General features: G+C 42.7%; 1 long non-coding RNA gene across 1 annotated transcript; it reads right to left on the bottom strand.

Annotated features, from left to right (window-relative positions):
- Nucleotides 1–29,708: 29,708 nt before the first annotated feature.
- On the bottom strand, nt 29,709–44,535 carry LOC125704145 (uncharacterized). The gene is made up of 3 exons (XR_007381036.1): nt 44,322–44,535; nt 44,063–44,176; nt 29,709–29,929 (listed from the first exon to the last, which is right to left on the bottom strand). It is a non-coding gene; the product is annotated as an uncharacterized LOC125704145 (long non-coding RNA).
- Nucleotides 44,536–72,089: the final 27,554 nt, after the last annotated feature.

The raw sequence follows: 72,089 nt of genomic DNA, 5'->3' as shown, positions 1-72,089 counted from the left end.
CTCAGTTATACATATATTGGTCATAGATGACGCTGTATTTGCATTAAATGCTGGTAAGTTACTTGTGTCTTCTACTGTAAACACCCGTGTAAAATAATCATTAAACTCTTTTACTACATTAATTTCATTTTCAATTATAAGATGCCTATTATCTTGTAGATTAGTGATTTCAGCTTTTAGAGTTCTTTTGGAGTTAAAATATTGGAAGAATCTTTTAATGTCATCCTTAGCCTCCAAGGCAATCTTCCTTTCTATATTCCTCTTAGCGAGTCTAATGTTATTTTTAACTCAACCTGTAGACTTAAATATTCCTGCTTTATTTTGAAATTTAGTTAATTTCCATTTGTGGAACAGAGCCCTTTTCCTCCTGACTTTATTCTTAATTTCGATAGTAAACCACCTTATCTGCAATTTCCTAGATTTAGTTTTGCAAGCAACAATGTGGTTTTAAAAAAATCCCATGCCTCTTCAACAGTTTTGCTGTTTAACTCCATCCAGTTTACAGTTTCTAGTTTCAGTCTCATTCCATTAAAGTTAGCCTTCCTATCATTGTATATTTTTGTTTTGGACTTTGCTCTTTGGACAATGTTTATGTTGTGATTACTACCGCCCAGTGGTTCTAAAACACTACCGTCCAGTGGTTCTATCCTGATTGTTAGAGAAAACAAGATCAAGAAGGGCTTCTCCCCTGGTAGGGCTATTAAACTGAGTAAAAAAACAAACCTGTGCTAATTCCATCATCTCAAGTTCATTTACAGAAGAGCCAGAGACTATGTCTACCACATAACCACCACATGATGTTTATTGCTCATAATCCTGATCGTCTTATAACATTCTGCTTTCCTCTGCAGCAACATTAGGTGCTCTATAACATCCATCCATTTATCCATTTTCCAACCCGCTTATCCTTCTGGGTTGCGGGGGGTCCAGAGCCTATCCTGGAAGTTACGGGCAAGAGGCGAGAAACAACCCAGGACAGGGGGCCAGCCCATCTGCTCTATAACAAACAGACAATTAGGCCATTGGAGTTTTTAGCATCTGGTTTTACCCATACAGATTCTGTACATTTATTTTTATCATTGAACTCCCTTTACGTATACTGCAACACTACCTTACTTCTTGCCTATCCAACCTCTATGGAAGAACGTGTAACCATCCATATTATATTATTCTCCATCATCGTCACTCATCCATGTTTATGTTATTCTTATAATGTCATAAGTGTCTGATGAAGTTAAAGCCTCTAAATCATGAATTTACACCATTATATTAGAAACAACACTATTATTGTGTGGCTGCTATTATTATTGTCATTGTGTATTTTTTTATATACTTTTTTAAAGTGCAGAGTAAGGTAAAGTTGAGAAACCAAGTGTGGGGGTATTGAGCTGGATAAGGAGAGAAATAGATCTTTATCTCCCAGCATTGTTAAGAGTCAATGTGACGGTCATGGAGGGTCTGCACAGGGAGGGCCTCCATGGAGACTCTTCTACACACTTATGCGCACACAGACGTTTTCACACACACATACACTCGTGCATGGACTTTCACATCCACATCCAAAATTACTGCGCGAACATTGGGTTCGTATTTTATGAAATACAATGTATATATAATAGGAAGAAAACACAAAACTGTTTTGTTATGCTGTGTACATTTATTGTGCTTGGGAAGGGGTACAAACTTCAGCGCAAAAGAGATGTTTGTGCATAAAATGATTACCGTTGTGCGGTGGATGTTTTTGCAGTCTTCAGTCTGGCAGCAACTGTCTGTCAGCATTATTTATTTGGTTCTGGGCCTAATTGGCCTAGTTCATGCTGGTTATGGCCATGGCAATGACAGAGGCGGCCTTGATCAAACCACCTCTGTATTGTGTCTGTTCATGTGCTATTACGATGGAATGTTTTTGTATTTATTTAGTAAATCTGCTTTTTTGCATATGTGAGAACTTATGCTTTTGTCTCAGAGTCTCTCTTGTTCTTTATGTGTTGATTGATTGTTATGTGTATATGTTTGCTTGTCTAGTCTTATATGGGGAGTCCTGATTATTATGTTGTATGTGAGCACAGAGGCTCTGCAAGTGTTGTAATTTGCCCTTTGCATTTTGTATATGGACCCTTATTGCTTGATTCTTTTTAAGCTGGAAATTAAATTATATTGTTCATTCTTATACTGACTCTGATTTTTTTTTTTTGGCCAAATCCTCTCCCACTAAATAGCATCTGCTCAGCTACCTTCACAGCCACTTATTCAGAGTTTAGGTGTGCAAGACTGATACTGTAAAATACAGAAAGACGAATCCAGCAGTAGGGGTCTGCAACCTAAACTGGGCTACCGATATCCTGACACTGAGCTGGAATGACCTTTGTCAGCCTCTTGGCATGATAGGCCCACCTCTGCCCCTCATGACAGTTCCACATTTTTTGGATCACTCCTATGAGCATTGAAGAACACACACTGGTCTTTTCCCTGACATTTTGATGAGCATTAGAATACTGAGAGTGAGGGGGAACACAGGAGCACAAAAAGCAAAAAGTGATATAGGATTTCAATTGTTACTCCTATGGAAACCTCCAGGGAAAAATATTTGTAGATTGCACAGAAAGTGTCAGCTGTAGCGTTAAAAGTTCATGGGTATGTATCTCCTGATGGTTATGGTAACAAGACTTTGTCATGACTGCTACCTTCATTTCTACAGTGTATTAACTGGGTTGTCGTTTTAGCTTTAACCCCAAATGTTACATAAATCAGAGCTTCACATTAGAAAAGTTAAGGTGTATCTTCATTGCATTCTAACTTTTTAAACATTAAAATGAATACTGATTAAATATCCGTAAAGCCTGCCGGTGAAAAACCCCTGAGTGTTCAGTGAAGGGTGTCTGATCTATCTATCAACTGACACTCCTTCACAGGCCTTCATTAAGAGGCACCAGCAGGCTCTTTAATGAAGCCAGACTCAGGTGTGATTTCCACAAGCGAGGACAGGGGTCTGTGGTATCACCTGCTGCTACATTGTGTTCTTTTCAGCACAGATTATGGACGGGAGTATTAATAAATTTTCTGTTTTGTAACAAATGTCTATTTTTATCAGCCAAAAAAATAAGAGCAGAACACACTGAAACTACAGCTACAGGAAGGCAATTTGGTAAATCCAATGTAATGCAAAATGGTAATATAGTTTCTCAGTTTGTCTCAATTTGCAACATGTATGTGGTGCAAGGCCAGCTTTAGCAATAAGTATACTCCCAAATGATCTGTGTTGCACAGGAATGGATATGATCTTGAGTTTTCTTGGTAGAGGAGCTTTGCCTAGGGCCCCCGAAAAGGTAGAGCAGCCCTAATGTGGTGTTTCCATGTATACACAGTTTATATGTATGCAAAGACCCATTTATGAATTATGAAGCACTGATTACACTTAAGTTAAATCAGTACAGTCGAACCTCGTTACTACGTACAAGACGGGATATCAAAAACATGTACTTTATAAGCATAGAACGTTATAACCACTTAGTGCAAGATGGAAGAAAGAACTCACGAAATATCCATGTAAATGATAAAACTTTAATAGAACAGACCCTTAAATTGACTACAAAACAAACAAACACATTATTACTTGTTAAATAATTCAACAAAGCTCATTTGGATCCTTGAAATTTTCCTTAAGTTACTCACGATTACTTAGTGCCGGCCGGCGATAAACGGCAACGAAAATACACAAAGGCTGCCGTAAGGTTTGGGGGGGGATTGTCCTGATCGTTGTCCGGCTGCCTTCGTCTCCGCTTCCCGGACCTGGCCACGCCCCGCGCTTCGACGCTACTTCCGCGTTTGTGAGTTAAAAGGCCGTGGCGGGAGAGTAGCGGGAGCTCTGCTCACAGTTGGTTTTTGCGTTATTGGTTTGCTTGCGTTCTTTTGATTGATTGATCGTGTATGACAGTTTTGGTTTTCTGGTTTTCGTCTCTTGCCTTATCCCTCGGTACCTTTGCCTTTGACTGCTTTCTGGTTAGTGATCTCCTGCCTTCCTCCTGACTCCTCTCTTGCTTCGCCCCTCGGATACTGTGTTTCGGCTTTGGTGTTCTGTATGTTCTTTTCTGTTAAGTGCGTAGGGAGTGACTGCTGTTTTGTTTTGCGTACGTGTTGCTTATTCTGTGTTTTGGTTAGGGAGTTAGGATTAGTCTGTGTCATTTCGTTTTCTTATCTTTTCTTTTCGTTTAGTATTAGCTTAGTTTGGGATGTGTTCGTTAGTGCTGTTTTGTTTATTGTTTTGGCGGTGTCACTCCCGAAGTCGTTTGCCCTATTGTGTGTGAAAGTCTTTGTGAATAAACATAAAAAAATACAAAAAAAAGATCCCTTTGTGTCCCTTGTTCCCTTTTCCCATACCCTGGTTGTCTCGTTTTCCCCTCTCCTTTCCCTTTACCTTTCTGGCGGTCCTCAACCCTAGACTGAGGATCGTAACAGTTGTATCCGGGGTACGTAGTAACGAGGTTCGACTGTACCTTGTAATATATAATTGGTAAATTACCCTTTATTTTTGTGATTGAGGAATTTCCTAATTATCCATGTTTCTGTCCATTCATCCATAGAATGTTTGGTGTTCCCAGTATCTCCCTTCTCCGTAGTGCCCCCTGTGTTCTGGTTCGCCCTGCTTCAGTGTTATCATTCCTTCCTGTCCTCTATTTTAGACTCATTGTGGGCCCTTGTTTTCCAATTATCATTTCCACTCCAATACAACCCCTGTTCATCTAGTTCAGTGCTGCCTCTGGATCGTGCCTCCCCCATCAGACTGGATAGAATGAGCAAGCTCCCCGAATATACCATAGAGCATTGGAAGCTACTGTGCACAGCCATCTCTCCTACATCCAGATTCCCAACTAGGATCGTTCCCCTGACTTAGCAACGAGGAGGATACGACCTGTTTTCAGATTACTCAAGCTACTGCGACCAGGAGGAGTCCGATGATCTCGGCAATTCACTGGGGTGGATAAGGTGCAAATTCCATGGTAGAGTGGACGGGTTTCTGGATTGTGGAGCTGGAGGACATAGCAGACCTTATGCCCAAGCTATTATCCCCAGAGTCCAACCCTGAGAAAACAGTCACTGTGAGGGACTGGCTCTAAATTGGTCAGGCAATAGTAAGGACCCCAGCCCACATTTCTTCCTCCCTAATGGATGACATCTCATCAGGGGTGCAGAACAAGTGAAGGAAGAGGAGGAAGAAGCGCAATCCTATGTCTGCTCCATCTGCCACCAGCTATCAGCAGCCTGCCACCCTGCCACTGGCTCTCCACTGGCTCATCAGTGGGAAGCCACTCAGCTCCCCGCAGCTCACCATTGATCAGCCCACCAGCTCTCTGGGAGTTCAGGCCACTGGCTCCCCACAGCTTGCCACTGCTCTTCCCACTGCAGTTGTGCAGCTCACTGCTGCTCATCCTGGCCCAGGAGAGGCCGCACCACCCATGCGTAACCCAGGAGTGGCTGCACTGCCCACACCCAGCAGAGGCCATGGCGTCAGCTCCTGGCTCAGGAGAGCCTGCATAACCTTCCAGAGTATTGCCTGGGGCTATCCAGAGTGTTGTGCCTTGCCTGGTACCTCTGTAGCATTATTTCTGTTTGTAGATCGGCAGGTGTCCACTAAGGCCTCCACCTCACCAGCGCCCCCAGTCGTCGGGTCCATACCTGTCTCACCAACATCCTGGACAGCGCATAAATTCACATTCTTATCAGAGGGTCGTCCCACCAGCCCCTGAAGTTCCAGTCACTCTACCAGCCCCTGAATTCCCAGCCGTTGCATCTGTCCTAGTGTTCCCAGCTGTAACTTCACATGCAGCTGACCCCTCACATACTCCACAAGTTGCAGTCAGCCCTGGCCCAGATACCTCAGTGATCTAGCCTGGCTCTGGTTCCTCAGCTGCCCGTCCTAGACCTGTCTACTCTGGGACCTGCAGGGTATGCTTGATCTCTCCTTGTCTGTCTCGATGCTTTTCCTACCATTTGCCTGACATCCCCTGGAATTCCTGCAGTGCCTCCTGAGGCCCAGTTGGCCTCACCTGCAGTCATCTTGCTGGCAGTCTCCTCTCCTGCAGTCATCTTGCTGGTGACCTCCTCATCTGCAATCATCTCAACAACAGGGCGTTTCACTCCTACAGTTCCGTCCGCAGTCTAGCCAGCATCTCCTGGTGTATTGTTAGCACCCTTTTCTTATCCTGGTGTCTTGTCAGCGCCCCCCCTCACCTGCAGCCTTGCCAGTACCTGCCTCACCACCAACCCCTTTCCTCGTTGGTAGTTGCCTCGCCAGAGCCCCCCTTATCTGTGTTCGCCTCACTTACCAGCCTGATGTTGGATCGCACACACATATACCAGGGCTGTGAGGTTAGGAAGCCCTGATATAAAGTGCAACCTGGTACAAGAGGTACTTAGCGGCCTAGGCACAAAGATGGTTAGTGACCCCACACACACACATATAGAAGGAGGCCCAGATAACAAGGGAGGCCAGCACTCCGACTTTTCTAGCTCAAAGATCGGGGGTGTGTAGTTACGCCCTTAACTGAAGATCGTTATTTGCACTCTAAATATCCACATTTCCGTGTATTCAAATCATATTCGCATGGTAAGCTGATGAACAACACAACGGTGAAACGCGATCCAGATACTGTACATCCCCATTAGTGCCATAAAAGGGGGATGATGGCCAGGTGTGCATGGCTCATGCATACACACGCAAGTTGCTACATATTCAATGAAAGAAGCCAGAAATAGTGACTTTAATGAGGTTTATCTTATTTATTTATGCAACCGAATGTTGTAACTACACCATTTAGTCATCTTCATGTAGCCAAGACTTTGGTGATCAGGTATCTGGGATCAAAACAAACTTCCAGCTGTTATGATTGCCAATCGGCGATCAGGCAGAAAGCAGGGAAGGACGAGGCAGGTAGGCAGGATGTTTTATTGGAAGAAACATAGGGTAGATGGCGATGAACATTAATGATGGATCTGGGGAATACTGACTTAGACGTGGACTAACTACACAAGACCAGCCGAAATAACAGGAAACAGCTGGGCACAATCGGGGAAGCACACGTGGATGATCAGGGGGCGTGGCACACATGAGAAATGGACGCGTAGGTCATGACACCAGAGTGTTGTGCCTTGCCTGGTACCTCTGTAGCATTACTTCTGTTTGTAGATCTGCAGGTATCCCCTAAGACCTGATGATGCCATCACCATCACCCTTCACTTGGCCCTCAATAATCTAGACAAAAAGGACATTTACGTGAGAATGCTGTTCATAGACTTCAGTACACCATCATTCCTCAGCATCTGATCAGGAAGCTGAGACTGCTGGGCTTAAACACCTCTCTCTGTAACTGGGTCCTGGACTTCCTGACTGGGAGACCTCAGTCAGTCAGGATCGGGAGCAACATCTCCAGCACCATCACGCTGAACACGGGAGCCCCCCAGGACTGTGTGTTCAGCCCTCTACTGTTCATGCTGCTGACCCATGACTGTGCAGCAATGCACAGCTCAAACCACATAATCAAGTTCGCCGATGACACAACAGTGGTGGGTTTGATCAGTGGGAAAGATGAGGCAGCATACAGCAACGAGGTGCGACGGCTGATGGACTGGTGCAGAGTCAACAACCTTTCCCTGAACGTGGACAAAGGAAAGGAGGTGGTTGTCGACTTTAGGAGGGCACAGAGAGATCACTCCCCGCTGAGCATCGGCGGCTCCTCGGTGGAGATCATCCAGAGCAACAAGTTCCTTGGTGTCCACATCACGGAGAACCTCACGTGGACCCTCAACACCAGCTCCATTACCAAGAAGGCGCAGCAGCGTCTCTACTTCCTGTGGAGACTGTGGAGCCCACCCCTAATCCTTACCCTGGGACCATAGAGAGCATTTTCTGTGCCTGCATCACAGCCTTGTACGGGAATTGCAATGTTTTGGACCGCAAGACCCTACAGAGGATTGTGAGGACAGCCGAGAAGATCATTTGGGTCTCTCTCCCCTCTGTTACAGACATCTACACCATACGCAGCATCTGCAAAGTCATCAGCATTGTGGATGACACCACACACCCCTCACACACACTCTTCTCTCTCCTCCTGTCTGGCAAAAGGATCCGTAGCATACGGGCCTCCACTGCCAGAATGGGGAACAGTTTTTTCCCTCATGCCATCAGACTCCTCAACCGGCATCTGAACACAATAACTGTAATCCCCCCCCCCCACACACATACACACACGCACAACTACTTAGACTTCAAATATCACTGCACATTTTTCTGTCTGGTTGCTGCCATATCTGGATATATTATTTATGGTTATTTTTTGCCTTTCAAATCTTTTCTACCGCAGCATTTCTGCACATAAAAACCCTCGCTGCTATCATACAGTAACTGAAATACTGTATTCAGACTGTTACTACTGTTAATTTGCACTGTATGTTGTCTGTCTTGTCTTGTCAGATTGTATTGTTGCACTTTTCCTGTCTGCACTTATGATGTTGCTCTGTTTTGTTCTGGTCTGTGTTGCACCATGGTCCTGGAGGCACATTAACTCATTTCACTGTATACTGTGTGTATATGACAATAAAATCTACTTGACTTGACTCCGGGCGGACAGGACGAGACCAGGGGCACAGGACCTGGAAAACAAGAGCAAACATCAACGAGGGACCAGGAACAGCACGGACAGACAAAACAAGCACAGCGGCAGAAGCCAGGACAGGACCTGACACAGAACAGGGAACGCAGACAGGCAAATAAGGAAGGGAGACAGAGGGAACAGAAAATGGAGGAACAAAAGGACCAGGAGTGAACAGAGGGACCACAGGGGGACGAGGAGCAGAGACAGGAGGCTAAACGAGAAATGACGGGGGACAAAGGGGAGCCCGAGGGAGCCACAGTGGGCGACGGGCGGCAGTCGGAGGGGCAGGAGGGAGGAGAAGCCACAGCAGGTGATGGCACCATCCATCGACAGAGCAGTAGCTGGAGGCGGGGCCATGGCAAGCGCCTCGGGCAGAGCAGGCACCGCCGACTCTAGGCCAGCAGGGGGCACCGCAGGAACTGCCGACTCTGGGCCAGCTGGGGTGCACCGCGGTGGCCGGAGCCTTGCTGGGTGGTGTGGCAGCCGTCAGGACAGGTAGATCAGGCATGGGCAGGACAGGCAAATCAGGCACGGGCAGGACAGGCAGATCAGGGACATCAGAGAGTGCTGCTAGGGTTGGCGCCGTAAAAGCAGGCATTGCCCCTTTAAGAGCCCTCGGGATCTGTGGAATAGTGTCCCACATGGATCTAGCCCCCCTATTCGGCAGCCGCGCCACCCGGAAGTGGTATGCCACTATAGGCGGCGGTGACGGTGTCAGGGGCGAACCCTGCCAATTTTTGGATCGGGAAGGGTTCCTCCTGATATTCAGCAGGGAGCGAAGCAGCGGAGAGAGAGCAGGCTCCCAGGAGGATCGTTGGGGCCTCTTCCGGTCTACGTTCTCTCCGCTTCTTTTTCCGTCTCTGGCATGCGGTTATCAGTGGAAACCGGCGGGTCAGCATCCTCCTCCCTCAGCTTCGTGTTCAGGTGGATCTGCCTCTCCATGATCCTGCACATCAGCCGCTGGAGAGGTGTACCTCATGGAAGGGGTACGCATTCCTGGGCCATGGCGCCTCGCTCAGGAGGGTACCGCTCCAGCTGGCTAACCTTAAAGCCACGGGGTACTCTCGGACCTCGGGCTAATTTAGCCAGTAAATCACCTCTTGCAGCAGACCGAGACGTCGGTGCTTCTTCTTGGAGATCCGTCATTCTGTTATGATTGCCAATCGGCAAACAGGCAGGAAGCAGGGAAGGACGAGGCAGGTTGGCAGGATGCAGGATACAGGGTTTTATTGGGAGGAACACAGGGCAGACGGCGACAAACATTAATGACGGATCTGGGGAATACTGACTTAGACGTGGACTAAATACACAAGACAAGCCGAAATAACAGGAAACAGCTGGGTACAATCAGAGAAGCACAAGTGCATGATCAGGGGGCGTGGCACACAGGAGGACTGGACGCGCAGGTTATGACACCACCATTGCTTACTATGTACTTTTATAATGTTTCTGCAAGTGTTCCAAACTGCATTCTGCAATGTCTATACTTTGATGTCAAATTATAGACCACATAAATCTGACATATTTCCTTCCCACCTCACATACCACAGATACACACAATCCCTCAAAGAAAGTTCTGTTTTAAGTTTTGCTTGTGGATATCATGTATATGTGTTTGCTAATTATTGTTAGCATCAATATTCAGATGTTATGTTTGGTTGTGTTCTTACACAGTCTTAATGTTTTGTGTGTCACTCTTATTGACGTGCCTCACGGATCATCACCTATTCTATTTAAACTATTATATAGATATGAATAAAAATACATGTATGGTTACCCCTGCATACATACTCTCATGGCTATCTCAGAGAAATTGGGAAAGTTAAGTATATTAGTGAGTCTCCTAACTATTAGAAGAAGTCTTTACTTTGTCTAACACCCCCCCCCACACACACACACAGTCCTCTCATGCCTTTGCCTGATCTTTTTGGTCAGCCAGCGGTTTCTTTGTTTTCCACTTCTTATGTTAAATGAATGAATGAACATGTATGTTATTAAACATGGAACCAAACCAACCACAACTTGTCAATTACAAATGGTTAATTGAGACCAGAATTACAGTAAACCAATGACCACGCCTAACTAGAGTTAAGATGTGCTGTTTGCATTAGAATGTACAATGAGGAAAATGTACAACTTACCTAAAGTGTCAACATCTGGTGATGTGCAACAATAACCAACCATACTATATACTGATGTGAGTTATAAATATGCATGGTGTAAGAAATTGTTAATTAATAAATGTAGATTGTACAAGGTGTGAACATGTAGGTTGGCATGGCATGTTTGCTGTCAAACTGATGAGAAAATGCTGCTGAATTCAAATATCGTCAGTGATTTTCGTGAAATTGTACTTATTGAAAGTTACATAAGTTTCATGAAAATTTTCTGTAAAGTGGCATCAGCATAGTCATAAATCCCAATAGAATTGCTACAGTACAGACACCCCTCAGAAAGCCTGCCAGCTAAATGGCCCAAGCCATTGGTCCAGATGTCGAGATCCTGATCATGAATATTCATGGCCTTTAGACCATAAGCCCTGGCACCTCAGATTCAGAGGTGCAAAGCCTGCTAGGAAAGCCCGCCAGCTAACTGCCAGAAGACCACGGAGGCTAGCAGAGAAATGCACCGTAAAGCCTGCAGGTGAAAGCCTGCTGCCCAGAAGAAATCTGCAACCCCAAGACAAAATGTTTCACTTTAAAGATTCATCAAAGAGAGAAAATCAATGGGGCTTCACACCAAGAACTGTTCCAGACACCACGCCTTCTTAAGTGACACCATTTCCTCAGCTCATCACCTCTGTAACCAACTACCAAAGACTCCTTCACCTCTGTAACCAAGTAAATAAACTTCCATTATTTTTAACAATCTAACTTGTTTTGTTTAGTCTGCTTTATAACTTTAAGGTCGTGTTTCAAAATTTTTGTATTTCACTTTTCAAGGTTACCCATTGAAATCTGGAGACTGCATTTCCATTCTATTTTGTTTTATTCTTTTATTTTGTGTTTGTTGTTTATGTTAAGTGTAATGTCTATCTTATATTAGTGTAGTGTTAGAAATAAATGCATATCTTTTTATACAACTCCCTCCAACCTCCATTTCATTGAGTGCTCACAATGCCTCTGTCTGAACTCGCTCCTAAGCTCTGAAACCTCAAGCTAGACTGAAAATATTGCAAGACTCTCTTTCAACGTGAGAAGAGATTCGCTACCAATTGTTACATTACCTGGTGAAGTAGGCTCGGTGGACGAGCATTCTAATCCAGGTTACTAAGCCATACTGATAATTAATGAATCTCATTAATTAACAGACTCGCTGGGGATTCCGTAACAGAGTTTGGAGGAATCAAGCATTTGGCATAACAATTAATTAATAATCATCATCAGATAATAAATATTTTAGAAATGATTAATTTTCCTACACATTGGTGAAGATCAAAATTATTTGAGCTAATTTTTCCTGCACTAAGCTAGACCCGGAGGATGGTCCTCTGGAGGAGCTTGAGTGGAACCCTATGGATATAACTTTGGGATCCCTAATAGAGGCCCAGGCTCCCCTTCCAGGTCCAAGGCAGAACTGGGCCCCAGTCTCACATCTCTCAGGCTCTGTATGACCCCCGTGGTCACTTTCATTGCTGGAAATGGCGGGGCCAGGTGGTGGTGTCCCAGTGGATTCAGAGAGGGCATAGACTTCATCACTGGGTTACTGTAGTCTCCCTCCAAGCTGGTTCAATAAACACCGCTGGTACACTTCAATGCCCCAAGGTACCCCTGTTTCCGGCTCCTATGACCCCGAGGTTGCCAGCAGTCCCTGTCCATCCACTAGATCCACATGCAGCCAGACCATCCTCTTCAGCTGTAAGTGTGGCAGTGCAGGCCCTCAGGTCTGCATCCCAAAGCTCAAGATCCCATGAACTGCCTGGAGGGCTTTCATGGGGTCTTCTATTGATTCCAGAGGCTTCATCCTGCCTTCCTTCTGGGTCCCAAATTTCCTCTTCCTCAGCCAGTCTCAGTCTCTGGTTTCTGGACAGAGAACTATTCATGTGGTCCACACTTTTATGCCTCATTATCAGTCCATTTCATGTCAGTCTCATGATCTTGTCCCTTGTGTTGTTGTATTTGCTCTATGGCTTGGCTTCTTTCTTAAGCGTCTTGCTCCCCTTCTGGTCTTTGTCCTTTATGTTTCCCTAGTCCAGTCTGCATGGTCTAGTCAGGTGTCTTGTTTTCTGGTTCCTCTGTTTCATGTGCCTACTTTTTCCCATAATTTGGTGCCTATTTGAAATACCTGGTCCATCCTGCATTCTGTCCATCCGGTCCTGTCTTTCTAGTCCTGTGTGTCCAGTTTCTCTGGTTTCTGTGCCCTATGTGTGCTGGTTAGTGGTGTGTATATATGACATCTGCCCTCAGTGTGTTCCCTTGGTACACATTAAGTTAGTTAATTTCAAAACATATTGGTGAAGATATTAAAATTTACCTCAGCTAATAATTCCTACATATATTAAATGAAAATTCAGTAATCTGTACCTAGCTCCAGTGCATAATGAAACAGGACACTAACCACCCAAATCATTCTAAATGGAAAATACTTCAAAATCACAGCATATGGTAAACTTTGAAAAGTTTACTTTATATATGCAGGTTTTCAGTTGCTAATTTATTTTAACTTTTATGACAAGTAATTTTTCTTTAGTTTCATGAACAGTAATGACATTTGAATACTTCATGCTGTTCTGCATTATTTTGACATAAGGTGATTTGCATTTTTATACAGGAAATATACACAGATATTCTGATTAAACAAAAACACACTATTGTAGTTTTTCCAAGGCTTTCTTGAATATATTGATTCAACTGTCAATGATTATTGTCACGTTCACAGATCACGGAAGCAGGAACAGGGAGACGATGGATCAGAATTGAAGGGTTTATCTGGAATCAGTCCAAATGCAGGACACAGGAATGTTAATGACACGACTGGGGATACACACTTGAATGCAAAATTAAATACAAGAGACTAATCAGAAATAACACAGGACAGCTGGTCACATTGGGATTTCACAATAGGTAATGAGGGGGGCGTGGCACACGGAAGGATCGTATGAGCAGGTTATGACAGAACCCTCCCTCTAGGGAGGCAACGGACAAGACAGGACCGGGGACATGGGACCTGGAAAACAAAAGCAAAACCATCAATGGGACACACAAAATAGGCACCGAGAGCCTAGACAGGCTAGACAACCACTAACAGACTACAGGGAAGGCAAACAGGCACAGAGGCACTAGGTAAGGAGACACAAGGGGAACACCAACGGGAGGAACAAAAGAACCTTTTGTGCTTTCCTCTGCTGTGGCTTCCCCTCGGCTGCCACCTTCCACCTGCTGGGATTCCCTCGGGCTCCCTGTTGTTCCCCGTCCTTTCCGTTCTAGCCTCCTGTGTCTGCTCCTCATCTCTCTGTGTCTCCAGTGTTCCCTCCTGGTTCTTTTGTTCCTCCCGTTGGTGTTCCCCTTGTGTCTCCTTACCTAGTGCCCACAGGTTTTCAATGAGGTTCAGGTCAAATGACTGAGATCGCCATGACAGAAGCTGGATTTTCACTTCCATCTCATCCAAACACAGATAATTATTGCAGCACTTTCTGGATCAGGTGGTTTTGGAATAGGCAACAGTCTTATTTTTGGAGCACAGCCTTGCCTTCCTTCAACGCGCATTAACTTTTTCATTGTTTACAGTGGTGCTGCAATAATTATCTGTGTTGGGATGAGATGAAAGTGAAAAAGATTGAGAAAGTGAGGAAGATTGTTGTTGGTCACATACAGTGCATTATGGACTCTGGAATACCAGGACATTTTAAATCAAAATTTGGCTGCTTCAGTCAGGAAACAAAAACTGGGCCATCACTGGATCTTCCAGCCTGACAGTGATCCCAAGCCCATGTCCAAATCAAAAAATGGTTAGCTGACCACAGAATCAAGCTTCTGTCATGGCTATCTCAGTCATTTGACCTGAACCTCATTGAAAACCTGTGGGCAGAGCTGAAGAGGAGAGTGCACAAGAGATGACTTAGGACTCTGGATGATCTGGAGAGATTCTGTAAAGAGGAATGGACTCAGATGCCCTCCTTGGTATTCTCCAACCTTATAAAATGTTGTAGTAGAAGACTACGTGCTGTCAGGGTCAGCCCCTGTTGTTCCACTCTGTGTCCCTTCCCTGTTTGGCCAGCAGGCGTCATTGGTCATCCCATCCCACGAGTTGTCAGTCTTTCCTGTCTTCCCCTGTTGTCACTCTGTAGTATTTCAGCTGTTCCCTATCAGCCACATGGCTCAACTTGTTGAGCATGTGGTTATCTGTACCCCTCTGTCATGTGTTCAAATCATGCTTCCTCTGTTTTTGTATTTTATTCCCTAGTGTTTTTCTAGTTTTTCTAGTACTTGTTTCTGGTGATTTTGTATGTGGTTTTGGTTTCGTTCCATGTGGCCCTGCTTCAGTTTTTGTCTGTCTAATTCCGCAGTTTTAGATTCTGTTTCCCTGTTTCTTGCTTAGTTTTTAGTTTCCCTGTTTTAGTTCCTGTTAATTAGTTTCACTTGTGCCCTGTTTTCCCAGTCTTTGTTAATCAGCCTCACCTGTCCAGTGTTAGTCTCATTGTCCCTTAGTATTTTAGGCCCTGTTTCTGTTCAGTTTTCTAGTGGTTTGTTTATTGTGATTCTCAGTGTTAGATGTGTAGTCTGCTTACCATCCCTATTTTAGTTATTAGTCTCTTATATTCCCATTTACTTTTTACCAATTGTGTGGTCCTTTGTTTTTGTTAGTCTTTTCTAGTGTTTTTAGTTCATTTAATAAAATCCTGTTTTGGATTGTGAGTCACGAGTGGGTTGTCCACCTTTTGTGCCTGCGCCATGCTTCACCCTCGTGCCTGAACCGCCCTGTTCTGTGACAAGTGAGGTACAAAGTATTATAATCAGAGGTGCCAATAATCGTGGCACATGTGTTTTTGTTAAAGATTATTTCTTTATGAAGGATTTGTTTTTCTTTTAATAAATTTATGGTAATGAAAGGTTGGATTTTTCTTAATTTTTCAGTGTAAAATGAAGCTGCTTCACCAAAATGTGGATTTTTTTTTCTAACCTTTTCTACAAATCTTTACAAGAGGTGCCAATAATTGTGGAGGGTGCTGTACATCAACAAGACTCTTAAACACAGCAGTAAACCCAGAGAAATGTAGCAGAAGCAAGAGTTATTTCATATAAGTTTGGATGAAATATCCCAGTGAATGGGCAGTTCCCTATCAAATACTGCAGGCAGAATTTACTAGCAAAAATGAATGGTTTAGAACCATTATTTTGCAAGCCAACAGCTGCATAATCTAGTTACCTGATGTTACAAAGATGTCTGTTTATTTCTGTTGTGATAAGTGAAGCGTATGGGAACAATGGAGCCATTTAAGTGCATTGTATGTCAAGACTGTGTCATCCATCAGAATTAGCCAACTGAAGGCTACATTTACATAAACTGCAGTGAGGCAATAGATATTATTTTCCTCCTAAATGGTGCTTTATCTTCCATCATAGAGTAGAAATTTAAAAGATCTGGAGCAAAGAGGGAATGTAGTGGAGTATCAAATCACTTGGCCGAGTCTCTAACATGCAGTGCATAATGAAACAGGCGTCCCTTCCCAGTGTAATTGCAGTGCAAGCACTTTTCCAGATCAGCTGCAGTTTTACCAGTTCCGCAGTACATCCTAATATGTAACTTTTTTTTTTTTTTTTAATCATGTGATCAAGTCTTTATGGGGTTATTGTAATGGAAGTTTATACTAGGACAAACTTCAAAATAATTTTTAACACTTCTGTGACATTAGTTGCTGGTTTTATTTTAACTCTTGCCATTTTTGACACTATTCTTAAGTACAAAGGCATTACAGAATTTCAACTTCTTAATATGTATGTTTAAATGCTTTGATTGTGCATAACTTTACAGTAATATCTTGCAAGACCATGATTTAAAAACATGCCTAAGAGTAGACCTAAAACCATGTTTGTAAAAATGGATATTTGTCCATATTACAACTAATGCCAAACAAATGCTTAATTTAGATATTTATTCAACCAGGGTTGCTGATATTATGCAAAGCAAAATTATTCATTTCTGAATTGTTGATAATCGTGTAAATGCGAGGTGGTGTTACTGAACAGGTAAGTAACCATGTAATGCAGATATGTGGATGTTTATACATTTGTGCCAATGACTGATTCAGCATAAACTTGGTCTGAGCACATGAGTTAAAAATGTCAAACCAAAACCAGGACAGAAAATCAAAGTTTACATAACTGAACTGATCGGTGGTTTGTACAAAGGTGGGCCAGTGCTCTCTCCTGGGATGCACCTCAGATAGATACCCATAGAGATTATTACAAGAACGGCAGCCTTTATAAATCTGTTAAACTGCTGTCAGAGCATAATCAGAGAAACAAAAAACATACGTATTACAAACACAGAGCATGGTGCAGGCAGAAATGAGGGTGACGATCCACTTGCAGCTCCATGAACAAAAAGGAGTTTATTAAAGAAACTGAACACTGGGGAAGGTACAAAATAACAGGACCGCATGGGGTCAAAAGCATCAAGTACAGAAACAAGCACTAACTTACAAAAATATCAAAAGGAAACAACTAAGGAAAAGAACAACACATGGAGCAGAACTAGAGCCAAAAACCAAACTAACCAACAACATATCATAACTTGACTTTCACACATTCTGACACAACGACCAACTAAAGGAATAAATTAAGGCCAGAAAATATGCACAATATGCAAATACAGGTAATGAAGAAGCAGGAGTGAAATATGGAGCAATTAACCAATCAGAGGACAACGAGCACAGGACAATGAGCAATCAGGTAGAACAATCATGAGGCATAAGGAAACAGGAAACCGGTGGTCTAATAAACTTAATCATGGAACCAAGAGACCAACAGGGAAAATAAGAAACAGAATCAAATGCCAAAAAAAATATAACAAAGACAACATATATATAACCACAACATAGGCAATTAACAAAAACCCAAAAACAGAATGCAAACAAGAAAACTAAAATAGAAAATAAACATTTGGGAACAAAATCCAATAATTACAAATAAACAGAGGAAGCTGGCCTAGAACACACATCCAAAGGGTTTCACAGCCACATGCTCAGCCAGAGAATTATGTGGCTTTCTGGGGAACAGGGAAAACACACTAGGGATGACTAGGAACTAAGGGCATTTTTCCACCACACCAGGTACTGAACTTTTAGTAATTCAAGAAAGAAAAAAAAAATACTGTAGTTCAAGGTGTTGGTTGGTACTGGTGCCAAATGGCATCACAACCAAGGCAGAGTATTTTGTACTAAATTTGAAAAATTGCTATAGTAGAACTGGACGACGTGTGATATTAATACCAACATCGCATGTTATGCACATCCAATTCTTACATCTTTAGTCAGCTATATTAAAATAAGGCATTTTCTTGCTTTCAGTTCTATATGGACATTATAGCCTGGGGGTTAAAGTTTTGCTAAAATATTCTGACTCTTACTATGCCATTGGAAAAAAAAAAAACATTAGCTAGCTCTGCGATTAATTCTTTTATAGATTTTCTAATATATGTTTAAAAATCAGTTTAAAGTTTACCCCTGCTGCTTTTGCATGAGTGCTGCATACGTTATCCGAGACAATTGTAATAATTTTCATCCTTGCTGTTTAAATCATTCGAAGGTGGGTTTGTGAGAAATTTATTAACTCTTTTTCTTTTGTTTTACTATAAAAATATCTTAATATTTATTACAACTGAGTTCGCAACTGTTTTCAAGGCAGCATTTGTATTATGTTTAGAGGCAGGCTATTCGCATAACCAATCGACAACGAAAGCAAGTCTTACCCCAAAATACCAAGGTACTAAAGAAGTACCCCAGTTGGTTTGGCACTTTTGGTACTGGAACCTTTGGTACTGGTACTGGAAGTCAATGGAAAAGAGAAAGTATGAAAAGTACAGTACTTGGTGCAGTGGAAAAGCGCCCTAAGATTGAGAGGGGGAAAGGCAGAATGGGCAGCAATGCCTACTAGCAAAATGGGGAAAGGTCAAAGAGGGAGGGGCCAGATGGTAAAGACCCTGACAATATGCGAAAGGTCATTCTAATAACATAATAACATGTCCTTTTTAAAATGCTTTAGGGTTTACATGAATAAATTGAATTGCTTTACTGTAAGAAATTGCTTTTTCTATATATCTGTTTCCCTGTTTAAAAATAAAAAAATGTAAGTTGCTTTCTGTTTGCTTTCTCCATTTATGAAATATATTTTCTCAGGTCCCCACCACATGACACTTGTACCAATTAAAAATACACTGTCCTTGGTGTGTGTACTTTGTTAAAAGCATCTGGAATTGTCACCTTCAGAAGTAAGCTTTTTTCTGTGATTACTCAAGCATTATTTTGTAGAGCACATTGGTACAAAGCAAGCTAAGCAACACAACAATATGTATACAGTGAAATCTTGGATTGCAAGTAACTTGATTTATGAGTGTTTTGCAAGACGAGCAAATTTTTTAAATAAATTTTACCTTGATAAACGAGCGAGGTCATGCAATATGAGTATTACGTATACACTTTGTCTGCCTAGTGTCACGTGATCACAACTGAGCTGATAGTTCCTCTCTCTTTCTCTTGCTGCACGACTGTGGGTAATCATCTCCCATGCTTGGTCTCAGTCGGAGTACCTCACTCGTATAGTCAAAATTTAGTAGAAAAGCACCAACCGAATAAAGATGTAGCAGTGCGGGCAATGAATCTGTTTAATGATAATGCAATGTCCACATTTCCATGAAATCGGAAAGGAGGCAAAAGCAGCTGTCATAGGATAGGTTCCTTGTTAAAGTCGCACAAAAAGTTGCTATAGTGAAAGTCGTCCTACAAGTCTTCTTTTCCTCTCTCTCGTCTCCCTCACACCATTCACAATTCTTTTCAGAGGTAAAGTGCAGGTTAATTTGTTTAATGTATTTTTACTTTATATTTTGCATTAATCGTTTTTTATTAATATGTTTGGGTTGTGGAACGAATAATCTGAGTTTCCATTATTTCTAATGGGACAATTCGCTTTGATATATGTGCTTCGGATTTGTCATTTTATTGTACTATCGGTCTTTGTTTTGTTTTTGTTCTGGTCATTTCTCCATGTGTCTGTCTGTTTTTATTGTAATATTTTGTTTCATTGACGATCCAAGTATTAACCTTGCTATTAGGGTCGGCACCGACCTATTTGTAAGTTTACAATGTATAAAAGCATCACATAAATTTGTGCACTGGATCAAGGCTTTTTGACTTTGTCAGGAACCTCTCTTTAAACAAAATATAATTTTTAAAAAATTTCACTAAATTATAAACGCTCTGGTCAAGATTATATCCACTCTGGTGTTAGGGTTGGCACCGACCCATTTGTAAGTTTAACATGGATAAAAGCACCATATAAATTTGTGTACTGCATCAAGACTTATTGACTTTGTCAGGAATCTCTATTTAAACAAAATAAAACAAAATCAAGGCGAGGCATGCCCGTACATGTAAAGCAAGATAAGACCAATTCATTTTATTTATATAATTCTCTTGAGATTTATTTTACCATATTTTTTTTTTTTTAAACTAGAGGTGTGCTGTCAGAAGAAAGGTCCAGAAAGCCACACCAAAAATATTAAAACCAATCTTTTCATGTATAACGAAGCCTATCAAGTTAACCAAGAGGCAAGAAACAAATTGGATGATAAATAATTGTTTTGAGGGTATTTTATGGCTGATTTAAGACACAGGACGGCATCGACCCGTTTACCATAAGAGATAGGAACCGGAAGCTAACCTAGGACAAAGGTTAAACTCCTTAGTTCCTGTTAATTACCCTCACCTGTTCCTTGTTGCTCTATGAATTGCGTAATTAGTAATGACTCGTTATACTCTTGTGATTGTGCACAGTATTTAAGTTCCTGCTCTTCCCCTTGTTCTCAGTTGGTTATTGTGTTTTCCATTGCTTGGATTCCTGTGTTGTTTCTGTATTGCTGTGTTTTACTCTCAGTTTTGCTTTGTGCATTTGTAGTTGTTGCTGTGTGTTAGTTTCTTCATTTTTAGTGTTATGCTCATTGCTTGGTCCCCACATATATTGCCCATGCCTTCGTCGTTGTATTTTTAGCATTAGTTTACTTTGTGGTTGGTTGTAATTTATAGTTTTTGTTCTTAAGTACTTTTTTTTGAACCCCTGTGGTCTGTTTTCCGGTTCTCCCTTTGTGTTTTGATTTGTTTAAATATCTTGTTATCTGTGTGTGTGTGTGTTTAAGTGTGCTTGTATGTGTGGAGTCACTAACCTCCCTTTTGTGCCTAGGCCAGTGAGTACCTCTCGTACCAGGATAGCCCTTGTCTCAGGCCACCTGGAATTTAAGCTCTGTCATATGTGCATGTCTGATACTACAGTACAATATATTAATCTGAAAGGCAGTTTAATTTACAGATGCTATGTACAAATAACTTTCATTCAATCTCCAAAAACCATTTAAACAATGTGGGGTAACACCAAGATGGCAACATGGAATATGAGGCAGTACACACTCTAACAGGGTGCCATCACACAAACACACAGAAAAAGCAATTTAGAGAGAACAGTGAACCTTAATAGTGTGCCCTAAAATGATGGAAGGAAACAAAGGTATGCTGCACACATGCAGCAGAACAGGCATAACAGAAATTAGGCCCCCAATCTTGGAATACTGACGTCACTGACCTACAGTATACACTGAACCATCATGATGCCAATAAGAATATGACCATGGAAACTAAGGCTATACGTCATAATATGGAGGTACATGCTTTATATTTTAACAGCATATCTTATTGCACAGTTACATAATGTAATTAAATTGCGTGTCATGTAAAAATGTATATGTTTAATGAAAATAAAGCATATGCATTTAGACTAAAACAGACAAACCATTACAGTCTCCATGTACCAGTTTTGGATGTATACTGACAATAGTATATTTCTTCAATAAATAATAATAATAATAATAATAATAATAATAATAATAAACTGTGCTGTTTTATTAATCATACAGAATCTAGTGCGTGGGCACATGTAGACGTCTGCATGTGGGTTGTTGCCATGGTAACAGCAGAGGGAAAGGTTTTTAGAGGGGAAAAAAACATGCTGTACAGGAAGGAGCAATAATCAAACCTTTCACGTTTATAATGTATAATATATTGTCTATTGCTCAACTGTTCACACACACACATATATACACTCAGAATCACAAAGGCATTATCACATCAGAACACCTATGGTCAAATGGAAGATCATAAGCAATAGAATGCATGACTATTAAGCAGAAGGAAAGAAAAAAGAAAATTTCAGGCCATTCACCCCACAGAAAATTCCCTATAGGTTGTCATGCCTTGTGTGGTTTAGTCCAATGCAAATCATACCTTGTCACTACCTGTACAGTACTCATAAAAAATATTTTTTAGATTAGTCTCATGGTGTTTTTTTATATTTTATACTGAGGAAATTCATACATTGGAGCACATTTTATTCCATGTCAAGTAGTCAGTTGTTATTAAGCAGTACAAATATACTTTATTGTGAGTAATGCAATATTATTTATATATAGTCTTGGAATCTTAACTGAATAAAAAATAAAGACAGAAAGTGGATACCAACTGGATGGTGTGCACAGTTGAAAAGGATCTTTAAAAAAACATGCCCTTGTGCTTCATGATGAAACATGCTTAACAAGTTATTTGTTCCATAATGGCCTTGGTCACAGAATAATTCCAAAGTCTCCCCATGAATCCTATACACCACATAGAAGGAGGAAGTGTTCCAGATATTTACCCTAACATAAATATATGTCCCCTGCTGTGAGAGATTATGGCACTAGATGGTACTGGTTAGTCAGTTGCATTAAATGAAATGCCAAGGCAGGGCATATGAAATAAACCTAATTTTTAACATATAAAGGACTCGTATTACATGACAATTTATCTATTATCTTTCAGTACAATTAAGCATGTTGAAAGCTGCATTAAACTTCAAGCCTCTTGTCCTGTTAGGCTTTGATGTTGCAACTGGCTAATGAGCCCAGTCTCAACCCAGGTCCTTAGTGGTGGTGCAATTGCTATAGTATGCATTTGAAGCTATGGGGCCGGTTTGTGTGAACATATAGCTGATCATAATAGATGATAAATGAATACCTGCAAGTAAGCTGACAAATATGAAAACAGAAGATGACAGAGATACACTTATTTTGCTGCAAAGACTTAAAAAAGTGACAGAATAACTAGGATTAACCCCTGGAAGACATCTGATATTATGGTTACAAGTAATTCTGATGTGAAATTACTGTGAAAATATCTGTTGTGTCTGCTAGTTCAGGTTCCCTTCCTGCCGAGAGGCAGATAAATTGTACTTTTATTGTTAAGACATTCTAGATTTTTGCAGTACAGTACACTCAGCTATAGGTCACAATCCATGCCTCAAACTTTTTTCTACTATTTTTTTTGTAATTTATAGAGGTGGAAGCTGCTTGCCACTTACAGGATGGAAAATAGTGGTGGCAAGCCTCGCTTCATAAAACCTATAGTCCCATACACATAAGAAAGCCCTATTTATTCTAGTAGAAAATGAGAATAGGAAAACTGATTTGCTTTGGCTGTCCTCTGGCAGAGTAAACACACAAAAAGTGAAACCAAGGTTTTAGAATAATGGCAGGCAGCCACCTCACTCAACCTGATTATATGCTGATGGTTCCGTGGTTTTTAAAGTTTCTTTATACAGTAGCTGTACACAGCATCCAACTGTCACACCCTCTTTGTTTAAATTAATCATTCTGTTAAGATTACAAAATTGCATAAATGTAACATTAATTCATCCAGTCAGTCATGGTGAAAGGTTGCCCTCTTTTATAGGTGGGGAACTTCTGCTCCAGAAAAAATCCTCAGTGCATCAATCACATTTATCTCCATGCTTTAGGGGGATCCTTGCAATTGAATTGAATTGAAAATCCATCTTAAAACTGTTTTCATATCACAGTTGCTCTTTTAAAATATATATCAAAATTAACTATTTTGCAGGTTAATTTAAAGGTGTGGTCGTCCATTCAAACATAGGGCCAGGCTGAATTCTCCCTTTAGTCACTATAGGTCACATGTCTTTCATCACAGTTTGTACCCACAGCTGATTTTTCATGGTTAAAAAATATGCAGGCATCTCATTAGTCTACAGTATATACGTCCCTTATTGAAAACCTATAGATAAACTGAGTGACTCATCGTTCATTCCCTTCCTCCCTTTTTCATCCTTAATTTATTCACATCAAATTCTGCGTCAGATTCAGCCATCCACAGCATCTGCCACAAAATTTTCCCCAAATTCCTTAGCAGAGGGATATTTTTCATTGTAGCTCTTTCTACTAAGTCCACTGCTGTCACTAAATAGTATAAGTTCTAGAGTAAAGACAACCTGAACTTGTCAATACACTGCTGGTCTACCACGTGTAGGACACACAGGAAAGAAATGAACTGAAACCCCCTGAAACTGCTCAATGAAGTCACTTGGCTGGCACAGAACTTCCGTCATGGACACATGTGTGAGAGACAGCCCCAGCACCCTGTTCAAAAGAGGTGTCACTCACCACTTGAATGCTCTGAGTCACTGTGACTCTGCTGTGTTATCAGCATACACACACACACACACACACACAGTCATGGCCGAAATTATTACCACGCCTGGAATTTTTCCATAAAATGCAGTATTTCTCCCAGAAAATAGTTACAATTACAAATGTTTTGGTAGACACATTTATTTCCTTTATGTGCATTAGAACAACACAAAAAACAGAGGAAAAAAAAGCCAAATTTGACATCATTTCACACAAAACTCAAAAACTGGGCCGGACAAAATTATTGGCACCCTCAACTTAATATTTGGTTGCACGCCCTTTGGGAAAAACTGAAAACAACCACTTCCTATAACCATCAACAAGACTGTTACACCTCTCAATTGGAAATTTTCAACCACTCTTCTTTTGCAAACTGCTCAAGGTGTCTCAGATTTGAAGGGTGCCTCCTCCCAACAGCAATTTTGTGATCTCTCCATAAGTGTTCAATCGAATTTAGATCCTGACTCATTGCTGGCCAGTTCAGAACTCTCCAGCGCTTTGTCTTCAACCATTTCTGGGTGCTTTTAGAGGGTCCTGCTGGAACACCCATGACCTCTGATGCAGACCCAGCTTTCTGACACTGGGCCCTACATTGCACCCCAAAATCTTTCGGTAGTCTTCAGATTTCATGATGCCTTGTACACAGTCAAGGCATCCAGTGCCAGAGGCAGCAAAACATTCCCAAAACATCTTAGAACTTCCACCATGTTTGACTCTAGGTACTGTGTTCTATTCTTCATAGGCCTCATTCTGTTTTCTGTAAACAGTTCAATGATGAGCTTTACCAAAAAGGTCTATCTTGGTCACATCTGTCCACAAGACGTTCTCCCAGAAGGATTTTGGCTTCCTCAAGTACATTTTGGCAAACTCCAGTCTGGTTTTTTTGTTTCTGTGTCAGCAGTGGGGTCCTCCTGGATCTCCTGCCATAGCGTCTCATTTCGTTCAGATGTTGATGGATAGTTCGAGCTAACACTGTTGCACCCTGAGTCTAGAGAACAGCTTTAATCTGTTTAGAAGTTGATTGGAGCTGTTTATCCACCATCCAAACTATCCTTCGTTGCAGTCTTTTATTAATTTTTCTTTTCCATCCATGTCCAGGGATATTAGCTACAGTGCCATGTGTTGTGAACTTCTTGATTATGTTGTGCACAGTGGACAGAGGAACTTGAAAGTCTCTGGAGATGGACTTGTAGCCTTGAGATTGTTGATATTTTTCCACAGTATTTGTTCTCAAGTCCTCAGACAATTCTTTGCTCATCTTTCTGTTCTCCATGCTTAGTGCGGCACACACAACAGAAAGGTTGAGTCAACTTTTCTCCATTTTAACTGGCTTCAGATGTGATTGCTATATTGTCAGCACCTGTTATTTGCCACAGTTGAGTTAAAACAAGCGTCATATGTATGAAATAAAACGATTTACCTACAATTTTGAAAAGTTATATATATTAATTATATATTGTCCACAGTCAGAGCTTTCTCTGTGCTGGTGTTAATGGCAGCCTGTGCATGGGATGACCATACAGCCTCATGCAAACCCACAATGCCACACCTATCAAACTCCATCAAGTGCTGGTAATGCTGTCTAATGCTGTCTGTGTCTGGCAACTAGACGCGCCAGCTACTTGCAAAGCAAATCATTTACATACCCATCGCTGGTCTGCACGTGTACCAAGTTAGTCACATCTGATAATTACTTCTGAGTGTGTAAATAAATGCTCACAGACACTGTACTTGACCAAAAATCTTAAAGCTTGGAAATAAATGTTTTTGAAATACATATATCTTTTTCATACATTCACAGTTATTTTTATTTAATCAAAACACAGCAGTAGATCAATTAGAGTTCAATGCTGACATTGTGCCTTACTGAGAAAACATGGCTCCTATTTAGGGCCACCCAGAATGAATTGTTCCAGATGTGCCAATTATGCTGTAGCGATTGTGGTGAGACTGCTGGCTCATTCAGCAGAAGCTTATAAAAACTGGGACAAAATCACAAAAGGGGCATTCTGCAATGTCACTAGTTGGAAAGGACAATCGGGAGACTAATTTTTCCAAATAATTGAAGAAACTCAGAAAATAAAGTGGAAGTACTATAGTACTGTGCCAGGGTTTACTGTAGCTTAGCTGGAAACCAAAACAGTTTGATACTAAAGGGAGTTTTTTCTAAAATCATCCAAAAAAAAATTAAAAAGATGAGAGAATGAAACCTTACCCTATATAATGTAATTATCATATATTCAGTATATTGCAGTGTGGAGTTACCGGTGGGCAGCGCGGCAGGTTGGACTTATGCCAGCTTTATACATATTTCGTAGTAGTCGCTTGTGTTGTTACAAATGTGCTGCGTGTTATGTCATGTATAGTGTTTAATGTTTATCATTATACATATTGTGTATATCAGTGTGTGCACCCACTGTGTGTATTAGGAGTAAGCGGGGCGAGAAGCACAGTGGGCAGTGTGAGTGCGTGTTGTTGGAGTGGTAGGGGTGTAATAAACGCCATCTGCTGATTGAACCTGGAACTGTCTCTGCTGGTTAATCATTGGCAACATGGCTCAGTGATCCACTATTACAATATGTATATTGTAGGTGGCCCATTAAAAGCACTCCCCGTGCCGTTTTCACAGAATAGTCTTGGACTTGGCCGTGTTTTTAGTGCTTCTGTTCATGTGATGCAGATGCGGTGTGGTTGGGTTGGGGGGCAGATATGAGTGAACCAGCTTCTTGAAATTCCGCAGTGTTAAAATACACCAGTTAACATTGAGCCTTGCTTTTTTAAATACTATCTATACATCTTAATTGATAAACTTTACACTACATATGTGACAATAATTCATAAAATCATTTATACAACCAGCAAGGTCACATTGCAAAAGGACGACCCAAATGTCAGTAGGGTAGCCCCTCGCACGGGTGTTTATCATGGGGGAAACAGGCAGCAAAGCAACACAGACAGAGGACAATGACTGAACATGAAGCACAGGACTAAGAGAAGCTAATACAATTGCCTAACAGACGAGTAAACACAAGGCAGCTGTGCTGGTTAATTAGAGGGCAGGAACAAGAGGTACGACTGACAAGCTTCAGACACAAGTGATTATCAGTCATGCCCAAGAGAAACACTGGGAACAAATGAGCAGTATGGGGTTAGATGTGATACCAGGATTACACAGGAAATACTTTGCTCTGCTACAATTACATTTACTTCAAGGTTATACTACAGTCGAACCTCGTTACTACGTACAAGACGGCATATCAAAAACATGTACTTTATAAGCATAGAACGTTGTAACCACTTAGTGCAAGATGGATGAAAGAACTCACGAAATATCCATGTAAATGATAAAACTTTAATAGAACAGACCCTTAAATTGACTACAAAACAAACAAACACATTATTACTCGTTAAATAATTTGACAAAGCTCATTTGGATCCTTGAAATTTTCCTTAAATTACTCACGATTACTTAGTGCCGGTCGGCGATAAACGGTAATGAAAATACACAACGGCTGGTCAAAACAGATTTTTAAAATAAACATTCGCATCCAAATTGGAATTTGGCCTGAAAATATTAATGAAATATTGGTCAAATTAAATCATAAAATCCTTCCATTATTATACTTATATTATACTTCCATTATTATTCTGAATTCACAATTACCGGCATGACCGGTATTTCACAAGGTTTAATAAACAAAGAATACGCACACAACTCTTAACAAGCCATTACTACGCAGTCCAGTAACAATTGGTCAAGGCAACTCATTTAACGCCAAGCAACGCAATAGACAAATGTGCATTGTCGGGCGAAGATCAGGTAGATACAGGTAGATGTAGCGACACAAGTTGTGGTGGGCGGGGAGAGCGCTGTACGTTGTAACGATGGTTAGTTTTCATATTTTCTCTAGAAATTCGGATGTTGTATCGAAGTTTACGCTGTAAGCGTGTACGCTGTAAACAATGGCTGCTATTGGAATAATACATAGGCTAAAAACGGGAATTAGAAACCTGTACGTTGAAAAGGTGAAAACGTTGTATCCGGGGTACGTAGTAACAAGGTTCGACTGTATTTAGAATTGCATTTGTTAGGAAAGCATTTACCCTGTGACCCTGACCTGGATAATAAGCTAGATGGGGAGTGTGCACACATGTAAGCGTGCAGACACTCAAGTACACACTTCCATATCCAGGAAATATTTTTGTTTGAATGAAGCAGGCTTTATGACTTTAATGAACTCTGGCGGAGATATCAGAGAGCCGAACATACCTCTGACAATTTTAAAAATGACTGTCCTTGCAAGAAACCTACAATGTACTGTAGAATGAACATACAGTATTTACAATATTCCACATCAAATAACATTGTAGCGCTTCACAGACCCAGGCATTACAGCGGCAGACACAAGAGGAGGCAAGATGGTTTAAAACAAGACAGCTCTGTCATACATAACAGGGAAACGCAGGAAGGTCAGATGCTGGACAGTAAGGCACACACATGGAGTGTAGTTTACACAATGGCTAAATGCATGTGAGAATCAGACAGGATTAATACAAGACACAGGCAAGGGCACACACAACAATTAGGAATACAGGTTTTTACAATAACACAAAAAACGGGCTATTTATACAGCCCCTGCCATGTTCTGTGAGGTTAATGGGCTCCATGATGTGAAGCCATTTCACTGGCGCTACAATAGTTTCAAAAAGAAGATGAATGTGTCATGCCCAGCTCGTCCGATCCTCGTGTGTGCCACGCCCCCTCATAATCCACGTGTGCTTCCCCGATTGTGCCCAGCTGTTACCTATCAGAATCAATATACACCTCAATCACCTGTATGTCTGTAACAGGAGGACAATGATTAATTATATGCAACGTAGTCGCCTGCAAATTTGTCCTAATACATGCACAGTTAGGCAAATAATTATTTGACCCCCTGCTGAATTCTTAAGTTGACCCATTAATAAATAAATGAGAAGTCTATAATTTCACTTGTAGGTTTATTTTAGCATATGTAGTGAGGGATTTCACCTGCAACAAGGAGGGAGGACACATCATGCAACAAAGTATGAATGGGGAGGTTGAGCTCTTCCTAGAACTGGTAGTCACACCCCAGCACTCTTTTAAAGCAGTTGTTACCACTAGGTGTAGGGTGTGAGCCATGTACCTACTGTGCACATAGTCACCATCAGCCATTACCCTGATCATATTGGAGGTGTCACACGTTCCTGGGCAGGAAAGCACAGATCCAGGGATGCAAACCAGAACGGGGTTTATTAAGCTGTACCAGGCAGAAGTAATGGAGGGGACAGGCGAATATCTTGGTCAGTGTAAGGGAGAGGATTCCCTTACTATTTTATTGTAATTGATAGTATATTAGTGATACACTCTTTCTTTATTTTAATAAATAGTATTTTATTTAGCATTGTACTTTACCCAGGGATTTGCATAGGAGAACAGTGGCATACAGGGGTTTGCTGGTTTATTGGATCTTGAAGTCAGTTGGTGGCCTTGGTTCAGATCCTGCGCAGTGCCTCCTCATCAAGGAAGGTGGTGGGGTCTGTGAAAAGGAATGGTGATTGAGGGAGAATAAGGTTACCAGTAAGAGAGAGGAAGGATACCGCTTTTGTCAAATTGACAGGTCGGGTCAAAGGTCACGTTCAAAAGTTCAGTGGGCGGAGCTTATGTTGTAGTGGGTTGAGCTTGGTTGTGTAACTGACGCAATAGCATATGGATTTAATTATTTATTTAAATATTTTTTTTTGTCTTCTTCCCCGGGGGGTTGGTTGTGTAACTGCTGCAATGGTATTTGTATTTAATTATTTATTTATTATTTTAAATGATTGTGGCTTAGGGGGCCTGGGTTGGTTGTGTTAGTGCTGCAATGGTATTTGGATTTAATTATTTATTATTTTAAATGCTTATTTTAAATGTTTATTATTTTAAAATGATATTGAGGAGAGTGCTTATGAGTGTGTATTATTTTAAAAATGATATTGATGAGAGTGCTTATGAGCGTGTGTTATTTGAATAAGTTATTATTATTATTATTTTGTGGTGCGCGGGCGGGAGTGAGCGTGGCTGGGTTACCTGATGGAGCGCGAGCGTACGGTGTGCGGTAGCGTGGTAAGGTCCCCGGGCTTCGGAGAATCAGCAAAGGACTTATTCACATACTGGTGCGGTAGCGCGGAAAGGTCCGCACGGCTTTGGATAATCCTCGGAGAGAGCGATGCGGGAGAGCTGAGAGGCGTGCTGCTGCGCGAGTCTGAGAGAAACTGTGAGAGACTGTGGGATAAAATGGTAAAGTTGGAGCAAAGAATGAGAGGAGGAGGTGCAGGGTCTATCGTCCAATAAAAACGCTCGGCGCTAGTTTTGACCGTGTGTTTTTTCCTCACGCGAGCGTTTGTATCACATCGGCGTATGGCGCCAATTTGTAAAGGTCATAAGTCGAGACATACATCGAGTCTGTCAATTTGTCCGGCAGTAAATTCTGCAGGGCCGTGCCACCTGGCCATCGAGGCGCCCCCCTACCCGGCCACGCGGGCCATACATCGAGTCTGACACTTTTGCCCTCCAGTAAATTCTGTTTAAAGTTTTGTTTTCACATACGTCCCAAATTACAGATAATTTTCTTACACAGGCACGAGTAGCATCATCAAGGCCGTACCACCTGGTCATACATCAAGTCTGACAATTTCCCCGCCAGTAAATTCTGTTTATAGTTTTGTTTGTCATACATGACCGTGCAGATATGGGGTGACAGAGACAATTAAATTGTATTGCGGCGAGCGGGGGGGGGGGGGGGGCCTATTCCTCCTAGGGCAGAGGCACAAGTATCTTCGAGGTCTTACCCTTCCTGCCAGCCAAAGAGGTTCATCCAGGCCTTACCCGGTGAGTATATTATTTCTTTTATTCGCGTGATAAAAATGCTAATTAATTAAATTAAATTAAATTAAATTAAAAATAACATTCTAATAATAGGTATTCTCTGTTTTTTCTATGTACAAGAGAGAGAGACTGCGCTGACCGGTCAAGAGAAAATCTACAAGAGACCTGAATCAGCAGTGTTATAAAGCACATAGCCAACGCTAATTAATAAAGAATTTAAGCATAATAGCCCAGACGTACCATGGCCTATAGCTGGTAGAAACGGAGCTATCCTACGACCTACAAGATAAAAGCATATGGCACCAAATTGGAATCAGTAGTCTTTAAAAGAATAAATGGACTAGCAACTGTCTCTGGGGGAGCACCCCCGGTTAGGTACTATTAAGCAGCATTTAGTGACATGCATCAAAACACATTTTTTAAAACTTTGACAGAATAAAGTCTTAGTTATTTTAATAAATACGTTTTTCAGTAAATGTTTATTCACGCGCATGCGGACAAACACACACCCCGGAGGTCAAACTAAAAAAAAGTTGATACAAACTACAGTTGTATCGGACACGCACACAAAAACACAAAAGAGTTTGCTCAATCAAAAAAACACCAAACATATATAGTTCACGTTTTTTATTAAAATGTATAAGGATTGTTTTGATTTAAATTAATATGAGTGGAATATAAGTCATTTACGCAACAGGATTTGAGGAAGAACCTAAATAGCAGCTAGAAATGACCGACCAGGCAGGCAGAAGTCTGCTTTTCTTATCTCACAAGTCATGGAAGGGTGGGAGGGGGGGGCCACATAAGTGTGGGGTAGGAACTGTGGAATCAGGCAGGGGTGTAAGAATTTAGGATATAGTCTTGTTATTTTAAAGAAGGTGTACATGATTATTTAATTATATTTAAAGAAGGTGTACATGATTATTTAATTATATTTAATAGGAACCAGTAAGCTGCATTTAGCACCATGCTGCAAATACACATTAAAAACTTTAAAGAATAAGGTCTTAGTTATTTTAATAAAGACATCCTACAAGGTGCCCACGGCCCCAGCTTATATAATCTACAAGCTTGATCTGAGATGCTTGCTGGAGTACAATGCTAAGTTGACAACGGTAACGGAGCTGCAGACTGTTTGATAGTTAATGAAACATAGTTCAAATTCAACAGTGTCAGCAGTCATCCACTATGCAGGGAGACTACAGATTCACTATAACGACCCCATTTATCTGCTAGAATTATTTAAAAATTGTTTTTGACAGAATAAAGCCTTAGTTATTTTAATAAATATGTTTTTTCAGTAAATGTATATTCATGCTCATGTGCACAAACACACACACACACACACACACACACACACACACACACACACACGCACACCGGTGGTCAGGGGCTATAGAGTTTAACTTTAGGTCTGTGAAAGTATAGGACCGCCATGTGTATACAGACCCCAAAACATACTAACTTAGTCGTTCATGAGTCTTATTGTAAAAAACCACACAAAATAGACTTGTAAATTTTAAAGAAAACACATTAACAGCTTTTGTTAATGTTTAAATGTATAAAAACTTTAGATGTGTTTGTTAAACAGTCAAACAAAAATGTGTTATTTTAAAGTAGTATAAAATATAACCTTAACTTTGGACGCAAGATGAACAACCTACACAGACACAAACACAGACAGACACACACACACAGCAAAACCCCAAGCATGCGCACAAGCGCACAACCAAAGGTTGGGAAGTGTGCTTTCCTTATCTCACAAGTCATGGAAGGGTGGGAGGGGGGCCATATAAGTGAGGGGTAGGAACTGTGGAATCAGGCAAGGGTGTAAGAATTTAGGATATAGTCTTGTTATTTTAAAGAAGGTGTACATGATTATTTAATTACATTTAATAGCAACCAGTAAGGTGCATTTACACATTAAATGCAAATACACTTTAAAACTTTAAAGAATGGTAATATAACTTGACCATAGTTTTTAGTTACACAAATATTTTAAGACGTAACATGAACGTTTTTCAAAGTAAGATGTACAAATGTTTTAAAATGTGACATGAAAGTTTTTCAAAGTAAGATGTACAAGTATTTTAAAATGTAACATGAAAGTTTTTCAAAGTAAGATGTACAAATGTTTTAAAATGTAACATTAAAGTTTTTCAAAGTAAGATGTACAACTGTTTTAAGACGTAACATAAAAGTTTTTCAAAGTAAGATGTACAGATGTTTTAAGATGTAAGATGTTTGGGTGTTTTACAAAAACATTTTGTTATATGTTTGCAGCCCAAACGTATTTTTAAAATGTACAAAGTTTTATGCATTCATTTTGTGAATTAGTTTTGAAATCTAATATGAACATGGCTTTTATTTTACAAAAGCAAAGTTGTAAAAAGTTTGTAGGGATTTTATCAAAGGAGATTTTGTTAATGTAATATGAAGTTTTTTTTATTTTCAAAGTTGCACAAGTGTTTTAAAATGTATCATGTATACGTGTGTTTTATTTTTCAAGCTTGTGTACATTTATCAAATGAGTTTTTAAAATGTACCATGACCGGGTGTTTTATTATTCAAAATAAAAGTTGTGCATATGTTTTGTTATATGTATGTAGCACGGTTGTGTTTTTAAAATGTACTAATTTTGTGGGGTGGTGGGAATAAACCGTATTTAAAGGGGTACCTCTCATGGAATCTACCAATCTTTAACAGCTGATGAACCCTGAGCCACACGGGGACTGGGAGTTTTAACCGTGAGACTCGACACCTAGGCATTAGATCCTTATGTCAGCAATGCTCCCCATGCATGTACCCAGTGTAGGGTCAGGTCCAGAGAAAGCTGTAACTACGAGTGCAGCTGATTAATAGCATTTAATTTATAACAGGAGGAGCTAGTAAACTACATTTAGCAGTCGCATTAAAACACGTTAAAGACTTTAAAGAATAAAGGCTTAGTTATTTTTTAATAAAGATGGCTTTTCAGTAAATGTTGACTTCCCTACAAGGTGACCCCCAAGGCCTATGCTTATAGCATCCGGGTGCCTGATTTGAGATGCTTACTGAGGATGCCATGTTAACACCGGTAACTGAGCTGCACCATCTGTCACACTTAATGAAACTTAGTCCTAATTCAACAGAACCAGTCGTCATCCACTTTGCAGTGAGATTTCTGAGCGAAAAGTGAGCGAAGTTTCATTTTCTTACTTTACCACCTATCGGTTAGTAAGGGAAATGGAGGCGGTAATATGTCGGACACGTCAATGGCACTGAGCGCGAGGGAGTGTGCGGTGTGGCGCGAGCTGCTAGCTGATGTAACGCTGCGAACAGTGGGGCTCTTACGTTTTTAAGATGCGGCTAACTATCCCCGAGACACTTTAGCCAGGTTCGTGTATATTTGCTCTTAATGCTGCGGTCAACGCCAGGAGGGAGCTGGCTAGCAATAACATCTTTAGCTGGTCTTAAAGCTTGCTGTATTTTTCATTCAGTAAATACACGGTTTAGAAGAAAACCTAATCGACATTTAAATAAATAAAAAATAAACGTACAAAACTATTGAAATCCACAAGAAGCATGTGCATATTTTTCTGGTTTGCATGTTATGTGTGGTTGTCTAAGCACCGTCGGCCTAGTGTTTGATAGGTGATGGAGAAGCATACGGTCGTAAACTGCATGCGCTTATGCCAACAGGTGTTTAACATACAAACATAGACGCTTTTCTCTAACGTAAAACATTTAAAGGCTCATTCTGTTTTGTCGACATTCTTTAATTTTATTCAAGTAGCCTCTAATCACCTTACACTTGTTCTATTTTACTGTAGAGTATTTTAAAACAATGTCACTGAAATGTCACCACATGTCAAAGCTAACAAGGTAACATGATTGTATCAGCGGAACAAAAAGCCGTCGCCTGGATATGTATAGACAGATCATGTATTGCTCAGCAAATCGACAGCATTTTGAAATCTATTTGTATCTAGACAAATATATTGGGAATGAAGCGTCGCGTTTTAAGAGGCAGACATTGAGGCCGAATTTAAGTTGGTCACAAATGTATTTTTCTTCTGCAGCTAGAAGCGTCGTCTGAGCCTGATTTTAACTGGCATGTCGGTGTGGGATTCTTATAGTAGAAGTTATGTGAATTGCGGTACTCTGAAATTAAGTGATATGTGTATTAGAATCGTGAAGTGTCATCTTCCTTTTGTTTTAGCTTCCCCCTAGGCATTTTTATGAACTGTATTGCAATATCAGACAGTGTGTCATGAATTTCTGAAGGCATGTTATATATGACCGTTCCTTGGATACGTCTCTTGTACAGTAGTTGCAGTTTGTCTGGACAAGACTGTTTGCCTAATGTGACATGGTGAACAAGTCCTGTGATTAAAGCATGTCTGCTGCTTAAAACATTGTGTTGTATGATGAAGGTTTCTAGCCGGTACATGTTGAATTACATTAGAATATTCAAGTATTATTTTTTAAATCATTTAATGAAATAGGTATTTATCTCATTATTGATGATGCCTGTGGTCCACCTGTATGACAAGTAACCTGTCCCGGACAGAGGTTTCTTCAAGGCCTGTTGTAGGATCCCCATGGTGTAGCATTATGAGAAAGTATACAGGGAGTAGTACAAATGAGCAGTCGCCCTGCCCCTCTTTTACTCATTTTGGATGCTTAAATTACTAAATTGTGTCTTTAATGCTATTCTGTATGATTCTATGGTCTGAGTGAGTCTCCAGTACTACATGAATGGTAAACTTAAAAACTCTACTTCTCTTAGCTTAATAATATTTTCTTTCTTGAGTTGAATTAGTTTGTGTCTAATTTTCATTTTATTGATTTTCTGCACACTTGGATTATTTATTTGCCCCCTTGTCTTAAAGGCTAGAGGGGGTCTGTGCTTGTGACCTGGCAATTATTTTCGGTGTTTGTCACTAAACTTGCAATATAAAATTTGAAGACAGGTCTGTGACCTGTGCTTGCAACAAAAAACGTCTAAGTGGTAGTAGGCAAAGCACAGCACTGCCTATACTTTCTGAAAAGGCTAATCTTTTATGGCACAGACAGGAAAAGGTGATGATCCACTAGCAGCTCCAAGACGAAAATGGGGTTTATTAAAGAAAAACAGAGCACCCTGGGGTAAAATACTAAACAAAAAAGCCGTGAGGGGTCCGAAACTAGCTGGGAGAAATAAGATTGAACTAAAGAAATCATTAAGTAACACAACTAAGGAACTAGGCTAAACAGAGAGCAGGACTAAAAAACCAACCAGTCATTTCACAGTGTGTGTGTGTGTGTGTGTGTGTGTGTGTGTGTGTGTGTGTGTGTGTGTGTGTGTGTGTGTGTGTGTGTGTGGCACATGCATTCGTTTGTCCGTCCGTCTGTGGAGGATTCTTATTACCGCTCTTATCAGTGGCTCTGCCATTCGTTACAAGCCTGTTTGCCGGTAAGACGGCTAACTAGCCTTTTCCAGCAACATGAGCCAAGTCAAGAAAATGTTTATGCTCAGCCCCCAGCAACTGCGTACGCTGACCCAGAGGGCGACCCCGCATACCATCGGGGAATCGGCCCTGGGTGAACTCGAACACCAGATGCAGGGTTTAATAAATCAGCCGGCTATGCATCTGGATGAAAAAGTGAAGAGATACAACCAATTGCTACAGAGGTATCTGAATCTAGCCCGAAAAGAGGAAAATCAGGGGCGAGAAATTGTCCTTACAGAGCGGAAAGAAAAAACGGACGAGGAGGAGGAGGGGAGACAGCCTGACGGCGGCGGCGCGACTGGGGACAATTTCTCGCCCCTGATTTTCCTCTTTTCGGGCTAGATTCAGATACCTCTGTAGCAATTGGTTGTATCTCTTCACTTTTTCATCCAGATGCATAGCCGGCTGATTTATTAAACCCTGCATCTGGTGTTCGAGTTCACCCAGGGCCGATTCCCCGATGGTATGCGGGGTCGCCCTCTGGGTCAGCGTACGCAGTTGCTGGGGGCTGAGCATAAACATTTTCTTGACTTGGCTCATGTTGCTGGAAAAGGCTAGTTAGCCGTCTTACCGGCAAACAGGCTTGTAACGAATGGCAGAGCCACTGATAAGAGCGGTAATAAGAATCCTCCACAGACGGACGGACAAACGAATGCATGTGCCACACACACACACACACACACACACACACACACACACACACACACACACACACACACACACACTGTGAAATGACTGGTTGGTTTTTTAGTCCTGCTCTCTGTTTAGCCTAGTTCCTTAGTTGTGTTACTTAATGATTTCTTTAGTTCAATCTTATTTCTCCCAGCTAGTTTCGGACCCCTCACGGCTTTTTTGTTTAGTATTTTACCCCAGGGTGCTCTGTTTTTCTTTAATAAACCCCATTTTCGTCTTGGAGCTGCTAGTGGATCATCACCTTTTCCTGTCTGTGCCATAAAAGATTAGCCTTTTCAGAAAGTATAGGCAGTGCTGTGCTTTGCCTACTACCACTTAGACGTTTTTTGTTGCAAGCACAGGTCACAGACCTGTCTTCAAATTTTATATTGCAAGTTTAGTGACAAACACCGAAAATAATTGCCAGGTCACAAGCACAGACCCCCTCTAGCCTTTAAGACAAGGGGGCAAATAAATAATCCAAGTGTGCAGAAAATCAATAAAATGAAAATTAGACACAAACTAATTCAACTCAAGAAAGAAAATATTATTAAGCTAAGAGAAGTAGAGTTTTTAAGTTTACCATTCATGTAGTACTGGAGACTCACTCAGACCATAGAATCATACAGAATAGCATTAAAGACACAATTTAGTAATTTAAGCATCCAAAATGAGTAAAAGAGGGGCAGGGCGACTGCTCATTTGTACTACTCCCTGTATACTTTCTCATAATGCTACACCATGGGGATCCTACAACAGGCCTTGAAGAAACCTCTGTCCGGGACAGGTTACTTGTCATACAGGTGGACCACAGGCATCATCAATAATGAGATAAATACCTATTTCATTAAATGATTTAAAAAATAATACTTGAATATTCTAATGTAATTCAACATGTACCGGCTAGAAACCTTCATCATACAACACAATGTTTTAAGCAGCAGACATGCTTTAATCACAGGACTTGTTCACCATGTCACATTAGGCAAACAGTCTTGTCCAGACAAACTGCAACTACTGTACAAGAGACGTATCCAAGGAACGGTCATATATAACATGCCTTCAGAAATTCATGACACACTGTCTGATATTGCAATACAGTTCATAAAAATGCCTAGGGGGAAGCTAAAACAAAAGGAAGATGACACTTCACGATTCTAATACACATATCACTTAATTTCAGAGTACCGCAATTCACATAACTTCTACTATAAGAATCCCACACCGACATGCCAGTTAAAATCAGGCTCAGACGACGCTTCTAGCTGCAGAAGAAAAATACATTTGTGACCAACTTAAATTCGGCCTCAATGTCTGCCTCTTAAAACGCGACGCTTCATTCCCAATATATTTGTCTAGATACAAATAGATTTCAAAATGCTGTCGATTTGCTGAGCAATACATGATCTGTCTATACATATCCAGGCGACGGCTTTTTGTTCCGCTGATACAATCATGTTACCTTGTTAGCTTTGACATGTGGTGACATTTCAGTGACATTGTTTTAAAATACTCTACAGTAAAATAGAACAAGTGTAAGGTGATTAGAGGCTACTTGAATAAAATTAAAGAATGTCGACAAAACAGAATGAGCCTTTAAATGTTTTACGTTAGAGAAAAGCGTCTATGTTTGTATGTTAAACACCTGTTGGCATAAGCGCATGCAGTTTACGACCGTATGCTTCTCCATCACCTATCAAACACTAGGCCGACGGTGCTTAGACAACCACACATAACATGCAAACCAGAAAAATATGCACATGCTTCTTGTGGATTTCAATAGTTTTGTACGTTTATTTTTTATTTATTTAAATGTCGATTAGGTTTTCTTCTAAACCGTGTATTTACTGAATGAAAAATACAGCAAGCTTTAAGACCAGCTAAAGATGTTATTGCTAGCCAGCTCCCTCCTGGCGTTGACCGCAGCATTAAGAGCAAATATACACGAACCTGGCTAAAGTGTCTCGGGGATAGTTAGCCGCATCTTAAAAACGTAAGAGCCCCACTGTTCGCAGCGTTACATCAGCTAGCAGCTCGCGCCACACCGCACACTCCCTCGCGCTCAGTGCCATTGACGTGTCCGACATATTACCGCCTCCATTTCCCTTACTAACCGATAGGTGGTAAAGTAAGAAAATGAAACTTCGCTCACTTTTCGCTCAGAAATCTCACTGCAAAGTGGATGACGACTGGTTCTGTTGAATTAGGACTAAGTTTCATTAAGTGTGACAGATGGTGCAGCTCAGTTACCGGTGTTAACATGGCATCCTCAGTAAGCATCTCAAATCAGGCACCCGGATGCTATAAGCATAGGCCTTGGGGGTCACCTTGTAGGGAAGTCAACATTTACTGAAAAGCCATCTTTATTAAAAAATAACTAAGCCTTTATTCTTTAAAGTCTTTAACGTGTTTTAATGCGACTGCTAAATGTAGTTTACTAGCTCCTCCTGTTATAAATTAAATGCTATTAATCAGCTGCACTCGTAGTTACAGCTTTCTCTGGACCTGACCCTACACTGGGTACATGCATGGGGAGCATTGCTGACATAAGGATCTAATGCCTAGGTGTCGAGTCTCACGGTTAAAACTCCCAGTCCCCGTGTGGCTCAGGGTTCATCAGCTGTTAAAGATTGGTAGATTCCATGAGAGGTACCCCTTTAAATACGGTTTATTCCCACCACCCCACAAAATTAGTACATTTTAAAAACACAACCGTGCTACATACATATAACAAAACATATGCACAACTTTTATTTTGAATAATAAAACACCCGGTCATGGTACATTTTAAAAACTCATTTGATAAATGTACACAAGCTTGAAAAATAAAACACACGTATACATGATACATTTTAAAACACTTGTGCAACTTTGAAAATAAAAAAAACTTCATATTACATTAACAAAATCTCCTTTGATAAAATCCCTACAAACTTTTTACAACTTTGCTTTTGTAAAATAAAAGCCATGTTCATATTAGATTTCAAAACTAATTCACAAAATGAATGCATAAAACTTTGTACATTTTAAAAATACGTTTGGGCTGCAAACATATAACAAAATGTTTTTGTAAAACACCCAAACATCTTACATCTTAAAACATCTGTACATCTTACTTTGAAAAACTTTTATGTTACGTCTTAAAACAGTTGTACATCTTACTTTGAAAAACTTTAATGTTACATTTTAAAACATTTGTACATCTTACTTTGAAAAACTTTCATGTTACATTTTAAAATACTTGTACATCTTACTTTGAAAAACTTTCATGTCACATTTTAAAACATTTGTACATCTTACTTTGAAAAACGTTCATGTTACGTCTTAAAATATTTGTGTAACTAAAAACTATGGTCAAGTTATATTACCATTCTTTAAAGTTTTAAAGTGTATTTGCATTTAATGTGTAAATGCACCTTACTGGTTGCTATTAAATGTAATTAAATAATCATGTACACCTTCTTTAAAATAACAAGACTATATCCTAAATTCTTACACCCTTGCCTGATTCCACAGTTCCTACCCCTCACTTATATGGCCCCCCTCCCACCCTTCCATGACTTGTGAGATAAGGAAAGCACACTTCCCAACCTTTGGTTGTGCGCTTGTGCGCATGCTTGGGGTTTTGCTGTGTGTGTGTGTCTGTCTGTGTTTGTGTCTGTGTAGGTTGTTCATCTTGCGTCCAAAGTTAAGGTTATATTTTATACTACTTTAAAATAACACATTTTTGTTTGACTGTTTAACAAACACATCTAAAGTTTTTATACATTTAAACATTAACAAAAGCTGTTAATGTGTTTTCTTTAAAATTTACAAGTCTATTTTGTGTGGTTTTTTACAATAAGACTCATGAACGACTAAGTTAGTATGTTTTGGGGTCTGTATACACATGGCGGTCCTATACTTTCACAGACCTAAAGTTAAACTCTATAGCCCCTGACCACCGGTGTGCGTGTGTGTGTGTGTGTGTGTGTGTGTGTGTGTGTGTGTGTTTGTGCACATGAGCATGAATATACATTTACTGAAAAAACATATTTATTAAAATAACTAAGGCTTTATTCTGTCAAAAACAATTTTTAAATAATTCTAGCAGATAAATGGGGTCGTTATAGTGAATCTGTAGTCTCCCTGCATAGTGGATGACTGCTGACACTGTTGAATTTGAACTATGTTTCATTAACTATCAAACAGTCTGCAGCTCCGTTACCGTTGTCAACTTAGCATTGTACTCCAGCAAGCATCTCAGATCAAGCTTGTAGATTATATAAGCTGGGGCCGTGGGCACCTTGTAGGATGTCTTTATTAAAATAACTAAGACCTTATTCTTTAAAGTTTTTAATGTGTATTTGCAGCATGGTGCTAAATGCAGCTTACTGGTTCCTATTAAATATAATTAAATAATCATGTACACCTTCTTTAAATATAATTAAATAATCATGTACACCTTCTTTAAAATAACAAGACTATATCCTAAATTCTTACACCCCTGCCTGATTCCACAGTTCCTACCCCACACTTATGTGGCCCCCCCTCCCACCCTTCCATGACTTGTGAGATAAGAAAAGCAGACTTCTGCCTGCCTGGTCGGTCATTTCTAGCTGCTATTTAGGTTCTTCCTCAAATCCTGTTGCGTAAATGACTTATATTCCACTCATATTAATTTAAATCAAAACAATCCTTATACATTTTAATAAAAAACGTGAACTATATATGTTTGGTGTTTTTTTGATTGAGCAAACTCTTTTGTGTTTTTGTGTGCGTGTCCGATACAACTGTAGTTTGTATCAACTTTTTTTTAGTTTGACCTCCGGGGTGTGTGTTTGTCCGCATGCGCGTGAATAAACATTTACTGAAAAACGTATTTATTAAAATAACTAAGACTTTATTCTGTCAAAGTTTTAAAAAATGTGTTTTGATGCATGTCACTAAATGCTGCTTAATAGTACCTAACCGGGGGTGCTCCCCCAGAGACAGTTGCTAGTCCATTTATTCTTTTAAAGACTACTGATTCCAATTTGGTGCCATATGCTTTTATCTTGTAGGTCGTAGGATAGCTCCGTTTCTACCAGCTATAGGCCATGGTACGTCTGGGCTATTATGCTTAAATTCTTTATTAATTAGCGTTGGCTATGTGCTTTATAACACTGCTGATTCAGGTCTCTTGTAGATTTTCTCTTGACCGGTCAGCGCAGTCTCTCTCTCTTGTACATAGAAAAAACAGAGAATACCTATTATTAGAATGTTATTTTTAATTTAATTTAATTTAATTTAATTAATTAGCATTTTTATCACGCGAATAAAAGAAATAATATACTCACCGGGTAAGGCCTGGATGAACCTCTTTGGCTGGCAGGAAGGGTAAGACCTCGAAGATACTTGTGCCTCTGCCCTAGGAGGAATAGGCCCCCCCCCCCCCCCCCGCTCGCCGCAATACAATTTAATTGTCTCTGTCACCCCATATCTGCACGGTCATGTATGACAAACAAAACTATAAACAGAATTTACTGGCGGGGAAATTGTCAGACTTGATGTATGACCAGGTGGTACGGCCTTGATGATGCTACTCGTGCCTGTGTAAGAAAATTATCTGTAATTTGGGACGTATGTGAAAACAAAACTTTAAACAGAATTTACTGGAGGGCAAAAGTGTCAGACTCGATGTATGGCCCGCGTGGCCGGGTAGGGGGGCGCCTCGATGGCCAGGTGGCACGGCCCTGCAGAATTTACTGCCGGACAAATTGACAGACTCGATGTATGTCTCGACTTATGACCTTTACAAATTGGCGCCATACGCCGATGTGATACAAACGCTCGCGTGAGGAAAAAACACACGGTCAAAACTAGCGCCGAGCGTTTTTATTGGACGATAGACCCTGCACCTCCTCCTCTCATTCTTTGCTCCAACTTTACCATTTTATCCCACAGTCTCTCACAGTTTCTCTCAGACTCGCGCAGCAGCACGCCTCTCAGCTCTCCCGCATCGCTCTCTCCGAGGATTATCCAAAGCCGTGCGGACCTTTCCGCGCTACCGCACCAGTATGTGAATAAGTCCTTTGCTGATTCTCCGAAGCCCGGGGACCTTACCACGCTACCGCACACCGTACGCTCGCGCTCCATCAGGTAACCCAGCCACGCTCACTCCCGCCCGCGCACCACAAAATAATAATAATAATAACTTATTCAAATAACACACGCTCATAAGCACTCTCATCAATATCATTTTTAAAATAATACACACTCATAAGCACTCTCCTCAATATCATTTTAAAATAATAAACATTTAAAATAAGCATTTAAAATAATAAATAATTAAATCCAAATACCATTGCAGCACTAACACAACCAACCCAGGCCCCCTAAGCCACAATCATTTAAAATAATAAATAAATAATTAAATACAAATACCATTGCAGCAGTTACACAACCAACCCCCCGGGGAAGAAGACAAAAAAAAATATTTAAATAAATAATTAAATCCATATGCTATTGCGTCAGTTACACAACCAAGCTCAACCCACTACAACATAAGCTCCGCCCACTGAACTTTTGAACGTGACCTTTGACCCGACCTGTCATTTTGACAAAAGCGGTATCCTTCCTCTCTCTCTCCAGTAAGAACAATTGATGCAAAGAACTGATTGTAAGATGTGGTTACTCACCTTTCTTCTTGTGTTTCTCCAAGGTGTTTGGGCAAATATGTCCCCTGGGTCCAGACACCATTTAAAGGTTCCGGGAGAGACCAGGGCTTAAGGGAGAGTGGGGAATCTGTTGTGCTGGGGATTTTGGGTTTTATAATATGGGGTTTGTGTAAGATTAAAGAGGGAGATATGTATTAATATGAATGTTAAATGTATTTAAGTATATATGTAGGTTGATGTGTTGTGTATTATGGTGGAAGGGGGGAATTTAAGAAACTACCTGTGAGTGGAAGAATGGTTTAGTCGGTGACAGCTGGAAGTATTTAAGGCTGCCAGTTGTCAGAGGGTTTTTTCTGTTCTTCTGTTGTGCTGTAAAGATGCTAGATGTGAAGTTCTTGTAGGAAGAGCTGCATGGAAAATAAAGATGTGTTGTTCCACTGCATTTGGGGAAGTCTTCTCACTGTAAATCCAGCCGCTGCAGGTCTCCATATGACAGTCGGTAAACGGGCAGGTAAGTCAGAGGCCGGGGAGTCAGTCCTACGGGAAGGCACGGGATGGGACCACACAGGGGAGCAGGAACAGGACGTGCCGGACTCGGCAGGGAAGACGGATCAGGTTCGGGAGCGGGTCTGGAAAAGGAAGATGAAACAGGTAAGGAATAAACACAGGGTAAACGGAACAGGTTGGGAATGAGGGTAACACGATGGACAAGTAATCGCTCGGTAAGGCTTGAAATCATTCACGCAATACTTCGCGTTGAACTGAAGACTTTGGCTTGTTTATATGTGCCCTCTCATTAGCCGTAACCTAGCTCAGCTTGTGGTTCCAGTCTGTGAGGGCGTGACAGTACCCCCCCCCTTGACGGCCGCCTCCCGGAGGCCGAGGGCGCTTGCGGGGCCGACCCCGGGGACGCGGAGCGGGACGGGCAGGGTGGGCAAGGTGAAAGGCCGCCTTGAGGGCAGGGTCAGGAATGGCGGCGGCCGGAGTCCAGCTGCGTTCCGCAGCATCCGCCCCTACCCAGTCGACCAGGTACTGCAGTTGTCCTCTGCGGCGGCGGGAGTCTAGCAGGGCGTGGATCTGAGTGGAGGAGTCCTCCTCTGACATCTCCACGGGGGGCTCCTTCACCTGCGGGATGCCTGGCCGCAGGGGACTGTGTTTTACTGGCTTAAGAAGAGATACATGGAAAGTGGGGCATATGCGGTACACCTTGGGCAGCTGAAGGTGAAAGGTCACCGGCCCCACCCGCCGCAGTATGCGGAAGGGTCCGATGTACCGTGCGGTTAGTTTCCGACATCCTGGTATGCGTAGATTGCGTGTGGACAACCATACTAACTGACCAACCCGATAAGAGGGTCCCGCTCGTCGTCGTCGGTCTGCTTGGGTTTTCCGCTTCTGGGCTTGGTTCTTTAGAGCACGTTGTATCTGCTGCCAAACTTGTCGACTATCCTGATACCATTTCTCCACCTTGGGTACTGCTCCTTCCGGGGAGTCCCACGGGAAGAGCCTAGGCTGGTACCCTAGAACACATTGGAAAGGAGAAAGGCGGGTAACGGGACTCACCCGGGCGTTGAGGGCATATTCCACCCACACCAAGTGTGTTGACCACCCGGAGGGATTGGATCGACACAGCAGACGTAGGGCCTTGGCCACCTCCTGGTTAGTCCGTTCAGCCAGGCCGTTTGACTGAGGGTGGTAGGCGGATGAGAGGCTGAGGGTGATATTGAGCTTGCGACATAACTCTTTAAACACCCGAGAGTTAAACTGGGGTCCCCGGTCGCTGACAATGTCCTCCGGCAGTCCATAGTATCTAAACAGACTCTCTATGACGGTCTCTGCCACCTCAGAAGCAGAGGGCAGTTTTGGAAGTGCGACCAGTCGGCACATTTTTGAGAACCGGTCAACCATGGTCAGAATGGTGGTTTTCCCCATCGACCGGGGAAGATCCGTAATGAAGTCCATGGCCATGTGGGACCATGGACGGGTGGGTGTTGGTAACGGAAGCAAAAGACCGGCGGGAGCTTGAGAAGGCGTCTTAGCCTGTGCACAGTCTGGACAGGACTCAACAAACTCCTGCACCTGCTTTCTCCAGCCTGGCCACCAATATCTGCGGGAAACCAGTTGCTGAGTGGCCGCTGTCCCAGGGTGTCCCATCCCTCGTTGGGAGTGTATCCAGTGGAGAAGGGCTCCGCGATGTTTCCGTGCAACGAATCGGGCCCCCTCTGGACAGCCAGTTGGAGGAGTCCTTCCCTCGCTCTCACGGCGAATGTTCTCCTCTAGGTCCCAGGTGATAGTAGAAGCGAAGCAGGTGGGACTAAGGATTGGGTCGGTCTGTTCCAGGTTGGAGGGGGGGTCGAATTGTCGAGAGAGCGCGTCCGCTTTTATGTTCTTGCTCCCGGGAAGATACCGTACCTGAAACTCGAACCGGGAAAACCATTGGGCCCAGCGTACTTGGCGAGCGGAGAGACGTTTAGCTGACTGGAGGTACTCTAGGTTACGGTGGTCCGTGAAGACAACGAAAGGGTGGCGTGCTCCCTCCAACCAGGGCCTCCATTCCTCTAGGGCCAGGCGAATTGCAAGCAGTTCCCTCTCCCCCACAGGATAGTTGTGCTCTGCAGCGGTCAGTTTTTTGGAATAGTAGGCGCAGGGGTGCCGTCTGCCGGTCTGGGAATTCCTTTGGATAAGGATCACACCCACTCCGGCCTCGGAGGCATCCACCTCAATTTCAAAGGGGAGATCAGGTTGTGGTTGGGCGAGAACGGGTGCTGAGCAGAAGGCTTTCTTCAGCCGCATGAAGGCGGCCTCAGCCGCTGGAGACCAGGCCAATGGAGAGGTTCCACCCCGGGTTAGCGAGGTGAGAGGAGCTGCTACTTGACTAAAGTTGCGTATAAAACGTCGGTAGAAATTTGCAAACCCTAGAAAACGTTGCAGTTCTTTGAGGTTGCGTGGTCTCAGCCAGTCGCGAATAGCGGCTACCTTCTTCTCCTCCATGGCCACGGTTCCTTGGCCGATGATGTATCCGAGAAATTGGACCTGGGTCTGGTGGATTTCACATTTTTCTCCTTTAGCGAAGAGGTGATGTTCCCTTAACCGTTGCAGGACCTGGCGGACGTGTCGGATGTGGGATCTCTCATCTGGTGAGTATATGAGAATATCATCTATGTACACTATAACGCATTGATGAATGAGGTCCCTGAACACCTGGTTCATGAATGCCTGAAAGATGGAAGGGCTGTTAGCTAAGCCGTAAGGCATCACGCGATACTCATATTGCCCTTTACTGGTAATGAAGGAGGTCTTCCATTCGTCCCCCGACTTAATCCGGATAAGGTTGTAAGCACTTCGGAGGTCGAGCTTGGTGAAGATGCGGGCCTCTCGTAGCTGTTCGAGAGAGGAAGGAATCAAAGGCAACGGTTCTCTTCTTTTTACTGATATGGCATTTAGTGCTCGATAATTGAAACAGGGACGGAGTCCTCCGTCCTTTTTTTAAACAAAGAAGAAACCTGCGGTCATGGGAGAGGTAGAGGGACGAATTATCCCCTGCTTGAGACTCTCCTGGATGTAGTCCTCCAGCGATTCCTCCTCCTGCAGGGAGATAGGGTATAACCTACCCTTGGGGGCCTTCACCCCCTCCTGGATCTCTATGGAGCAATCGCAGTCGCGGTGCGGAGGCAGGGTGAAGGCTTTTGCCTTGCTGAACACGTCCCCGTAGTCCTGATACTCCACAGGAATCCGGCTTAGATCCTCAGGTCTGGGGCTTTCTACGCTGAAGGTTCGACATGGAATAGACATGCAGGTGGACAAGCATTCGGCGGACCACTCAGTCAGCTCACCCGTTCTCCAATTGAGTTTGGGATTGTGTTGACTTAGCCAGGGGTACCCCAGAATCAGGGGGTCTTTAGCCTGCGGTATAACATATACGACAATCTCCTCCGTATGGAGAGCACCGGTGCGCAGCGTGAAGGGCTGAGTGCAGAAACGAACGGTTCCTTCCTTCATTCTCTCGCCGGTTACCCCCAGCACAGAGAGCGGTTGAGCGAGTTTCTTCAGCGGTAACCCTAATTGCCGTGTGAGGGTGAGATCGATAAAATTCCCCGCTGCCCCGCTGTCTACCAGTGCCCGGACGGAAACCTTATTTCCCTCGGAACCCATAATCACCGGAACAGTGAGTTGTCGGTGGGCAGACGGCGCAATCGGTGAGTAACCTACCAGGGGGGTTTCTTCCTCCCGGAGCGGGCACACTGGGCAGAGTCGAATGGAATGTCCTGCTTCCCCACAATAGAGGCAGAGTCCTCCCTGAGCTCTTCTCCTGCGTTCGGTAGCGGTGAGGGGCGATCTTCCCAGCTGCATCGGCTCTGTTGCTTCCGGAGCCGGACTCAGCGGAACTCGGCGGGCTTCGGTTTGGTGCCGACGGTGACAGCGATCTCTTACTGTGTTGTCCAAACGGACAGCCAGCCGGACGAACTCGTCGAAGGTCATCGCCTCACCTCGGGACGCGAGTTCATCTTGGAGGTCCTGGTTTAAGCCCCGACGGAAGATTGTCAGGAGTGTCTTATCCGTCCACTGAAGCCCCGCCGCTATGGTGCGGAACTCCAGGGAAAAGTCTGCCGCTGAGCGGTTCCCCTGACGGCAGTCGAGGAGTCGATCGCCGGCCCGGTGCCCCACCGCTGGATGATCGAAAACCTACACCAGAGCACGATGAAAGTCTCGGGTGGAGTCTATGAGAGGGCTCTGATTCGCCCACTCCCGTGCACGTCCGGTAAGTAAGGAAATGACAAATCTTACTTCGGCTGCCGGAGTGCTGAACATTTCGGGATGTTCCTCGACGTAGATACCACATTGCATTAAGAACCCCCGACACTGATCGGGGTTGCCGTCATATCTTTCCGGCATTGCAATGGGAGTGGTGGCCATCGGACGAGGCGGGGAAGTGGGCAGCGGGGTTCTAGCAGCCTGAGCCGTGAGAAGTTGCTCCACCACAGACAGGCGGTCCTCCAGAGCCGAACGGTTTGCTGGATCCATCTTGATTCGGCGAAGTATTCTGTCACACGTTCCTGGGCAGGAAAGCACAGATCCAGGGATGCAAACCAGAACGGAGTTTATTAAGCTGTACCAGGCAGAAGTAATGGAGGGGACAGGCGAATATCTTGGTCGGTAAACGGGCAGGTAAGTCAGAGGCCGGGGAGTCAGTCCTACGGGAAGGCACGGGACGGGACCACACAGGGGAGTGGGAACAGGACGTGCCGGACTCGGCAGGGGAGACGGATCAGGTTCTGGAGCGGGTCTGGAAAAGGAAGATGAAACAGGTAAGGAATAAACACAGGGTAAACGGAACAGGTTGGGAATGAGGGTAACACGATGGACAAGTAAACGCTCTGTAAGGCTTGAAATCATTCGCGCAATACTTCGCGTTGAACTGAGGACTTTGGCTTGTTTATATGTGCCCTCTCATTAGCCGTAACCTAGCTCAGCTTGTGGTTCCAGTCTGTGACGGCGTGACAGGAGGTATTATCTGTTACAAAAACTCAAACGAAGATTTTCCTCCAACATCATTTTCCCATTGTTTCACATGACTATGGAGATAATGCAAAACATTAGCTTATGTGTGATCTACATTTATAACCTCCATGTTAAGAAATACTATTTCACGTTTACAAATTCCCCTTCCATTTATAACGGATTCCTTTATCTTTGTTTGCACATCTTTAGAAAGTTGTGGCACAACTTTATGAGAGAAGTGCCAACGAGATGGTAGTCGGTAATGAGCTGCCACCACTTTGAGAAGTTTGTGAAAATCTACATTCTCGACTGTAGAATATGGCATCAGGTCAGTGCAGATCATTTCTCCTACTGTATTTGTTATCTGCTTTGCTGTAGCATGGTTGGGTGGGTAAACCTCCTTTGCATTAAAAGCAGCCAAGATGCAGTAGGTAAAGTGGGTGTGTGACATGCAGGTGCAAGATATGGCTGTGTTGTTGATGTGGAAGCTTTGGGGGTTTGGGTAGATACCAAAGTAGGATGCTTTAAATGCAAGTGATTGTGCATTGCAGATGTTGATAGATGTTTAAGTTCTTTGCCTCTGCTAACTTTAGTTTTGCACACTTTGTGAGACTTTTTGACTGAAGGAGCACTATAAGCAGACTCTGGAGACTGATAATTTAATTTGTGTTTCAAATCCATGTTGTAAAAGGGTTAGACCTAACACTGCAGCAAACTAAGTTGTTTATGCTAGTATCATCCCAGTCAAAAAAAGAAATGAAATACAGCAGGGAAAATAAGTATTTGACACATCAGCATTTTTATCAGTAAGGGGATTACTGAGTGGGCTATTGCCACAAAATTTCCACTAGATGTTGCCATCAAGCCAAATATTGAATTCATACAAAGAAACCAGAACATTTCAGTATAAAAGTTGAGTCATAATAAATAAAGTGAAATGACACAGGGTACTGATCACACTGTAATATGTAGAAAAGCCTTTGTTGGTGATACCAGCTTCTAGACGCCTCTTGTATAGAGAGACCAGTCGTCTGCATCGCTCAGGAGTGATTCTGGCCCATTCTTCCACACAAACGGTCTTTAAATCTTGAAGGTTCCTTGGGCCTCTTTTATGAACTTTGATCTTCAGTTCTCTCCATAGATTTTCTATGGGATTTAGGTCAGGTGATTGACTGGTGATTGAAACATCTTTCAGTATGTTTAGCTGTATGTCTCATTATGTTTGACCATTGTGTGAGGTTTACTGTGTGTTTGGTTTTCCAGTTTAACAGGATAGTTTTATTGGCAATAGCTAAGGTGACCAGTATGGGTTGTACTGGAGTTATGTCTGAGAGATCTCCAAGATGACGGATGAAAGGAGAGAGTGGAATTCTGCAGTACAGTGCAGATTTGGTAAATTATTTCTTTCCAGAAACTTTGAACTGTGGGCAAAGCCAGAGGGAGTGGAAATGGATATCTGCCATGTGTAATGCATACTGTGAATGTGTATGCATTTCTATAAAGCCCATTTTATGCGTCTTGTGCTGGGTGATGTCTACTTTGTGAATTATCCTATATTTAATTAGTTGCAGGTTACTGTTTTTAGTCATATTGAAGGTGTTCATGCATGTCTCTGTCCAGAATTCAGTAGTTGAGACATGAATTAAATTAAATAGTTCCTTAGCTGTTTGTGGTTTGTCTAATTCATCTATTTGGTCCTTATTTATGGGGACAGAAGTAATCCAGCAAACTATAAGGCAATCAGTTTAACCCTCTGGAGTCGACGGCATCGTCGGCAATGCGGCATATCTTTCTTGTGTATTTCAGTTCATAACTCGCTGAAATCTTATTGTAGAAACATGAAAAAAACACTGATTAAATCTGTAATCTGTCTTCTTTTCAAAACCTCACTTGTCGGAAGTATTAATCCTCTGGGGTCTAGGTGTAGGAAACACACTTTCATTGACTGGGGCATGATCACACATTTCTTCAAATATCTTAAACTTAATTCATGGCAAATAAATTATTTGTTATATATTTGTTTTGTCACTACACTCATCTTTATTTTAATGTACATTGTAAATATGTCAGATTTTTAAGTTTGTAATTTGAGATCAAATATAGCCATTGCAAAATGCAGTTTGGAACACTTGCCGAAACATAAAAAAAGTACATAGCGTCCAATCCTCCTGTGTACCATGCCCCCCTCGTTACCTCATGTGGATTCTTGATTGTGATCAGCTGTTTCCTGTTTTGCTTATTAAGTCCTGTGTATTTTAATCTACATCGGAGTTCGTTTCCCCAGATCTGTCATTGACGTTTGTCCTGTAGAGTTCCCCGGTCTGTTTAATAAACCCCCGTTTTTTGGACTCTTGTATCCTGGATCTGCTTCCCCGCTACCTGTTCATACACAAGACATGACAGAATGACAGATCTCAACAAGAAGACACCTGCCTTGACCGAGGAGCAATACCTCGGTCAAGTCGATGAGGCTTTACATTTGCTACAACAGCCTGAGGTGAGTGACGACCACAGACTGCGAGCCCTTGCCTTCCAGACAAGGGATATACTGAAGAACATATCCTTGTCCGAGGACGCGCGCCTCGCAGCGGAGGTGTGTGAAATCCTGCAACGGCTGAAGGGAGCTACAGCTCAGGGCTTACCGTACGGTCTTCTGGCCAAACTGCTAGAAGCGCCCCCGACTCCACCGAAAGCTACCAGCCGGAGAAAAAAGAAGTGGAGACAACATTCCACTGTGGTAACAACAGTGAATATCTGAATATCTGCAGACATGTCTTGTTGATCTTCTGTTCTTACTGATTGAAACGGAGGCTATCATGTTCTCACCCACTGTCTTGCGATGGTCTCATGGCAGTGTCATCCACCTTTTCTTTGTCCAACAACCCCCCACCACAATTCTCTGCATACCCTTTAATCTGATTTCATGTTTTTTTTTGTCCTTTACTTTTTATATCAAATGAATTAATCGATATATGTGCATTGCTAAGAATGGATATCTGATTAGCATAATATGCCAAAACAACCACCAGATGTAATTTAGGAATGTTAGTGTGATGCTGTTGTTCTACTGAACTAATGGCCATGCCAATGCGAACCCGGCGGTGTTCACAAAGAAAGCCTCTGCCGCCACCACAGAGTGTCTGCCCATGGCTAAGCTGCAAGCACCAGCAGCACACCCCTTTTCTGGGAAGGGTGTGGTCCTTAAAGGGGCCAGGTCAGTATGGGATACCATCCCGTGGGTCCCTAAGGTCCTCTGAAGTTGGGGTACCTGTGTACATTGTAGCACTGTTCAGTCGCATGCGAATGTGGTTTGAACACGCAGTAATGCAGCTATTTAGAACGTGAATAGTAATCTTCAGGTGAAAGGGGCATTACACGCCATTATTATGTATTTCAGTCTGTGTGTGTCTGAGTATGTTACCCCAGCCCAGTCATTGATGTTACGTGTTTCTATGTCCTGTATTAGGATTGATTCCTAATAAATCTGATGCAGTTTCATCTAGTCATATACAGTATAGAGTTTATTTTGAAGTTTTAACCCCTTAGTCTGTGTCACATCCCAATTGTTCCGATGCTCCTGTGTCCCACGCAACCTCTTAACTCTTGTGGAATTCTCTTGTTATTAGCTGTTTCTAGTTGTGTTAATTGATTCTGTGTATTTAAGGGTTTCTGTGAGTGATTCCCTGAGTCTGGTCATTAGCGTCATAACATCTTAGTGTCATAGCATCACTAAAGTCATTCATGCCTGTTTTTACATGTACCCAAGTGTGCTTTCCCCAAATACTGTAAATCCTATGTTCGCCCAACTTCCTGGACTCCTGCTCCTGTTTCCCTGCTCTGTGCCTGCAATACATGACAAAATGACCATACTCTGGAAGAAGATTCCTTGCCTGACTGAGGACGACTTCCTCAGTCTAGTGGATCATATACTGTACTGGCTCAGCCAGCTCAAGGTCCGACAGGACCCCGCAGCTCGAGCACTTGCCTATCGGTCGAGGGATATCCTGGAAGGGATCTCCCCGTCTGAAGACTTGCACCGTGTGGAGGAGGTGTGAGACAACCTTCTGCAGCTAAGAAGTGGAGACAATGATCAGGCTGGTATCCCTGAACTGTGAATTGTCCTGTTTCCCGTTGTAACTGCCTGAACTGTCCCCGGCTCCGATCAAAACAGCAGATAAAAAGAAAAAGCATGGAGAGATGGATTCCCCGGGACCCGACGTAACTCCTGCTTGCTGCATTTTGCTGCAAAAATTGCATTTTGCAATGTCTATACCTTGAAGTCAAATTACAAACTTCACATAAATCTGACATATTTACAATATACATTAAAATTAAGATGAATGTAATGCCAAAACAAATATATAAGAAATACCATGCCCAAGTCGGTGAAAGTGTGTTCCCTACCCCAAGACCCCAAAGGGTTAAGATCCTCCTAGGTTTGTCTTCCCAGACCAGTCATAAGCATTGCATCCCACAGTAGCCTATGCCTTATCTTCCCGCACCTACCCTGTTTGGATATTTTATGTTTTCATAGGTAAGGTTAAAATAGCATTCTTTTATTTATTTTCTAATTAGATAAAATACTGAGCTATGTTAGGGAAGCTGTGTTGTTTTATTCTGTTCTTTCCTTTTGCGCAGTCCAGTCCCCCTCTTCTTTTTCTTGCTAATCTTGCGTCTAGTTAATGCCCTGCATTGTTCCCATTGCTTTACTACAGGTTGTATATTTCTGGTTAAATAAATTTCCTTTCCTTTACTCTCCAGGTATATGCGTGAGTGTGTGTTGATTGTCTGTTTGTGGTGTTCCTCCAAAACTTAAATGTTTTTGATCCCCCTCCATCCCTAGATACTATACCAAGGGCGCATAACATTTATGTAAACCGGTGCAAAGATAACAGAGAGGACAACAACACTACAGTAGGCCAAAGAACAATTGAAATTAAATAAATAGGACAAAAAAAGTGCATAACCGGATCCTCTTCAGGTATTTCTCGGGCTAACCTGAGTCACCCCAGGTCCTAACCAAAAATAACAAACCAAACTAAATGAAAGGGTCATCAGAGAGACATAGGGAGGGCAGAACCTTGATGTGATCCTGGAGTTCCGCTAAGGAGTTATGGTGAATTGCTGATATGGGGTCGATAGAGGGGTTGTGGAGGTGGCCGCTGATCTTGCTAAGCAAATTTTATTAATTGATACTTTATTGATCTCCGTGGGGAAATTATCTTTACACCTCCCTCAATTTCCTCTTTCTTGTAAAGACACTTTTGTACATTATTAAGAGAAGAGTGAACACAAGGCAGCACTGTTGCCTCACAGCTCTGGGTCCCATGTTCGAGTCTCCGCCTGGGTCACATTTGTGTGGAGTTTGCATGTTCACCCCATGTCATTGTGGGGGTTCCTCCGGGTACTCCGGTTTCCCTCCACAGTCCAAAAACATGCTGAGGCTAATTGGAGTTACTAAATTGCCCGTAGGTGTGCATGTGTGAGTGAATGGTGTGTGAGTGAATGGTGTGTGAGTGTGCCCTGCGATGAGCTGGCCCCCCATCCTGGGTTGTTCCCTGCCTCTTTCCCATTGCTTCCAGGATAGGCTCCGGACTATAGTAGGATAAGTGGTTTGGAAAATGGATGGATGGATGGGTGAACACAAGGCAACTGTGACTGGTTAATAAGAGGGTAGGAAAAACAGGTAAGATTAAGGAGTTTCAGGTGCAGCTCATTAGCAGCCACATCCAAGCGAAAGACTGGGAACAGACAAGAAGGGTAGGGCTGGGCGTAACACCTTCCTTTCGTACTGAATGCATTTTGCAGATGGTCCCTGGTAAAACACTGTAGCGCTAATGTTAGTTTGTTAGTTCCATGGAAAACGCTGCATAGCGAGAACAAAAAAATTAACATAGCAGCCAGGATCGGGCAGGTGGCGTTATGTTACTACCGCATGAACAGAGGTGCCATTTTCGGAGTAATGCAAACCACCAGTAATCACCACCTTCGAAGAAAACAACAAGGGGAGAAGAAAAAGCACTGTGAACTATTTAGGTTTACTTTATACTTTGAAGGAATTTAAAAAACAAGCAAATGTTTACAACACTGTATTTACTGGTAATTTAAAGTTCAAAAAAGCTTGGGACAGAATCATCCCTGTACAAATACTATTTAAATAATTAGCTTATACCTCTCCTGGAGCTGACACCTTAGGGCTTTGCATGTTCCAATGATCCCAGGAGCTTTCCTGGGGCTTTATGCCCCTGGTAGGGTCACCCAAGGCAAACATGTCCTGGGTGAGGAACCAGATGAAATGCGGCTCACAAATGCGACCCCTAATGAAGAAAAAAATATTGTATCTATGGTTTCCCTTGCCCAGAAGCGGGTCACTGGGACACCCCCCGGAGCCAGACCTGGGGGTGGGGCTCGATGGTGAGTGCCTGGTTGCCTGGCCTGCACCCATGGGGCCTGGTCGGGCACGGCCCCAACAAGGCATGTGGGTCCCCCCTCCGATGGGCTCACCAACTATAGGAGGGGCTATAGGGGTCGAGTGCGATGTGAGTTGGACAGTGGCCAAAGGCGGGGACCTTGTCATGATTAGGAGGAACAGCCCCCCCAATCTGAACCCAAGCGATGCTTTGTTATTGGATTCCTCTGCTCGTCACGGATTGTCCATAATGAACACCGTGATTAGGCATAAGGATGTCCATATGTGCACTTGGCATCAGGACAACCTAGGCCGCAGTTCGATGATCGATTTTGTAGTCGTGTCTTCGTACTTGTCTTGGACACTCGGATGAAGAGAGGGGCAGAGCTGTCAACTAATCAGTACCTGGTGGTGGTGGGTTGGCTTTGCTGGCGGGGGAGGAAGCTGGCCAGACCTAGCAGGCCCAAGTGTATAGTGAGGATCTGCTGGGAACGTCTGGCGGAATCCCTTATCAGGAGGAGTTTCAACTCCTATCTCCGGCTGAACTTCTCCCATATGTCCGAATGGGCCATGTGGAGGCAGCTGACCGGAGCTGTGGCCATAAGGTGCCTGTTGCAGCGGCAATCCTGAAACACTATTTATGGTAGGGATGAGGTGCTGCTGAGCCTCAACTCAGGAAGTTTTGGGTCGAAAAGGGAGAGTACTTCGAAGACCTCCTCAGTCCGACCAACACGGATGTCAATGCAGAGTATGGGGACTTGCATGTGGACTCCCCTATCTCTGGGGCGGAGGTCGCTGAGGTGGTTAAAAAGCTCCTGAATGGCCGGGTCCTGTGGGTGGATGAGATCCACCCGGAGTTCCTTAAGGCTCTGGATGCTGTGGGGCTGTCCTGGTTGACAAGCATCTGCAGTATCGCGTGGACATCGGGGGCAATGCCTTTAGACTAGCAGAATGGGGTGGTGGTCCCTCTCTTCAAGAAGGGGGACCGGAGGGTGTGCTCCAACTATAGGGGTATCACACTCCTCAGCCTTCCTGGTAACGTCTATTTGGGGATTCTGGAGAGGAGGGTCTGCTGGATTGTCGAACCTTGGATTCAGGAGGAGCAGTGTGGTTTTTGCCCCGGCCATGTAACAGTGGACCAGCTCTATACTATCCGCAGGGTTTTGGAGGGTTCATGGGAGTTTGCCCAACCAGTCTACATCTGTTTTGTGGACTTGGAGAAGGCATTTGACTGTGTTCCTCAGGGAGTCCTGTGGGGGGTGCTCCGGGAGTATGGGGTGCCGGGCTTCCTTTTAAGGGTGGTTCGGTCCCTGTATGACTGGTGCCAGAGCTTGGTCTACATGGGCAGCAAAAAGTCGGAGTCATTTCCGGTGAGGGTTGGACTCTGCCAGAGCTGCCCTTTGTCACCGATTCTGTTCATAGTTTTTATGGACAGAATTCGTAGGTGCAGCCAGTTCGTTGATGGTGCCCGGTTTGGTGACCTCAGGATTATGTTTCTGCTTTTTGCAGATGATATGGTTCTGTTGGCTTCATCAGACCGTGACCTTCGGCTCTCACTGGGATAGTTTGCAGCCGAGTGTGAAGCGGCTGTGATGAGAATGAGCACCTCCAAATCCGAGACCATGGTCCTCAGCCATCAAAAGGGTAGAACGCTCTCTCTCTGGGTTGGGGATGGGCTCCTCCCCCAAGTGGAGGAGTTTAAGTATCTCGGAGTCTTGTTCACGAGTGAGGGAACGATGGAACAGGAGATTGACAGGCAGATCAATGCAGTGTCAGCAATGATGCGGGCGCTGCATCGGTCTGTCATGGTGAATAAAGAGCTGAGCCAAAAGGCAAAGCTCTTGATTTACCAGTCGATCTACGTTCCTACCCTTACCTATGGTCACGAGTTGTGGATAGTGACCGAAAGAACGAGATTGCGAGTGCAAGCGGCCAAAATAAGTTTCCTCCTCAGGGTGGCTGGGCTCTCCCTTAGAGATAGGGTGAGGAGCTCGGTCATTCGGGAGAGACTCAGAGTAGAGCCCCTGCTCCTTCACATTGAGGTGAGCCAGATGAGGTGGCTCCGGCATCTAATTAGGATGCCTCCTGGACACCTCCCTGGTGAGGTGTTCCGGGTATGTCCCACTGGGAGGAGGCCCCGGGGTTGACCCAGGATACGCTGGAGGGACTTTTTCTCTCGGCAGGCCTGGGAATACCTCGGGATTCCTCTGGAGGAGCTCGATGAAGTGGCCGGGGAGAGGGATGTCTGGGTTTCCCTGCTGAGACTGCTGCCCCCACGACCCGACCTCATTTATGTTCATTTAAAAAACTGCCAAAAACAACCCACCGAGATGCAGTAGCAAAACTACAGTAGGCTATATTTTATGTACAGTAGGCTACTGTATCATAGAGTATCTGAATGATACACAGTTTAATACTTTAATTTGTACAGTACTGTAATTTGAAAAGTGTTTGAAACAGCTGTACTATATTTTGAAAGAGCCAATAAAATTCAGTAAATAGCAGCGCTGTCCATTTTGTTACCCTATAGTCATGTAATAAATATGCAAATGTCAATTAGATGATAATCTGCCTGAGCAATAAAATAAAAAATTGTTTATAATGATCATCCAGCTATAGTGATCAATTTCACCCAGATAGACGTGATCACTATAAATGGTTTCCACTTTATCTTCACTTCAGCACACATCATTCCAACACTTTCCTTAATGTCAAAACCTTGGTCTCACTATTTATCCTCCAAGAAAATATTCAATTCATCTCTTCTAATCTGATGTAAACTATACTCAGAAACACTTTCAGGTTGCTGTGCCATGTTCCACATTTCTGTGTCTCTTCTACTTTTGCTCCTTCGTGTCTTTTCCAAGCAGGAAAGGAGAAGAAATGTGCATCAATCCTTTTTTTCCTGAACAGTCATGTGATCAGTTCTGACAGCCTTTGACACACCAATACTGTCCAACCATTGTGAACAAAGCAGCGTTATTCCAAAAATGGCAACCGCAACAAACAAAACCCACAATGTCTTGCACCATGACGTTATTGCCACAGGAGCACTGCAATGTTGTAGTAGAATCTGTATATTCTCCTGAAACAGAAAACGTCAGTTTAGTGAATTTAGGTAGTGTGACATACTGGACTATCTTGTATTACAAGGGATGGGTGGAAACCTGTGTTGTTTCTAAAATATAGGGGAGGTAAAGCCGAATATCTATAATATATAAAACCAACTTTACCATGTTAATTTATGTGCTTGTGTGCTTTACCATCTATTGTGTAAAATTTCCCTGCCATGTTGCTGCCATCAGTGTTGTTGCTGCTGCTACATAAAAGAGCAGCTTCATATGAAACTGTCTTGCCTCATCTTTTCTCCACTGCTCTGATTCCTCAGTCTGCCAAGCATATTTGACAAGTCATATTTGAAATGTACAAAGTCACTGCTTACCCAAATTTTTTCCATGAATTAAAGAGATATATTTTTATCCTATTTCCTCAGTAATAACTCTCTCATATCACAAAATACAAGGTCTAAGCTCCTTAGTAAGTGCAAAGAAAACCCAGACATGTGAGTAACATGTGTGTAAAGACATAGCTATCATGTGGTTTCGTGACCCAGTGACAAGCACGGGATTATCGTATTGTCATATGCTTAGCACTATTGGCAAATGGGTGGATGATCAGGACTGCTTCAAGACTCAGACACTCAAGACAGTGACTCTTCTATTTGAAAGGTAGATTTTTTTAAGGTTTCTGGGGGTATTCTTTAAATGTTTCTATGACAAAAAACAATTGGAGTTTTTTAAATGGTTTGGTGAGATTTCTGTTTCGTCCCGCATGCGGGCCAGCCAACTTCAAAAGGTTAAGGTAGGCACTTGGCTCCTTGAGGTCCAGTGATGGACATGGTACCTCATCCCAATGAGGGGTCCCTTGGGCATGGTAAGATTGCCTTAGTGGGAGGAGCACTGCTTAAGGGAACATCGGTGTTGTGAGACAGAAAAAAAATGACTAGAGTTATTTTTATAATCAGCTTTTGGAACGTACCTTTATATATATATTGATGCAAAAGTGCCTGTGTCTTAGGCAGCTAACATCAAACAATGTAAGATAAAGTGAATTAAGAGTTAACCTTAGTGTAGTAATATGTGCTTGAACGTTGTGCTCAGTAGACTGACCAGAAATGCAAGCTAGAGAACAGAAATGCAAGCTTGAAGCGTGTTTATCAGGAAGAACAGAGAAATCACAAAGAGGTTACAGATGGGTGAAGGCTGTATGCAGGATGTAGGTGGCCAGACCTATGAGACAAAGGCTGTATAAACTGCATATGCCTAGCACTTGCAAGATGTAAGCTGCATAAAATGTATATGCCTCACCCCAGCAGGTTTGATACAGTTCTGGGAGTGGATGCAACCTATCTGTGTAGCACTATAAAGGGGATGTTAACCTAAAGTTTGACAAGCACATCTAGGAGTAGAGAGAATATGTGTCACTTTGGGCGGAGCTTTGTAGGGTCCGTTTATGACGTCATAGGTTGGTGGAGGGGCGTATCACTTTATTCTGATTGGTCCAGGGGTTATGTCCATATATGGTATCAAATGTGGTTGTGTTACGTGGTGCGTATATGCTGATAAAGGGAACATGTGATATGGGAGGTAGTGGGGCCATAAAATATTAATAGAATAAAAATACATTACATGTATTTATTAATGCCCATCCATCCATTTTCCAAACCACTTATCCTACTGAGTCGTGGGGGGTCCGGAGCCTATCCCGGAAGCAATGGGCATGAGGCAGGGAACAACCTAGGATGCGGGGCCAGCCCATCACAATGCACACCTCTGGGACCCAGGTTCGAGTCTCTGCCTGGGTCACATGTGTGTGGAGTTTGCATGTTCTCCCCATGTCGTCGTGGGGTTTCCTCCAGGTACTCCGGTTTCCCCCCACAGTCCAAAAACATGCTGAGGCTAATTGGAGTTGCTAAATTGCCTGTAGGTGTGCGTGTGTGAGTGAATGATGTGTGAGTGTGCCCTGCGATGGGCTGCCCCCCCATCCTGGGTTGTTCCCTGCCTCGTGCCCATTGCTTCCGCGATAGGCTCTGGACCCCCTGCGACCCAGTAGGATAAGCGGTTTGCAAAATGGATGGATGGAAGTACATAGAAATTTTGGAGCAGAATATGCTGCCTTCAAGAAGACATCTTTTCCAGGGACGCCCATGCATATTTCAACAAGACAATGCAAAACCACATTCTGCACACATTACAAAGTCCTGGCTGAGGAGGAAGACGCTGCAGGCCTGCCTGGAGTCCCGACCTGTTTCCAATAGAGAATGTGTGGCGCATTTTGAAGCGCAAAATGTGACAATGAATACCCCATACTGTTGCCCACCTTAAGACTTGTTTGCAGGAAGAAAGGGAACAAAATTACACCTGAAACACTTCATCACTTGGTGTCTTCAGTCCCTAAACATATTTTAAGTGTTGTGAAAAGGAATGGCAACATTACAAAGTGGTAAATGCTTTACTGTCCCAACTTTTTTTGAAATGTGTTGCAAGAACCAAAATTGGAATACATATTTATTTTGAGAAAAACAATAAAATTCATGAGGAACACATTAAATAATGTGCTATTGTATTGTTTTCAATGTAATACAGATCAAAGATAATTTAACAAAATATTGTTTTCAGTTTGATTTTCATTTTACATACCATCCCAACTTTGTCTGATTTGGGGTTGTAGATTTTTTTCCCATTTAAGGCGGCCCTAATCCTCTTCCGTAGTATTAAACAAATTCTGTAGGTTTTATATACTTGTATATGGCGTTAATGCTACTGTTACAACGTTCTATTATTATCAAGGCTTTGTTTTACCATTTAGCTTGCCCATTACTACTGTTTACATCTGTTTGGTAATTAGCCTAGCTAACATATTTCACATCAGATGCTTGTAAGCGTAGCTGGAGGACTTTGTGTGCTAGAACATTCTTTTGTGCATAATGTTGTTTTAGATATATATCCATGGTCACTATTATTGTTATAACGTGCTGGTTAAGTGGATAGGGTCTAATCTAATGCAAACATTAGCTATACTGTGCTACATAAAGAATTGGACCAGGCAACATTACATACATTTAATAACGTTCATTTTTTGTTCACCTACAATGGACAGGATTTCTTAAATGGAATCGGTAAGGTAAACAAGAAGACCCAAAAATGATGCACTATGTCATATTTCACAGGGAAAGGACAAGAAAGGGCTTGAAGTAAAAAACATAAAACTTGAGTTAAACACGTAAATTCTTGCTATAGTGAATTTTATATTAAGGCATGTTATCTTTCAATGTTGTTTATTTGTTGAATAATATTATCATGGTGAAGCTGTCATATTTTGTTATAGTCTTATTTGTTATATTCCATTAGTGTTGATGCTGCCCAGGAGGACCAGTCCCTTGGTCGACTAGTAAATGACAACCACATTCACCCAAACTGTAAAATGAAGAAAATTGTAATGGATAGAAAGCCTCATTTATGCTTATTTTCTATCAAAGACATCACACTCTGAGAGGAGATAACTTATGATTATGGTGAATCAGAATGGCCTTGGAGATGCAAGGTGCTCACATTTTTTCTCTTCTTTTTTGTGCGGCAAGGACATTATTATTCTGTAAATATGCTTTCTTATAGTGATGCAGCAATAAGGAAATTCAACCGATACTGATAGCTGACTATTTAGGAAACTGACACCAATATGGATTCTTTGGGAGATTCTGCTTAAATATGTTTAAAGGACATGCCACCAAAATTTAAAAATAGATTATTCTAAGGCTATGAAAAAGTATTTATTTTTGGTTACAAAAAGCACCTGGCATACAACAATTGTATTTGATAACTGTATTGTATATTTAACAACGGAAGGTCAGATCTAGGGCTCGACCGATTATTGGCCTGGCTGATTATTGATGGCCGATATTAGACATTTTGCCAATTATCGGTATCAGTGTTTTATTGTAACACTCACCGCTATTAAGTATATGATGCTGAAGTCTTGCTGTCACTCACACCAGATTCACACATGAGTGTAGCGTGAAGCCCCCAGGAGGAGAAGAGACAGGAGTTTCAGCTGAACGTAGGCTGTTGCTGAGAATGGAGGGTGAAGCAGCTGATGTTTCCTCAAATTAAAACATTACAGTCATACACACTGAAGTTACAAAACAACATGGTGTTCCTGTGGCCTATTTCCATAATGAAATGCCTGCCCGCTTTCCCAATTCCATGGGTTGAGCCCATGGTAGCATCATACATTCACTTAAGGAATGGTGCTGGTCCATACTGTTGGATGGTCCGGAGCCTGGAAACGTTGTGGATAAGGAATTCTACTACCGTCTGAGGCAGGCTGTGTCTGCATTCCGAGAGCGCTGTTGGATGTTATTCCGGTGTTGTATAGTTCTGAAAGAAACTCTGGGAAAATGAGAGAGTTGGAGCATAGAATGAGAGGAGGTGTGTCTGACGCTTTCCTCCAATAAAGGCTTTGCACCCTCCTGCAGCAGTCTGTGTGTCTGTGAAAGTGGCTGGGAGGGGAGGGGAGGGGAGGGGAGTGTCTGACCTCTGCAACAGTCCATGTGTGTGTTTCTGTGAAACTGGCAGGGAGTGAGGGTGACCCCCCCCCCCCTTTTCTCTAATGTGTGGTTATCTGAAGAAAAAAGTTGTTTCGAAGTTGGGCCATGCATAAAAAGCTTTTTTGAAGTTGGGGGGAAGGTAAAGTAGGAACGAGTAGCTTTCACATACAGCTATTTACACCCCCGCACCCCATAGATCATCCCAGGTCGAGCATAACATCTGTGTCTGTGCATAACTACAAACAGAAGATAAAAAAACATTGTGATGTACATCAAATAGACATTCGGTATAATTAAGAAACAAAATAATCGGAGATAACTTGACACACTGTATTTCTCCTATACTCGAAGCCTTATTAGATGAAATTGACATCAACAACGCAGTCGGACCTAATAATGAAAATGATACGCTTTACTTGGCTCAACATGACTTGACACCTGCAGCGTCTACTGAAGCGAGGGTCGAAGAGCCCTGTTTCCTACCATCCTTAGAGACATTATTAGCACATTAAATGTTTCCTACTGTCATTATTAACGTTTATTCCTGCTTTGAGGCAAGTGCTAATTAAAGGTGTTTGTAGTACCAGTGTTGAGCACTAGAGACCCAGTTCAAGTGTTGTTGTATGACTATGGATGACCACTAGAGGCACAATTTTAATGGTGTGGTACTGCTATGGCTGACCATTAGAGGTGCAGTTTAAATGGTGTTGTACTGCTATGGTTTAATGGGGCATTGTTTCCTCAGTAGGGGGCCCAAGACTGTGTTAATTTTCTTGATGAAAATTTTTTTTTTTTTTGAGTTATTGTCAACGACCTTTATTTTCAAATATAAAACGAGACGATAACTAAATAAAAATAATTTTGCCAGGTCTAAGATTATGATAAAATGCATTGATACTTTCGTCAACAAATAAAAACTAGATGCAAATCTTTGTCAGAGACGAGATCCAATCAGAGCTAATGTAGTTTTGGTCAGGCAGGGGTATTCAGTTAAAATTTAAAGCGGTCCAGTTTCTTGAATTTCTTGAAGCAAAGATTTTATAGATCATAATGTCTAACTATTTAGTGTGATATATATTTAAGTAGATTATTAATTGTATAAACATTCCAATACCTGACTGTCAAATCAAATTAATTCAGTACAATAAAATTTGTTTTGACAATATTTATTGTCACATGATATAGAATTGAACATATGTGTATGACTGCCGATATATATAATGTTTTCTCCTTTACTAAATAAAAGTAGGGCAGCATTTGAAAATAAGAGAAAATAAATAAAATGTGAAAATTGTGCATGTTTAAATAAAGTGGTTAGCTTAAGCTGTAAAACTTAGCTTAAGCTGTAAAACCCTAATACAGCCGTGTTTATGTAATATATTTTAGTGTTCTTGGATTTAAGTATTGATTTCAATAATCTCACACTAGTAATAAAATTAAAGTTTCATTTTAATATAAATACATACAAACTTATCAATTTAATCGCCATTAGAGTAGGATATGGGCGGTCTTTCTTTCTATTATTTTGAAAAGATATAAAACGTGACGTTGTGTTTTTCTCATATTCATTTTACATTTGTCGGAGTAATAATGCAAACAGAATGACAAGCCATTTCAGGCGAAAACAGTGCACTTTACTTTTCACTTCAAATAAAACGTTGGGTTGCCATTTTCAATTTGAGATGTCTGCACACATATGTATCAGTTCTGACCTGATAAATAGTCTGCCTTTGTATTTAGCCATGCAAATACACTTTTGACATAGCTAATTTTAGGTTTATAATGGTATAATATAGTAAGATTGCCGTAAGATTTCCTGCGTGAGTCTGAAACCCAGATTCTTGAGATTTGGAAACCCTGAAAATGTGCATTTTTTTTTCACCAAAGTTGATTTATATAACAAATAACATAACTTTATACAGTTGTTGAAAAGCAGAAACTTCAATGAACATGAAATCCTCAATAAACTACGTTTACAAATATTTATTTTAATATTTGTATTTTAATATTCAAAGAGAGCCGGCCTGGTGCCATTATAGCCTATGCACTTTTTTATTTTTGCACTAAATGGCACTACTGATTTAACAGTGCTCGTTATCCGGGTAAATAAACATATTGTCGGACAGACCGAGGCATTGCAGAAGTACAGAGACATGGAGACTTGCTTGCCAGGAAGAACACACTCTTTATTAGTAGTCCTGAAAATGACTACATCAGGCACCCAACAAGCACCGAACCAAATACACACAGGAAACATGAGGTTGTCAGACACCAAACTGTAAGACGCATACACAGTAGGAGATTTACAGTATGTAAGCTAATTAAACACGAGGATGAGACTGGGTACACACAAGACACAGGTAAACACACGTGCAATAATAATGAAATATAACCATTAACAATAATGACAACAATACACGGGCTATTTACAATTTGCACGCGAGGTATGTTGGGACATGCGGCCCGCTGATGCTACACTATGTTTATGTTTTACATTACATTACATTAAACATTACACTTTGCACTTTTAATTTCAGTCGACTTAACTGTAGTTTGGGAGCTCCAGCGGGTGACGGGTGGCAGCCGGGGGGGCCGCAGGCAGCCGGGAGGCCGGAGCTGGAGGGGACCTCGGAGGGGCTGAGGAGGCAAGGCGAGGGTCAGGCAAAGGGGACGAGGAGGAAGTCGGAGGGGGCGCTAGGGAAGGGGACAAGGGAGCTGGAGGGACCACTGGTGAGGGCAAGGAGAGGGGGGAAGCCACAGCAGGCGGCGACCTTCTCCTACGCGCTGGATTGGGGGGAACCGCAGGTGACCGAGGAGCTGCAACTGGGGAGCCCACAGGCGACCGACACAGAATCGGCGGTGGGACCGAGGCAGGGTGACGAGGCCTCGTAGGGGAACCCGCAGGCGATAGCCGACCCGGGGGGCCAGGACCCACAGGCGCTGACCGAGCCCCAGCGCAGGTGAGGGAGGGCGAGCCAGGGGACAGGGTGGGAGGGACCCCAGCTGTACGTCTGTGTCCTCTCCCCTTGCGGGACACAGACATGGGGGTCCTTGGCCGGGGTCCAGCTCGCCGGGGTGAGGGCAGAGGGGTCACCAAGAGGGTCCCCGAGGGGTCCCATTCAAGATCCTCCACCTCCGAGGAGGGAGGAGCGACAGTGGGGTCTTCCGGGACCTCCTCAGGGACTGGGACGGAAGGGACTGGAGCAGGGTCAGGAACGGGAGTCACTGGGGTAAACGTCACAGGAAGAGGAGGAGGGAGCGCCTTGGGCGTGGGAGCTGCAGGCAGAGGGAGCGCCTGCTCGGGTGCTGCAGGCAGGGGCGGCTGTTCGGGCGCTGGAGCCGCAGGCAGGGGAGGCTGCTCGGGCTGCGCAGGAGGCAGAGGCGGAGATGGAGGGAGCGCCTCAGGCGTGGCTGCCACAGGTGGCGGGACTGGCAAGTCCCGTGCAGGCATGATTGGCGTGGCCCCTTTAAGCTCCCAAGGCACCCGCGGGATAGCGTCCTGCACTGCGCTGGCCCCTTTGTTGGGGCGGTGGTAGCTCCTCAAAGGCTGGGCGCTCTCCCCGGATAGGGAAAGCTGCCTGCGCGGGCAGCTTAGCAGCGGTGGTGACCACAGGAACAGCCGGAGAGTCCTCCTGTTCCCCGGCTGGGAGAGAAGCGGGGATGAGCGCGCACGCACCCAGAACGATCGCTGGGGCGATTGCGTGCTTCTTCCTCTTCCTGCACGTCACGGATGCCGCGGGAGGCTACTCTACGTCCAATGGGACGGACGGCTGGGGAACACCCTCCACGGCGTATGGTGCTTCCAACCCTAATCTCAGCGCTGACATGCGCTGGATCAGTTCACGCAGGTTAGCACGTACCTCTCCTAGGCGGTGCCTGCCCTCAAGGGAGGACATCGCTAACAGGAGGTCGCTGCTGTTGCTGGCTAATTCCAGCGAGACGGGGTCTTCCTGGACGTCGGGCTGGTTTAGCCAATAATAGACCTCTTAAAGCAGACCGAGACGTTGGTCCTCGGTCTGCTGCACCTCTCTTTTCTTCGGGTCTGTCATTCTGTTAGGATCGCCGGGTGATCGGGTGAGTGTGCAGGCAGGCGAGCGAGCAGGAACAGGCAAGCAGGCAAAGTACGTGGAAACGGGGTTTATTCTCAGGACTCGGGGCAGGAAATATCAGAGGACAACTAACATCAGTGACAGACAATGATAATCAGGGGGGCGTGGCACACACGAGGATCGTACGAGCTGGGCGTGACAACAACAAAAACTAAATAAAAATTTGCTGTCATAATTTACACTGGCCCCAGGTAAATAAGCCTAGTAGGTGGGGGTCACTTGTGATCCTAAAATGGCACTGGGGCAGGGCTTCAGGCATATCTGACCTAGAAGTGGTTGCAGTGGCATTTTCTGACAGCATTTATGACCAAAGAGATAGCTAGGTGATTGCCAATGCTAGATAGTAGCACACACCTTCAATGCATATATACTCCACTTGCTGGCTAATATCTGCGTTTTGATCGGTTTAAAATCTTTTTTATTTACTACTGGACCAAGGTGGCATCCGTGTGATGGTAATGGACCTAAAATAATGAATACACAATATTTTGTCGCAAATGAAGCTTAACCACGTTTGATCTTAAGCCCCGTAGACTCCAAATTTTACTATAATATAATTCTAATTAAGCAATGTCCAGCTCGTCCGCTCCTCGTGTGTGCCACGCCCCCCTGATTACCCACGTGTTCTTCCCCGATTGTACCCAGCTGTGTCTAGTTACTTTGATCAGTCCTGTGTATTTCAGTCCGTGTCTTACCTGAGTCCTTTGTCTGTCATTGATGTTACCTGATGTTAGTTGGCGTCCGATGTTTCCTTCTCCCCGTCCACTGATTAAACCCCTAGTTTTGCCCCGTATTTGCCTGTCTGCCTGCTCATTCCACGCCTGCCCGCACGATCGCCATTTGTCCGCCACCGATCGTGACACAATAACATACGCGAATCACGGATATGAGGTCACACATACAAGAGGTCGTAGGTACAAGACAAGGTCGTAGGTACAAGACTGCAGGCTGAGTGCTGAAGATAATCACAGCTGTGATATATTGGAGTACACCTGCAAGACATTGAGTATGTCATTGCTTTTATACAACAATTCATCTAACGATAATAAGCCATAACTGGTAATACTTTGCTAAATTATTTAAACATTTATGGGTCTCTGCAAAAAAAAATATATATAATAATTCACAAAATATATTAATATTTTACTGCTGAACTGGAGCACATTTACTAAAAGCTCCCATGAGCAATTTACATAGCTGAAACCATTCATTTGTAATGTTCTAAATGTGTAAATTGATAACTTAATCAGTAATCAGTAACTATGCAGAACACAGAACATGTGAATGATACAAGTGTTTTTAGTACAAAAGTTAGTATTTTACGTAAAAAATTAGGAATTCAGGGTTTTTGGGGAGAAACAGCACATTCTGGGCAGACTGGCAGCTACAGTACGATGAAGGACTTTAATGACAGGACTGGGGAAACATACTCGAATGCGGATTGAAATAGACAGGACCTAATTATGGAAGTAAATTAATGACAAAAGTCGTCGATGAAAAAAATCACATTGAATTACACTTATGAAAACATTTCAATTGTAATTTCATTGCTTAAATGTTCAATACAATAAAATTCAGTTCCAAAACACAAGTGTTTTAAAGTGCATGTTTATAATTCAACCATATGAATTCAGTTAATTTAATTTAGCCTCAAAATAAATTTAAAAAGAATAAATTCAGTTGAAAATATTCAATGTGTTTTATTCGCATCTTTATTATTCAAGCAGTAATATTCAGTTGTCTTATTTATGCGTTACAATATTCAGTCCTATTATTTTCACTGTTTCAAATACGCTGCCAGAATTTCAGTGGTTTAAAATACGGTCCAAAATTCAACCCTCTACATCCAGGACCAGCAGGATGACTAATAGACTGCCGATAGAGTTTGTCTCTAGAATGGCTGCCAAAATGGACCAAGCGGGAAATACAAGTACTGATTGACTTGGCAGCAGATTTTCGTTGATTGTGTTATGTTTCTTGTCGTTTACTGGTCAATACGATAACTTATTGCACCCCCTTATAATAGGTTTTTATGTAAGTAATTCGCTAACTGCAATAATTATCACCAAACTTATCTTGCTAACGTGCTTGCGGGCACCTGCAAGGTCCGCTAGCTTGCAAGCTGGCCAACTAGGTAGATGGGATGGGATAGTAGTCAACTTGGGGACTGACAGATCCACGATGTCGGCGATGACAGCAGAAGGGACCTTAATAGCACTTTCTGAAAGTATGATATGCCTAATTAATTAAGGAAAAGACGATGAAGATGAAACTGCATCTGACTGGATGACGCTGCTTGTGTCACCTTCCATGTATGGCCCGCTGCCTTACTTCTGGTTGTCTGGCGATTGGAGGGAGTGTCTGCTACTCGGTTGTGTCTCAAATTTTATGATTTGGACAGTATGACTCGGCACTTAGCCATCTCTCCAGTTTCACTCTCCCTGGCAGCCCCTGGAGGTTGGGCTCCCCCAATGTACTGTTTTAAGTTATTTCTTGACCTGCATTTGACCTGAAACATAGCAAGTTAAATAGAATGACTGCTTTGGTTCTCGAACATCTCACATCTTGAACAATTCGGTTCTAGACCATAATGTTCAGCAAAAAAAAATCTCAAAATTGTCTCATTTGTTGAATGTATTTTCAGTTCTCGACCAAAAGGGTCCATAGTGCCTTCAAGCCACTGCCACCACTCCTACAAAGCGAAGCGGATCACCAGCAGCTCATGATTGCCTTAATCGTAGTTCCTCTCAGCCGGAATTAACTTGTGGGAAAAAAAAGTACAAGGATTCAACTTATTGTCTGAAACATGCCTCTGGGAAAGAATAGCCCCCAATATACAGTGGCGGAAGCATCCACCTTCATTATAAACTGTCAAGAGGGATCATGGATCTGAAGAATAGGAGCCGAGGTGAAACTTCTGCGAAGTCCTAGGAATGCTTTTTGTGCTGCCTGGGACCACTGAAAATAGACCTTGGTTGAGGTGAGTGCTGTGAGAGGGGCAACAATGGTACTATATCCCTGAATAAAACACTGGTAAAACTTCACAAAACCCAGGAAATGCTGTACCTCCTTCCGATTGTGAGGTTGGAGCCACTCCGCGACCACTCGGATCTTCTCTGGATCCATCCGGACCAACCCCTCCCCGAGGATAAACCCAAGGAAGCATATTGATTGTCAGTGAAACTTGCATTTCTCTGTCTTGACATACAACTTACTAACCAGCAGTCACTGGAGCACCTTTCAAACATGTAGGATAGATTAAAAATCAACAAAATCTCATCAAGGTAAACGAAGACAAACTTGTCAAACATGTCCCGAAGGATATCGTTAATCATTCCTTGGAATACGGTCGGTGCATTAGTTAACCCAAAAGGCATAACTATTTATTCATAGGGTCCAGAGGGTGTGTTAAAGGTAGTCTTCGACTCATCCCCCTCGTGGATCCAGTCATAAGCCCACAGATGGTAGCGTCGCACCATTAGCTCCTCAGCCAAGCACATGCACCAAATGTCTGAACCTGCGGTTCCTCTCGTACTAAGCAGGATTACTATTGCAACAACACATAATCAATTTAGTCCAATTTAGTAAATCACCTGGCATCCTGAAGTAAATCGAGGACTGAGGACAACAGTGGTAGGGGGTATCAATTCTTGACTGTGATCTGGTTCAGGCCATACAAGTCAATACAAGGCTGAAGGAAGCCATCCTTCTTCTCCACAAAGAAACTGGCGCCTGCTGGAGATGATGATGGCTGAATTTTTCCTGATGCTAAAGCACTGCTGATATATTAATCTACGACCTTTCTTTCAGGGACAGACAGGGAGTGCAGATGGCCCCTAGGAGGTGAGGTTCCAGGTAGAAGGTTAATGGTGCAGTCGAAAGGACAATGTGAAGGAAGAGAGGAAGTCAGGGACTTAGTGGATACCAGTTTTAAGTCCAGGTAGTCTTCAGGAACCAAAGACAGGTCAGGAAACTCCACCTTCTCCTCAGGAACAACTGAAGAAGAGCTGTGTGGAGACACTGAGCATGGCAAAAAGGGCTACAACCCATAATGGATCCTTTCTTCCAGTCTAGGTGAGGATTATGTTTAACAACCTAAGAGTTGCCTAACACTATAGGTGCTTGAGGGGAGTCAATGATAAAAAAGGACATCTCCTCCACATGATTTCTCCCTACGGTGAGACTCACCGGAAGTGTAGCATGGGTGATGGTGGCTATTTGACACCCATCCAGAGTGTGGGCGATCAGCTGCGTTTGTATGGGTGTGGTTGGCAGTCTCCACTGGTGGACCAGGGTGGTGTTCATAAAGCTATGATTGACTCCTGAGTCGACAAGAACAGCTAAGGGCTTCTGAAATCCTCCATAAGAGAGTAGCACCGGTGTAAGGAATCCACTTGCAGAGTCTCGTTTCAGCAAAATTATGGTTTA

Source organism: Brienomyrus brachyistius, chromosome 1, assembly GCF_023856365.1.
Source record: "Brienomyrus brachyistius isolate T26 chromosome 1, BBRACH_0.4, whole genome shotgun sequence".
NCBI classification, from domain to species: Eukaryota; Metazoa; Chordata; class Actinopteri; order Osteoglossiformes; family Mormyridae; genus Brienomyrus; species Brienomyrus brachyistius.
The sequence above is the reverse complement of the archived record's forward strand: the minus strand, read 5'-3'. Positions and strand labels throughout refer to the sequence as shown.